The sequence below is a fragment of the Lactuca virosa genome, chromosome 1 (assembly GCF_052849685.1).
Source record: "Lactuca virosa cultivar CGN04683 chromosome 1, Lactuca_virosa_CGN04683_v6, whole genome shotgun sequence".
NCBI classification, from domain to species: domain Eukaryota; kingdom Viridiplantae; phylum Streptophyta; class Magnoliopsida; order Asterales; family Asteraceae; genus Lactuca; species Lactuca virosa.
The window spans coordinates 179,647,403-179,719,491 of NC_136426.1; the positions used below are offsets into that span (position 1 = coordinate 179,647,403).

The 72,089-nt window shown below is 36.6% G+C and overlaps 5 protein-coding genes and 1 pseudogene across 5 annotated transcripts; 3 read left to right on the forward strand and 3 right to left on the reverse strand.

The window, feature by feature from the left end:
• The first annotated feature begins 14,817 nt into the window (after window positions 1–14,817).
• Window positions 14,818–17,202, forward strand: LOC145162145 (putative UDP-arabinose 4-epimerase 3; annotated as a pseudogene).
• Window positions 17,203–18,579: 1,377 nt separating this feature from the next.
• Window positions 18,580–20,880, reverse strand: LOC145124624 (uncharacterized). The gene has a single exon (XM_079060036.1). The coding sequence runs from the start codon at window positions 20,878–20,880 to the stop codon at window positions 18,580–18,582; it is 2,301 nt and encodes a 766-aa protein (XP_078916162.1).
• A 10,621-nt stretch (window positions 20,881–31,501) lies between these two features.
• Window positions 31,502–32,946, forward strand: LOC145124640 (UDP-arabinose 4-epimerase 1-like). The gene is made up of 5 exons (XM_079060057.1): window positions 31,502–31,624; window positions 31,899–32,012; window positions 32,257–32,364; window positions 32,484–32,574; window positions 32,708–32,946. The coding sequence occupies exons 1-5, from the start codon at window positions 31,502–31,504 to the stop codon at window positions 32,944–32,946; spliced, it is 675 nt and encodes a 224-aa protein (XP_078916183.1).
• Window positions 32,947–34,414: 1,468 nt separating this feature from the next.
• LOC145124643 (uncharacterized) lies at window positions 34,415–36,655 on the reverse strand. Its single transcript, XM_079060061.1, has one exon. The coding sequence runs from the start codon at window positions 36,653–36,655 to the stop codon at window positions 34,415–34,417; it is 2,241 nt and encodes a 746-aa protein (XP_078916187.1).
• Window positions 36,656–41,556: 4,901 nt separating this feature from the next.
• Window positions 41,557–42,477, forward strand: LOC145124652 (uncharacterized). The gene has a single exon (XM_079060070.1). The coding sequence runs from the start codon at window positions 41,557–41,559 to the stop codon at window positions 42,475–42,477; it is 921 nt and encodes a 306-aa protein (XP_078916196.1).
• Window positions 42,478–45,345: 2,868 nt separating this feature from the next.
• LOC145162161 (protein CHUP1, chloroplastic-like) lies at window positions 45,346–50,544 on the reverse strand. Its single transcript, XM_079081393.1, has 7 exons — window positions 49,415–50,544; window positions 48,470–49,330; window positions 48,230–48,361; window positions 47,931–48,112; window positions 47,734–47,845; window positions 45,812–45,955; window positions 45,346–45,705 (listed from the first exon to the last, which is right to left on the reverse strand). Exons 1-7 carry the CDS (start codon window positions 50,195–50,197, stop codon window positions 45,625–45,627), a joined length of 2,295 nt encoding a protein of 764 aa, XP_078937519.1. The 5' UTR covers window positions 50,198–50,544; the 3' UTR covers window positions 45,346–45,624.
• Window positions 50,545–72,089: the final 21,545 nt, after the last annotated feature.

The following is a 72,089-nucleotide window of genomic DNA, read 5'->3' on the forward strand; positions in this document are numbered from 1 at the left end:
AAAGTTCCAAACTTGGTACACATGCAAGGTGTCTTTGGCCCAAAAAGCCATAAAAGATGGCCTCCAAGGTGCATGGGGTGTTCATGGCAACAAAATGGGCACCTTTGTGCCATAAAACCCCCCAATAGACCTGGATCTAAAGCATACACTGACATCCAACACTAAATCCCGAATACAACCTCTTTAGGGCTTAGAAAGATGAAGGAAAAGGCCCAAAAATCAAGATCTATGGACAAAGGTTCAACTTCATACCTCCAATACGCTGAAAATGAGCTCCAAACTCTGGATCTTCTTGTTTCCCCTTGGTCTCACAAGCTCCTTTCCTCTTTTCAAGCTTCACAACCCACCAAAAAGCAACAAAATGGCCTTAGAACACACAAAACGGCTAGGGTTTCGATATGATGTCTTCTGGGAGCATAAGGGACGATGGAGGCTGAGATAAGGTGTTTAAATAGGGTGCAAACCCTCAAATTTAGGGTTTCAGTCAAACAGTACCTACTCGCCGAGTCGGTCTCCCGACTCATCGAGTAGCTCACTTAAACTCCCTGGGGATCACGACTTGTAAGGGTCGAATAGTTGTAATTAGTCGAAGTATATGCTTTGTACCCTTCGAACATTTTGTAATCTATTTTACTAGGGCATTGTATTCGAAGCTTAACGCTTAGTCCTTAGTATATTTTTTGTATGCTTTCCTCTCCTATAAATAGGAGTGTTTACTAGTGTCATAGTAACGAGTCTTTACAGAATTGTAATTTTGTACTCTGTAAAACTTGAGAGCGTAATAGAGCTGAAACAAAATCATATTTACATCTGTGTTCAAATCTCGCAATCCTACATTGATCATTAAACTCTGATTCTTTTCATACTCGATTCATAGCTTCATCAATTGGTATCAGAGCAGGAATCATATCTCTGATCTGATTTTCACGTTGTTCAAAAGGTTTTTGAATCAACTTTTTGATTCAAAAGTTTCCGCACTTTTTGAAAGTGAAAAATTGTCTAGATCTTAGTCTGTGATTAGATTCTACATTTGAATCATTGAATCGAGTGTTCTACTAGTGATTCTGATTTGAATCATGTAGTTTGTTGTCAAATTCTCAAAGTTTCTTCAAAAATTCTCAAGGATTTATTCCGTACATCAATGGCGTCTTTCAATCTTAATTCCATGACTTCGTTTTCTCATCTTCTAGGATCATCCACCAAAATTCCTATGCTAATCCCTGAGTATTACGATCAATGGGCTGATCGTATGCAGGATTATCTCAACGGATTGGATGAAGAACTGTGGAATTGCATTTCTGGCAATCTCAATCCACCAACGAATGTTCAACCAATTGGATCATCTTCTGGAAGTTCTGATGTTGAGAATCAGTCTGATCGTCTGAAAAAGCTAGATAAGAGATGCGTGAGAGAACTAAGAGGTGCTTTGCCTCCAGTTGTTTACAACTATGTGAGGAGTTGTACAACTGCAAAGGAGATCTGGAACAATCTCAAGGAGAAATTTCAGGGGAGTGAGAAGACAAAAGTTAACTCTGTGAAGCAGTGCTTAGTGGAACTGAAGGACTTCAGACAGAAAGATGGTGAAACGATTGAAGTTTACTACGATCGTCTTAATGAATTAATCTATCGATGCAATCGATATGGAATCACCAGATCAGCCATGGAGTTCAATTTAATTTTTGTTATGGGTCTTCGTAAGGAGTGGCGTAGTGTGAGCATGATGGTTAAGAATCAACAGAGCTTTGATACGTCAACTTTGAATGATTTGTACAATCATCTGAAGTCTCATGAAAGCGAAGTGAACGAAATTGCTGAAGAATCGAAGGCAAGTTTGGGAGGTCCACTAGCTTTGGTCTCGAAGATCTCTGAAAGGGAAGCTGAGAAAGATGTTTCGGATGAAGATGAAGGGTTCATCATGAACTCAGATGATGAGGCAATTGCTTTCTATTCAAACAATCGTGTGAAAAAGTTCTTCAAAAAGCCTTTTAATCCGAAGGCAAAGTCATCTGAGACAAAAGGGAATTTTATGAGTAAAAGTGCTGAGGATGAGAAGAAAAAGGAAGAGAAGAAAGATACGAAGCTTGTTGAGGGAAAAACAGAGAAGAAATTAAAGGGAGATGCTGGGATAGATTGTCATTACTGCAACGGTGCTAATCATCTTGCAAATGACTGTATGCTTCGAAAGAAGGATGAAAGGAAGAATAAGGTCAAGGATGAGGCGTACTATGCAGAGAAGCTGGAGGTGGTTCGTGCTAAAGCCAAGAATTTGTCATTAGTTGCAAAGGGTGAGAATGAGGATGAAGAAGGAACTTATCAAATCTGGTCATCTGGATCAGACGATGAGGAAATGAAAAATCCAACCCACGGAGCAATGTATGCAAAGATGGAGGAAGAATCAGATGAGGAGGCATACAAAGTTCATGGGAGATGCTTCGTATCAAAAGCCGCTGACAAATCTCCGATGACCACAAAGGTACGTAATATTCTTGAATCTTTCAATATTCCAGTACATGCTTATAATTCTGAATTAGTATCTTTCGATGAAACTGTTACTTATTTTGATTCAATTGTGGTATCTGCTAGCAATGAGGCTAAGAAGCTGTCTATGTAGTTGCTAGAGACACAGAAGAAACTAGATTCGAAAATTACTAAGATAGATTGTTTAGAACTTCAAATAACTAATATCATGGTTGATAGGGATAATTTGTCTAGTGAAACTAAACTGCTGTTAGCCCAGAGGAACATTTACTGTAATTCGGCTAAAAGATTGTATGTGAAATTAACTGAACTTCATCATTCGTGCGAAATCAGTAAAGAACAACATAGAAAATTGCTGCCATTTTTAGCTTATGAAAGAGCTACGGTAGATAACATTTCGTATGACTGTGAAAAAGAAATAGCTGATTTTAACAAAGTTCCGAATGATAAGTATAGATATGGAATAGTCAAAGTTGATGAATGTCTTGATGCGAATGAATTAGTTAATATTGTGAATGATACTTTGACTAAATCTGAACAAATTCAAATTTTGAAAAAGACTGAGAATTCAACGTCTGATTCTCAATCTAATTTTGCTGATATTGAAGATAATTCTGATAATATTAGTGAAATTAGTGAGCTTGAAGATGTTGATTGTTCTCAGTTGTTTGTTGTTAATGTTGCTTCAACATCTAAAGGGAAAGAAAAAGTTAAGAATTTGATGGTTGAAAATGAAACTGATATACCTTCAACTTCGAAAGTTTGTGAAATGAACTTCGTGGATCTCAAAGACAGCCAAACTGATGATAGTGATAATGAAGATGAAGAGAAAATTTCGAAAGAAAAGAAATCTTCAAAGGAAGAAGAAATTCCTCGAATAGTTGTTGATCAAGTGTATGATGATACACAAAAGTTCGAAAAAGTAATAAATGAAAAGGTGAACATTATCTTGAAACGAATACAGTGGTTTATCCAAATTTCAAATGCATAGATGATGTCATTTTTCCAAATCAAGTTTTCGTCACAACTGGAAATGTTGAGAATATCAAACCAGAATTAAAGAAGTTGGTTGAGGAGGATAATTCAAAAACAACTGAAGAAGGTTTTTTCGCAAATCAAAGCATTGTTGAAAACAACTTAACAAAGAATTTGTATGTATTTCAACGTCAAAAACCACAAAGACAATGGGTTGAAAAATCAAAAATTGAAAAAGAGAATTCAAAACCTGTTGAAAAAGAAAATGAAAGAATTGTTAAACTAAATTCTAAGGAATTTAAAGATTAAATTGACAAATTTTCGAAGGAAAACAACATCTCAAAAAGACAAGCAAGAAAGAAAATATTTTGGCAAAATGTTGAGTCTCAAAAGATGTCTGAATCACAATCAAACAAAAATGTTTTCAAAGCTAAAAATTCCTATTTTTCAACGAAAAACCAACATTCATCTCAATCAAATCATACAAGGTCTGAAGTGAATAAGCAACCAAAGTTTTCGAAAGTTTCTGAAACTAACAAATCAAGAGCATTTTCAAATAAACCTAATCCAAATCAAACATTTGTTCAACGACAAAATTTTAAATCATCAGTTGATTCATCATATGCTTCTTCTTTTCTAACAAAACCCAAAGTTAATTTTGTTCCTCAAAAGCCAAATTTTCCTAATCATACGAAGAAAGAAACTATGAAAACGTCACGTGAAAAAGGAATAACTTCAAGGAAGAACATTGATCATTGGCTTGAAGGCAAAGGAAAGATGTATCAGTCGAATGCATATTCAAAGGAACAAATTCATGAAGCATACGAAAAATATGTGAATACTTCTTCGAACGGAAGTTCATCTTCTAAGGATTCGAACATCTCGGTCAAAGCTTGGAAACCAGTATCAAAGGCAAAGAATGTTCATTCTCAAACTCAGAATTCGAAGGGTAGTGTCAGTGCACATTCGAAACCATCAAACACTTATGTTTCGGTTCCATTAGATGATGAAGTGAACTTAATTGATAGTCTCAAAACCAAAGTTTGTGATTGGGTTAAAAGTTCTTCATTACATTCGAAATTAAAATCTAATTTCCAAGGACCCAAAAAGCCTTGGGTACCTAAAATGTTCCATTGATTGCAGGTACTGAGTGACGAACAATATGATAACAAGTGGTATATTGATAGTGGTTGCTCTCGTCACATGACTGGGAAGAAGGAGAATTTACGAGATTTTCGAAGTCTCAAAAATGCTGGAGTAGTTAAATTTGGGAACAATCAAAAGTGTCAAGTCAAGGGATATGGGAAGATCACGAATGGACAATTCACAGTGAATCGCGTTGCATATGTTGAAGGTCTTCAACATAACTTGATTAGTGTTTCTCAACTTGTTGTGGGCACTGGCAATCAAGTTCTCTTTAACGAAGAAGGAAGTGTTATTTCGAATATGAACACAAAAGAAATATTACTAAAATCCAAAAGGAAAAGTGACATGTTCACTTTGGACATCAATCCAGTTGTAGGCAAACCTGCTGTATGTCTTCTTTCGAAAGCCACATTTGATCTAAGCTGGCTATGGCATCGAAGACTTTCACATCTCAACTTTCGAAACATCAACAAACTGGTGGTACAAGATCTGGTTAGAGGTTTACCTGTCCTTAAATTTGATAATGATTCTTTATGTGCAGCTTGTGAAGTTGGCAAGCAACATAAACAAGGTCATCCAATTACAATAGATTCGAAAATTGTTGCACCTCTGGAGCTTTTACATATTGATTTGTGTGGTCCTTCGACTGTGTCAACTCTCAACAAGAAACGGTACATTTTAGTTATTGTTGATGATTTTTCCAGATTTACGTGGGTTTATTTTCTCAGGCTTAAATCTGAAGTTGCAAAAATCATGATTGATTTTATCAAAAAGATGGAAACAACATTAAAGAAGATTGTTCGAAAAATCAAGAGTGATCATGGAACTGAATTTAAGAACAATGTTCTTGATTCATTTTTGGTGGACAAAGGGATTTCGCATAATTTTTCATCTCCATACACACCACAACAAAATGGTGTTGTAGAACGAAGGAATCGCTCACTGTGCGAAGCAGCAAGAACCATGTTGGCATGTGCGAATTTACCTCAATATCTTTGGGCTGAGGCCATATCCACTGCATGTTTTACTCAGAACATATCTTTCATACACAAGCATTTTAATATTACTCCATACGAAATTCTGAATAATCGTAAACCTAATGTGAAATTCTTTCATGTTTTCGGATGTAGGTGCTTTATTATGAATCTCAAGGATCATCTTTCGAAATTTCAAGCAAAAGCTGATGAAGGGATTTTTCTTGGATATTCGCACAATTCTGTAGCATATCGTGTGTTAAATAAGCGAACACGAAAAGTGGAAGAAACTTTCAATCTCACATTCGATGATTACTATGTTAAACAAAATGAGCATAAATTTGCAAATCATCCAATTTTACAAGACACACAAGTTGAAACTGAATCTTTACAAATGTATGATATTGATTATGATTTGATTTTTGGAATTTCAGATCATGCAATCGATGCTGAAATTCATGCTCCTGATAATCACATACCCGAATTTGCAAAATTTACTGATGAATCAACATCAATTCCTCAAGAAGGCGAAAGCATGCAAAATAATCCAATGGAGGGGGAGCACTTGGATTCGAATACTTTAAACGATGATGAGCATTCTTTCAAGGGGGAGAAATAAAGATTGAATGCTAATGTTGAGGGGGAGCCTAGAGTTGAGGGGGAGCATATAGAAAATAGTGCAAATAATAATAATTTTGATGATGTTTGTTCGATTGCAGGTTCTGAGAATGATGATATATACGAAGATGCTCCTTTGGAATTTGATCCTGCCTATCCACCAATGGAAAAATGGACAAGAGATCATCCGAAGGATCAAGTAATTGGGAATCCACAAGAAGGAGTTTTAACGAGAGCTCAAATTCATGCAAAGAATGAGGTATTGAATACTCATCAAGAATTTTGCATGTTCAATGTTTTCATTTCCAAAATTGAACCAAAAACAATTAAGATTGCCATGGAACACTCAGATTGGGTTGTTGCAATGCAATATGAATTGCCTGAATTTGAACGAAACAAGGTTTGGAGATTAATTCCTAAACCTAAAAATGTTTCAATTGTCGGGTTAAAATGGATTTTCAAAAATAAAACCGACAAAGATGGAAACATTGTTCGAAACAAAGCCAGACTTGTTGTTAAAGGATATTCACAACAAGAAGGAATCGACTATGAAGAAAATTTCGCCCCTGTCGCAAGACTAGAGGCTGTTCGAATATTTCTGGCTTATGCAGCTCATAAAGATTTTGATGTTTATCAAATGGATGTGAAATGTGCATTTTTAAATGGAGAGCTTGAAGAGACTGTTTATGTGGAACAACCCCCAGGTTTTATTAAGGAAGAATATCCAAATCATGTTTATATTTTAGATAAGGCAGTTTATGGTTTAAAACAAGCACCAAGAGCATGGTATGCCACTCTAACTTCGTTTTTGAAACAATCTAAATTTAAACAAGGATCTGTTGACCCCACATTATTTCGGAAGAAAGTTGGGAATTATCTAATGCTTGTTCAAATTTATGTTGATGATATTATTTTTGGCTCAACTGACCCTGCTTTGTCTAAGGAATTTGAAGATTTGATGAAAAGTTAGTTCGAAATGAGCATGATGGGAAAAATCAATAATTTTCGTGGCTTGAATATTCGTCAAAACAGAGAAGGGATCTTCATCAATCAAGAAAAATATACGAAGAATCTGCTCGAAAAGTTTGGATTGACGAATAACACGAAGTTACGTGTTCCAATGGCAACAGGCATCAAGTTGACATCGTCGTTAGATAAACTTGCCGTTGATATAACTCTTTATCGAAACATGATTGGTTCATTACTTTATCTCACAACAAGTAGACCTGATATTATGTTTTCTGTGTGTAATTGTGCCAGGTATCAGTCCAATCCACGAGAGCCACATCTCACTTCTGTAAAGAATATATTTCGTTATCTTAAAGGAACAATTTCGTTAGGATTGTGGTATCCTTCGAAAACTGGATTGTTCGTCCAAGCATATTCTGATGCAGACCTGGGTGGTTGTAATCTTGATCGAAAAAGCACGAGTGGTGGATGTCAATTTCTTGATGGCAAATTGGTGAGCTGGCAGTCGAAAAAGCAAACATGTGTATCAATCTCAACAGCTGAAGCAGAATATGTGGCTGCTGCTGCTTGCACTTCACAAATAATATGGATTCAAATTCAATTACGTGATTATGCAATTAATATGAAAAGGATTCCATTATATTGTGATTCTCAAAGTGCAATAAGAATTTGTCATAATCATGTGCAGCATTTGAAGACTAAACATATAGCTCTTCGATATCATTTTATCAAGGATCACGTGGAGGATGGGAATATTGAAGTACATTTTGTGAAAACAACTGATCAGTTAGCTGATATTTTCACAAAGGCATTAGATGAAAAATCTTTTGTGCGGATTATAGAAGGACTTGGAATGATCGATGGAAATTATGTTCCATGCGAAAAAGAAGAATAATGGGTGACTAAGCATGAATCAGAGGCGCTGAATAAAAGATAACGCAGAGTCATTCAGCATTCAGCGGTTACTGTTCAAAGTCAAAGCTTCGACCCCTTCGAATTCGCACATTTATCACTTATTTTAAGGGCTGATTCAGTGGTTACTGTTCATAGTCAACGCTTCGACCCCTTCGAATTCGTATATTAACCACTTCTCAGGGAATGATGAAATTTCGTGTTTTGCAACAAGTATAATTTCAAATTTTCGAAAAATCAAAAATCCAAAAAGATTTTCTTTTGTTTTGTATTTCAAATTTTCGAAAAATCAAAAATCCAAAAAGATTTTCTTTTGTTTTGTATTTCAAATTTTCGAAAAATCAAAAATCCAAAAAGATTTTTTTTGTATTTTAAATTTTCGAAAACTTCAAAACAACAAAAATATTTTCATTTTTATTTTGTTACAGAACATCATGAAGATACAAGATGGAATGTGTTGGCAGTTTTTCGCATTTTGAACTAGTTATGTTGTCCCTAGAAGCATGCTGCTGCATGTTGTCCGAAGCCTCCAATGACTCAATGTGTGTGTACGAAAGCCTTAATGAAATTCTTCATACGGAAATTTCTTCCAAATCAGGCTTATATTCACATTAGTCTCTGAGCTACCTGACTCTTCTCAAAATTATTTAAGAGTTTCCTGTTTGGTCCAACAATAACAGAGGTACTTTTCGTGTCTTAAATCCATCTTTTTCACCCAAAAGTTCTTACACGATCACACGCGAAGACATATGTCCGAGAGGTCTCTGATCAAACCAATCGAGACTTAGACATATCAAAAATCTGTGTTTATGATCTGACATCATGAGACCGTGATGAAAGAGAAACCCAATTTTCATAATCTTGTTAAGGAATTGACGGGGAACTAAGTTCCAGATATTCACGAAACTTTTTGTTTCTGTACCCAAATTCGAAACTCCAAATCATATTCATTTCGAATGAGTGGTCTTGATCAAACATTCGAAACCCACGATGTTTGTTACCCAACAAGATCAAACACACAAATTTTTTTTGAATATGATTTCAATGTGAGTTTTATTCGAATGTTCGCGTCATGTTAAAATTTATCAAAGCCAACTTGTCACTGACTATACTGGTCAAACAAGTAATTTCTGTTACAATTTCTCACCTTATGTTTAGGTTGACATGTAACGAAATTTTTTTTCTACCCACGAAGCCTAATAAAAAGAAGCCCTTCGAAACTTCTCTACAAGTTTTCGATTGTAATTCACGGGAACCCACACAAGCAATTGATCATTTCTCTTAATGATTAATGAAGTAATCTTTGCCCGGGATTTAATCTGCTTTTGTGTCAATGGTTTGACATCACATTATCCCATATTTTTCTTATATTTGTTTCTTGTCTATATTCTTTGGAACACTGCACTCACGAAATCCTTGAGGTTCTGAGTAATACCAACTCAGGCTGATGATTTCGAACTTCTGGCGTATGACTTCGCTTTTCAACCCAAAAGTGAAAGAGCCTTACTTCCATACGAAGAGTCATAACGGTTACAAATCATCTTGGGGATAACAATACAGGCTGTCTACATATGACGTATGGTATTCTGTCCGGTTTTCAAGGTGATGTGACAGCTACTTTTTGACGCATGGCTACCTTTCCGCAGTAATGGTCCGATTTTCAAGGTGCCACGTCAGATGTCATTAATTACGCATCCCGCTTCAAATTCAAAATTCAGCGTTACATATAAAAAGGGGTTCAAGAGTTCATTATTCGTTTACGCGATCAAAACGAAAAATTCCCAAATTCTCTGTTCATCATTATCTTCAAACCCTAACAATGGCAACTTCTGCTCATGTCGATCCTTCCACTGAAGATATTTCATCCGCACCTGTAATGAAGATTCAATCCACAAACTACTATGTGGATGGTGAAGTTTCTCAATACCCGGAGGAATTGAAGATGCTCATCGTGGCTTTGAAGCACTCTGTTTTATCCACGGCGATGTTCAATTCCTTTTCTGTTCCATTATCCTGGCTTTCTCAAGCAGGATCCACTGCAACTTATAACAAAGCATCTGATACGATCACTTTCCATCTAGTGAACGACAAAAAGGTTAGGCTATCCAAGAAACTCTTCTGCCAGATTCTTGCTATTCCGAATTCGCCTCCTTATGTTGATTTCACATTCCCTCAAATAGTCCACATGTTTAATGAGATGGGATATCAGCCCCCATTGTCAAAGATTAGTGACTTTAAGAAATCTGGTCTTCCTAGACTATGAAATTTCTTGTTTGGAATTTTTCTACGTTGTTTAACCGGAAGAACAGTTGGGTTAGACAAAGGAAGAATGGAGGTGTATGCAATGGTTGCAGGCATATACTATGATCTTCAAGTAGATTATTCTACTCAACTATGGAAGGAATTTCAAAAAGGAGTAGAACATACGAATGTTATTCATGGCATTTCGTGTGCACGATATTGGAGTCTTATTTTGCAATATTTCTACAATAAGGAAGGGATTTTGGTACCAAATGACGAAGAAAGAGTTGTTTTTCAATCATACCATTATCCGAAGGAAGTTGTAGATAATGCTGATGATTTCCCAACTGTGGCTCGAATTCCAGACGCAATGCTCAAACGGGTTGATCCTACGAATTCTGTTTTAGTGGCCTATTTGCAAACAATCGATTCTTCTGTTCAGACTGGGATTCTATTGCCAAAGAAGAAAAGAAGTCCAAAAAGTCAAAGAAGGTTGATCCTGCTTCATCTGAAAAGAAAACCAAGGATTCGAAATCCTCAAAGTCTCCAAAGAAAAAGCCTACAACTGTTGAAATGTCTGTTGCTGAGACTCAAGTGATTGAGCCCATCATTGAAGAAACTCAAGAGAATGTCATCATTCCTTCGAAAACAGGAATGTTTCGAAGAATTAAAATGAAGTCCACTCATAAACGCAAGTCTCCTACACAACAAATGATTCGAAAACCCCAAATCACACATCAAGGTGTGTTAATTAGAGAAGTACCAACACCTGTTTCTCCGGTGTCGAAGAAAAGGAGGGCTGAGGATATAGCCAAGAGGTTGTCAAAGAAAAAGAAGAAGAAAACTCGAAAGCTGGTGATTTCTACTGAGTCGACTGAAGATGATAATGAACGAATTCCTGAAACTCCTGAAACAACTATTTTTGCTCAGACTTCGACTTCTGAGAAAATACTTATCACTCCACCCGAAGATTCGATTGCCAAATCAGTTCCTGAGGAGGTTCGAACTTCAGGCATCCCTGGACACGTATCTGATACGGATGCAAATGTCAGTATGGGTGAAGGAGGTTCGAAACTTGAAACTCAAGATCTTGTTACTTCTGCTCCTTTCGAACATATTGTTTCAACCACAGATTCACCTACATTCGAACACATCATTAATCAACCATTCACTTCAACTTTCTCTTCTCAATCTACTGATCCACCCAAAATAACTTCACCTATTCAAGAAACCATTGATATGGAGACTGAGACTGATAATGAGGGGTTTGGTGGTACATTTGAAGAATTGGCGTTTCACGAAGAGGAAGAGGAATTTCCTGATCATATGCTGATGACCATGAAGCAGTATAAAATTCTGAATCAGAAGTTGAATTCCATACTTCAATCTCAAGCCGATCTTGGAGGTGGTTCTTCTGTTTCTAGTTTGGAGGTTGATACTATGCTCAAGATGCTCGAAGCCCGAATGGTGAGCAAAGTATCTGGAATGAATAAAGATTCTGAATCTCGAGTCTTGGAGAAAGTTGATCTCAAAGATCAAAACACTGAACTTCGACTTAATTCTCAAAGTTCGAAATTTTCTAGTGATTTGAAAGAGTTGAAAAATATAGCAAAAGAACGCCATGTGCTTTTTATTCAAGATGTCAAGAAAGTCTGAGAAGATGTCAACTTGCAAATTCGTGAACTACGCGAAGACATGCAGAAAGAAATTGGCAATTTTCAAAAAGATTATGCCTCTTTACATCAGAAAGTTGATATCATTTGTGATGCAGTCACACGATTTGTGAAGTTGTATGAAAATTTGAGTCCACAACTTACTCAAATTTCAACATTCGAACAAACAAGCTTTGGGGAGATGCTTAAGATGCTTAAGGAATTGAAGGAGATTTCAGAAAGGCCGGTTTCGTCTCCATTAATAACTTCTGAATTCTTGTCTCAGAAATTTATCCAGTTCGAAGCCATCCTCAACAAGCAACTTGCACCGCTCTTTCGCATATCCAGTCTTCTTCCCACAACAACTGCCCCTCCTGTTTTCACAGGGGTGCAAGGGGGAGAAAGGAAGTCAAGTGAAGAAGATGCGAAAGTGGTGGGAAACGTTTTTTCTGTGAAAATCCCATCAACAAAGCCTGTTATTGTTTCTGCTGAACAGGTAACTTCTACTGTAGTAACAACAATGCCAACTGCAAGACCAATTTCGAAAGGAATTGTAATTGGTAAACCCTTGGAAACTGGTGGGAGTGGTTCGAAGCCAAAAGAGACAATTGAAAATCCTGCTTCAAAAGATAAAGGAAAATCGATTCTTGTTGAAAAATCGAAGGAAGAAAAGAAGGCTGAAGCTGAAGCTGAGATCGAAAAACTGAGGATCATCCAAAGCATTATGACTCAGCGAGCAAGTGATCAGAAGGGAATGGATAAAGGTGATCCAGCTAAACACTATAACTACGAGATAATTGAGGCCAAGGTTGCTTTCAATCACATGTACACATTCGAAAAGAAACCTAAGCAAAGCTATTTGGTCACAAATACTGATGCAAGTCAGCTGGATTTTCCGATAAACGAAATGATGTTTATCATGCCACAGTTCAAAGCTGAAGGGAGTTTCAAAGAAAAAGATGAAGGCACACACATGAAAATTCGTTTTCATGATGTACTTGGAAAAGCCCCTGAGGAAGTATGGTCACTGGTCAAAATAAAGAAAGTGATCAGCATGAAAAAGGATGTGATTTTCGAAAACACAGTCCAAAATATTAAGTATGTGGTTGCCAGGGCAAATGGAAATATTTACGAATTCACAATTGCAGATTTTCCATTAATGAACTTGTATGATCTTATACAAGTTGCATTACTTTTGAAAGACAAATCATTTTCTTATCTTCAAAACACAGAACCAGAAGAATTCAAGATTGGAGTTGCTCACATCAAAATCTTCATCGAAAATTACTATGAGTGTTTGGCAATGACTGATGTGGAGTTAGCAACAGCTAAAGGAATGGAAATAAAAGCTCCAATGGCTCCTTCGAAGACTCAGGCTGATTTAAAGAAGTATGCTGATGGTGAAATTTGCCTAAAGCCTTTTGGATTAGTCTTCGCAGGAAAAGACAAAGCTGGAAAAGCAAAAAGGTTTTTATTCCAGGCTAGTGAAGTGGAGAGGTATTCAACGTCTCAATATACGAACTTGATTGTTCGTATGAATCACTGCAAAAAGAACAATGAAGGAGATAAGAAAGAGTTGAAGAAAATTATCTCTTGGTACACAGAGATTCGAAGGGTGTTGCTGTATTCCATCACACTTCTCACTAATTGAAGACTTCGACTATTATTACAAAGGGGGAGATTGTAAGGGTCGAATAGTTGTAATTAGTCGAAGTATATGTTTTGTACTCTTCGAACATTTTGTAATCTATTTTACTAGGGCATTGTATGCGAAGCTTAACGCTTAGTCCTTAGTATATTTTTTGTATGCTTTCCTCTCCTATAAATAGGAGTGTTTACTAGTGTCATAGTAACGAGTCTTTATAGAATTGTAATTTTGTACTCTGTAAAACTTGAGAGCATAATAGAACTGAAACAAGATCATATTTACATCTGTGTTCAAATCTCGCAATCCTACATTGATCATTAAACTCTGATTCTTTTCATACTCGATTCATAGCTTCATCACGACTCTACTCGACGAGTTGGGCCACCAACTCGTCGAGTCTCAGAGAAAAATACATGAAATTCATGAATTAAATACGTACCAGGAATCAGGTGTTACAGAGTGTATGTTTCTAGATGGGAAGTTGGTGTTTTTCTTGCACATTTGCATGAAATTCTTGATGTTAGAGGAACCTACGATTGGGAAGTTCCCGAGGTCTCTATCTAAGATTCAGAATCTCCTTGAGTTTACTTGCTCTTTATCTAGAAGAGCATCTTGAGTTTTATTATATATATATGTCCCAAGGGTCAGGGGTGATATGCATCTGGGTGATCCGGTTTGAGTTTTGGTCTGTTTGCAACGTAAGTAGGTGGTGGTTCGAACCCCAAGTAGGGGTGAGTTGGATATTCTGCTTAGTGGATCAACGATCTGTTCGAGTTATGGTTTCATAGGAATAGGTCATGAGGCAGTTGGGTCACCCAGGTTGAGTATCAATTGTTGAAGGATTTGTCAGCTTGTTGCATAGATTGGTATCTATAGTCTAGGTTAGGCAGTTGCTGATCCGCCAACCAGTTTTAGAGTTTGGAGCGTTTAGCTCCATGTGGGTTTTGGTTCAGTAGTGTATTGGATCATGGGATTAGTTGTCAATACATTCTCGATCGTTGGTCATTTTGTTCATCATCAATAGCGGAAATTCGTTAGAAGTTTCAGGTTATATCAGTTGAAGTGCAATGGATGTGTCAACCTATCATCAAGTTCAACTCGATTTTGGAAGATGTACTTGGTTGTTGGAAGTTTAGAAGTTGGGGCAGCGTTGTTCAGTTTTCCAGACATGATATTAAATTTGTGTAGAATCTAATTTTTGGACATGCCGGTGATGATTCTAAGGTTTGTATTTTACGTGTTTGAGGGCATTTTGGTCTTTTTCCTTTAGAAGAGAACCAAGAGAAGGTCCATGTTTCATCTTTTGGACGGGGAAAACAACTTTTTTGTTCGATTGACATTATTAGCTCTAGTCTTAGTCCAATGCAGGTCAAATGCAGTACAAGGGCATTTTGGTCTTTTTCACATAGGAAAGAACCAAGAGCAAGTCCTTGTTCAATCTTTTGGACAAGGCAAAAAGTTGCAATTTTGTCTCATTTATATTATTAGCCCTAGTCTTAGCTCGATGCATGCCGAACGCAGTATAAGGTCATTTTGGTCTTTTGCACATAGGAGAGAACCAAGAGCTTGTCCTTGTTCAATCTTATCGACGGGGTAAAAAATTGCATTTTTTTTGTCCTATTGACATTATTACCCCTAGTATTAGTCCAATGTAGGTCAAACACAGTACAAGGTGTCACTTGTGTCATGTCCTTAATTTTTTGTTTTTCCTTTTAAAAAAAAATAAAAATAAAATTCAGATACTTCAATGTGATTGGTTCTGACCCGGAGGGAAGATTAGGAGAAGCACCAAGGTCAGAACTCCATGAACATGGAAGAATATTGGGTGCATGCTTTGATGCTGCCCATGGAATCACCAATGGCCTCAAGGTCAAAACAGGCATGACAATTGCAAGAGAATATGTTTTGGGACCAAATTTGCAAAAATCTACTATGCTCAGTAACCAAATATGTAGTATACTCTATATTTGATTAAATAGCTAAGAAAACTCACATCTTTGTTATCTATATTAAGTATTGTATGAATAAATGATGCTTAGAATATTTAATAACATGGTGGCATACTTGGGAAATGGAAGGAAAAAGTAAATGAGGGTAATTTTGTAAGAAGTTAGGACTTAATGGGGAAAGTTTTTTTATCCATGATTTTCTCTATTAAGTTGTTCTTTCTGTATTAAGTCAAAAAGAAACCCCCGTCATGTTAGATGAACATGTTACTTATATGTATATGATATTGTTTAGTACGTTTGACTTGTTGACTTATGACTTATATAATACAGGTTCGAGGAACGAACTATAAAACCCCTTATGGAACTTGTATAAGGGATTACATTGATGTGACTAATTTAGTTGATGCTCATGTTAAAGCACTTAATAAAGCAAAACCAGGACATGTTAGAATCTACAATGTTAGGACAGGAAGAGGTACATATCTTAATTTTTTTCTTTCATTATCTTTAAGGTGGTGTGGTCTGGAGGAGGGCATTTACATCTTTTGCGCATATGAGAGATTACAGAAAAAATCAATCTTTTGTCCCATTGGCATCGGTATCAGTAAAGAAACTACCACGTTAGGTTTGGAGAGAGATAGGATCGATTATATAATAGGGGGAGCAGATGCAAAACTTTTTCTTTCATCTTTTGTTTTATTTTTTCTTCATTAAGTACTATCTTCATAAAGATGTTAAAAGAGTTTGAGAAAATGAAGAAATAGAATGGGAAAATAAGTGAGGCCAAATTTAATAAAATGTTGGGATTTTTAGTGGGAAAAACTCATTTTCCTGATTTTTTCTTTTAAACCAGTATTTCTGAATTAAGTGAAAAATGAAATATATATATATATATATATATATATATATATATATATATATATATATATATATATATATATATATATAGCCTATGAGATATGAGATTAAGTACTATTCTAATTAAGCCCATAAGTCAAAAAAAAAAGAAACAATGCCTTAGGCAATTTGGTATTTTCTATTGAAACTCTTTTCTAGAACTTTCTAAGAAAGAAAGTTGTTGCATATATATTTTTGGGAAAAAGGGTATTGCTGTAAATAAACTTAAAGCTTGGTTTGCATAATCTTTTTGAAAGGAATGTCATTTATCAAAGGAACTAAAACACAAAGGAATTGTAAAGTCTCGCACGGTCCTGGAATGGAATATCAAATTCCAATTCCGTCGTCTTCCGACGGAATCCATGAACCAAACACATGAAACATTTCCATCCTTTGGCAACCAAACACGCCACATAATGAAATCCCGAATTCCAAATCCATCATTCCACCGGAATCGATTAAACCAAACATGACCTAATCCTTCTTTTTTACTCTTTTTAATAGGAAGATCAGTCAAAGAATTTGTGGAAGCATGTAAAAAAGGCAACGTGTGCATCCATTAAAGTAGACTACCTTCCAAGGCGACCCGATGACTACGCGGAAGTATTCAGTGAACCGTCAAAGATCCTCCGTTAGCTCAATTGGTCAACACAATACATAGATCTTGAAAAGAGTTTGAGGTTGCATGGAGATGGAAAAAGTCAGATAGGAATGGCTATAGCCCTTCAATGGCTTCCATTTAAGATTTTGAGTGTTTATTTTATTCTCACATGATTTAAGAGGTGTAGGCATATTATATATATGTAATTTTTAAACATGAATACATACATGAATGATTAAAAACTTGTTAGCATGTGAATTATAAGAATAATGATAATAGCTATGAGGAGTAGGCTAATTATTATTTTATATAATGGAGAGGATGCCATGGCTTTATGCTTTTAACATTTAAGTACTATTTTTTTTCATATTTTTATTTATTTTATGAGACTATTATAGTTTCAATTTCAATGTGCATGGGCCCGTTATGGATGCTAGATGCTGAGCTTTTATGTTATGTATTAAACTAGCATACTATTGTGTATCTTATTTACTTTATGTTATGTATTAAACTACCAGACTGTTGTGTATTGTTGTGTATCTGATTTACATATGAGCTGATGAAAATATTTTGAATAGATTATATGCTTACCAAAAGATAGTTGTAGATGGGTCTTAAATTGGGCCCAAAAGTGCGATTTAGTCAATGGTATTGTGTTTTTGTTCAGAAAACTTATTTTAAATCGGACACAATTGTTGTAATAGAGTGATAGTTGCAATAGTAAAACCTATCAACTTTGCAAGAAGTGCCTTGTTGATAGATTTTGGGATTGGTCCCCACAATGTAGGATGGCCAACTTCCTTTCCACCCCATCTTTCTGTCGCACATGGTAGTGAAATCAAATGTTGGGTGTCTATCCCTTTATTAATAGAGATGTGCACCTTTTTTTTCCTACATGAGCCTCTCATAAACACTTGAAGTTACTCCACTTCTACTTAGGTAACATCAAGTTCATGTGCATGATGTGGCTAATATAGTTTCTTTTTAAGGAAATGTCTTCTTTCTAAATGTTGAAAGGAAAAAGACATTAGCCATCATGGTGCACATAAACATGATGTTACTCTGAAGTTATATATTCTGAAAAAGTTCAACCTTAATATAAATAATACCACATTCCCAATTGGTCATATTTTAGTTCAACAGCTATTGTAAAATGAATATATCCACTGAAATATAATAGGCAATATTATACTTCTGAAGATTATATGCAACAATATGAAAATATGGCCTGGTGTTTTCCCAATCCAAAGTGTCACCATCCAACGCCCTCAACATGAATCAATATATGAAAAGAAAGATGTTAAGAGATGTCCAAGATCACAAACAAACTGAAAAGAAAGATGTTAAGATATGCCCATGAACACAAACAAAACAGAAAACTTACTTTCGATCTATGTGATAGACAACATATTTTAAGGTGCAAAAGAAACAAGAATTACAACCAAATATTACACACAGACAAGAATTGTGTTACGAAGTCAGAAAATTACTTCCGATCTTATATGAAAGACAGCAAATTTTATGGAATACATTGCAAATGAAGATGCCATTCATCAATAAATGCCATCTTATTCTGATGAATGTTTGGTAATTCATACGTTGCAAGTCTTTTTATTATCTTTGTAGTCCTACCAAGAAGCTTTGCTGCAGCCTCAACACTAGGCTCCCGTTTCTCTATTGCAGTTTCATGGCATTTCATTGTTATGACTTGTGGTATGTTGGTGAAGCAAGCAGCCAATATGTCTGCAATGATGTGAGATAATAGTGTAAAAAACCATTCTTCATTGATCTCTAAGTTGTTACTTTGGTAGGTAAGAATGATCGTTTGTGTAATTCGATACATTGAATTAGCAACAATCAACTTCCATGGAAGGTATTCCACCGGTTCTCCTCCATTTGTGCTTTTGCTAACTTCTATCACAATTTCTTCTGCTTTGTTAGCAAACCATTCAAGGATCTCTCTTGGTGTTTTTCCTTCATAAGCTCTTTTTTCCAAAGTGTTCTCTAACCACTTGTACTTGTCCTCAACCTCATCCCACAATGTCATAGTTGCCTTTTGAATGTTTACATATTGACGTGCATTGTTCAAGCTTTCCTCAACAATATGGGTGTAAAAAAGACCTTCACCAACACATTTGAATAAGTTATTAGTTGCATCCTTACCAATATTTGGGAGAGAAATGGCAATGCACGTTAAGGTTACTATTGGTAAGCTCCAACTGTTAGGAACTTCAATAGAAAGTAGTGGTTGAACTTGACAAATGTCAAATTTCTCTACTCCCTCGAATCCAGTAGATTTTTCAAGAAAGTTTAAGAGGTTGTCGTCTTGTTCCTTCTCAGCCTTTTGCATCACGCGATTCATGGAGTTTGAAATTCGTTTAAGTGTTCTTTCAGCAAACTCCATATTGTCTTCAAGTAACAAAACATAATTGCTAAGGTCTTCATCTATATCGTGAGTGCTTGATGGTGGATTAAGCATCATTTCTTTTATTGACTTGAAATAATATGAACAATACATGAAAATGAGTAGAACCACTATGGGGATGAGCCCTATAATTTTGCATGTTACCACAACCACCTTCTGAAATCCAATCCAAGCACTTAGAATAGGTTTTTTCAAATTACGTATAAGATTTCTTGATCTACGGCGATTTGATAGAAATGTTATATGACTTTCTTTCCATTCACACAACTGTTGAGTCCAATACTTCTCTACTTTAAAGACCTCCAAATGGTTCCTATTCCACCTAGTAAAAGATTTAAAGCTCACAACTGTAAAACATCTAAACATTGGGGCGATGACACCTACTACAACTCCAATAGACTGTGTGATAACAATGGCAACCATTGACCACTTGTAATCTGATTGGAATCTTATCTGAATTGGAAAGTTAAAAATTGACACCAGAAGAGATATGTATATGGCTAGACCAGTTAAACAAATTATGCAGGAAGCACGTGATAACGGGTTACAAGCTATCACAAATTGAGGGCTACCAGTTTCTGCCATGATCCAGTATCTTTTCACATGCTGTTGTAGCTTCTGAATATCAAATGTATCTTGTGGACAATGATCATATAAAGTTGTTTTGCTAATTGCTTGATACTTGAGTTCTAAAATTTGCTTAGAGAGTGGAAGTGTTATTGCAGAAGAGATCAAAATTATTAGTAAGAAGAGTAAAAAAGCCACATAGATGTATCCTACATCCATGAAGTGGGGCTCTATGAACGTCCACTTATTGATAGCAAGACTAAAGCCTTCTCTCTCAATAACTCCAGTATTAATCTCCATAAACATATTCACAATTATGGTGATAATGAGAATAGCAAAACCTACGACATTTGCAATAAGTGACTTGTTGTCCATGGACGCCAAAGAAGGCATCAAGTTAGCCATCATCATACACATAAAGACTAAGCTTCCTTGCTTAGCTGCTTGGTCCACCCACCCGGGCATTGGACTACTCAAATCCACAGGGAGTTTCATTGCAACGGCTATCACTGTGATAGAAACAGCATTTAGTGAGAAATACTTACTTGGAAACCAAAATTTTCTTCTTTGAAAACCATTGAACAGATCAGCTACCATGGCAAGAATGCAAAATAATGATGCTATTGAGATGTAGATCCCAATCCACGCCATAGGCCCGCTGTACTTCCCTTCGACTTCCGAAACAAAAATTTGCTCACAAAAAGCCCACAAGGATTCAATATTTTCATTGGTGAGGTTTACAGATAGTCCCCAAGAAGACCGGTTTCCATAATAAATTGGTAATACAATATCATAACAATGATCAGATGAATGATTGTCTGAGCCCATGTTCGAATTATTTAGCGAAGTAATTGTAGAATATAAGTATCACTTTTATAACAGTTTGATGTTAACTTTTTTTTTTTTTTTTTTCAGAAAAGCCCAGGAAGTCGCAAATGATGACATTATTAGATTTAGACTTGGTCCATAAGAAAAAAATAAAATAGTCAGCATGATCATGACATTATTGAAGGAGTCTTGGTATCTAGGAATTCAAAAAGTAGACATGATTCATGATGCTCCAAGTCCCATGCTATTGTCATGGTTTTAGTTACATTTTACATATTTTATTAATTAGAGATAAAACATAGTATAAATTATCACTTCTATCATTTATTACGGGGAAAGCTTTGACCAAATATTCAACAAATTTGAATACATAGGCTTACTCGGAAAAAAAGACAAAAAGTTATATATCAAAATGGTCAACTTGTAATATAAGATTTTGTGAATAACTAACCGACAAAAAATTGACTAGTTGCAATTGTAACACTACAAGCATTTGTAGGTTGCATACTCTAATGGTGGTCAGAGTGGCTCAGGATGAAAGGTTTTGGGCTGGTGGTACCGTCGGTGAGACTACTCCATCTTCGTGTTGGTACCGAAATTAAAGATTCATGCATGTATTTATCTTTTATTTTATTTGGTAACTAGAAGGATTCTTGCGCTTCGCAGCAGATACAAAACCCGAATCTCAAAGAGAAATCCCTAACCCAAACTATCAAAGAGGACTCGAAAAGAAAAAAACAGTTGGGTGCAAAATTGTCAACAAATGAGTACTAGGTGCATAACAATAAACTTCACAGCACCCTTGTATGACTGGGTATTTGTTAAAAGTCCATTGCTTTTTAAAAAGATTAAACTAATCTTGTGTAATTGCTTTCAAATTATCAAGAAGAGCAAATAAATGTTATAGACCTGAATACTATTGGAATATTGTCAAAGGTCATTAACTATTGTTAATATTTTTAATAATAACAATGTCTTTTTGGATTGCCATCGTAACCTAATTGAAAAATTAAAAGACAAGAATATAAGAGAAATAAATTTATTAATTTGTTATGGTGTTGATAAATTAATTAGAATTTGGAATTAATTTGTAACTAATTAAAGGTTAATTAATTAATTAATTAAAGGGTTGAATGTTAATTAATTGATTTTTTTAATTAATTGGAATATTGTAGAACCCAAAAAGATTAAGATCGACGAATTAGATAAGGATTATCCAAGGTTTTTGATTAACTTTAAGATTAAGCAACTGGAGCGTATAAATATGGAGATGATGATCAAACCCTAGGTGCTCCTTACTTTAAATTTCGTTCTCCTTTCCCTCTATTCTTTCCGTAGATAAAGATTATTACCTTTAGGGCTTAGAATTTTCATTTTCCTCATCCCCTCTTCTAGGGTTTGTCGATTTTGCTCTTTTAGTGTTTTGGATGTGATACCATTAGAGAGATTGCTACTATATGTCCTCTCATCCTAGCAAAGGTGGTTGTTACAAGATCTCAATCAAGGAATCAATAAGAATATCAAGATTAAGAGGTTAGTGAATTTATAATTTTCAAAGTAGGTTGCTATAATAGAATAAAGCTAGATCTATTAGGGTGTAAGTACACATAAGGTTTTTTTTAATGTTTCCACTGCCAAACTAATGTGTACAGACTACTAGAAAATCCATCAGTAGTAGAAAATCCATCAGTAGTATCAGAGCTATTAGGTTATTATTGTATCAATACTTAAATCCATGTAACTTGGTTAAATCATATATGCTATTTATAAAAAAAGGCTCCTTAGTTTTTTTTTTAATAGGTTTATTAAATTTTGAAAATTTAAAATATATATAATAAGGATTTATATTAAGACATATTTTTTAAATATAGTGTTAATTCCTTGCTTGCTAGACAAGTTTCGTAACTTGTTATGTAATTAATGGAAATAAGGTGGTTTTTCAAAATTGTGGATAAACCTCTTGAAATTAAATACCATTTAAATAAGATTTAAATTTGAATATTTAATTTAAATTAAATTTTAAATATTATTTAAAGATTAATTTTGAATATTTAATTTGAATTAAAATTTTAAATATTATTTTATAGAGAACTAAATTTGAATATTTAATGGATAAGTTATACATTTAAATGGTTTATATATATATATATATACACACACACACACACTAGCCGTTTACCCACGCCAAGAGTCGGGTGCAAATATATATATTTTTAAGAAATTAGTTGATTGTTGTTGAATTGTTTGTATGCTAGAATCCACAGTCTATGCTCGTGTTCCATCTCTCACGATTGACAATACTTGTCTGAAATCACCACCCAAAACCATCATCTTTCCACCAAATAGGAGCCTCGCCCTAGTGACATCTTTCACAATGCATGTCTTTTAGTCATTGACGCTTCGTCCCAAATGATTACATTTGCAGTCTGAAGTAGTTGAGTAGAGCCACTTTGTCTTGTAATCTTTCAAACTAAGTTATTTTCAAGATTGAGAGGAAATTTAAAGCGATGGTGAGTTGTTCTGTTTGGTGGGTGTTAGAAACATGTTGATTAACTCTTTTAATGAATGGTTATGTTTAAGAAACATGAAAATTAAAAAAGAACATGTAGTCTATTGTTGGACTAGCCCCTACAGCCCCTGAACAAAATAAAAAAGAAAACAAGAATGTGTTCCCTGTTGTTGCTGCACACGAAAAGAAAATTGCTGCACACGAAAAGAAAAGGAGAAAACAGATGGAGTTTCTTTAATCTGGACTCAACCACACTCCATTAATCAAAAGCAACCGGCTATAAATAGCCTACAAAAAACCGACGGGAATAAACAACATAAAGCCTAAAAACTAGCCATTACTCCTAAAGAAAAGCACCCTACAATGACCAAGTATAAATCACGTTTTCTAAATTTAAACTTGGTCAAAGTCCTTTATTCAAACATTAAATAAACAATCAAATACTACCCATACCCATAACTTCAATAAACCCATGACCCATGTCAAGATTACCCAACACTCAACCTCTTAATCTTGACATGAATTTGATTCTTCAAAGCAGTGCTGGCTCATTATCATCTCCAGTCAAGTGAACTTCTTCTTCTTTTAATTCCTTTTTAGGACACTCAGCTGCATAATGTCCATATTCTTGACAATTATAGCATTTAATATGTCTCTTATCTCGATACATACCTTGCTCCCTTCGATCTTCATAGCTTTTGAATTGGCCATCTCGACCTCTACCACGACCTCTTCCTTGACCCCAACCTCTTCCTTGTCCAAATTGATCTCGACTAAAGTTACCACGCTTGGTTCTCTCTTCTCATTCCTCTTTTGACAGTAAAAGTTTGTTTTGATTTCGATCATTATCATCTTCATCAAGAACCTTGATTCTCTCTTCATATGCCTTCAACCTTCCCACAACTTCCTCAAGTGACATGTCCTCTATCTCGGAGTATTGCTCAATAGATGCAACAATCTGCAAAAACTTCTTAGGAACCGAATTTAGTAGTTTTCTTACCACTATCTCATCCTCCAAGCTAGACCCAAGACTCTTGAATTTGGATGCAATCTCACTAAGTTTCCCCGAAAACTCATCAATCATGTCGCCCTCTTTCATCTTCAACATCTCTAGCTCGGTTCTAAGTGTTTGAAGTCTTGCCTTTTGAACTCTTTCGGCTCCCAAATACCGCACATGAAGCGCTTCCCACACATCTTTTGCATCCTTATGCTTAGCCACTTGAAGCAATATATCTTCAGGTAGAGTTTGAAACACAAATGCTCTTGCCATCAGATTTTTCTTTGCCTCAATCGCTTTTCCAGTTTCCGGATTAACCGCTTCCCATAAGTCGTATGCTTGTAAGATCGACTCCACCATAATTGACAAACTTGTATAATTTGTAGCTGTTAACTTGGGACATTGCAGCGGGATACTTTGACTGGTCACGGGTACAACCTGACTTGATCCTCCCGGGTTTGTTGCTGGCATCTTCCTTAACTTGACCTTTCTTCTTGTACGGAACCAACCAATTCAGATCACACACACAGATCTGAATTATTTTCGATCTTTTTCTTTCTTCAAACCACCCACACACACTTTGTTGGGGTTGAAACACACTTTTATTCAGAACTAGAACAAAAGAGAAGAGCTTACACGCTCAATATTACAAGAAAAAGAAACAACCCTCTAATACTCACTGTAAGTATTACACAGTACACTCTCTGTTTTGTGGTGTCTTACAACTGAGGTTAGAGCCTCTATTTATACTTAAACAAGCCTACAATTACTACTGCTACCATTTATTGTGTTCATTATGTGAACATACGAAGTTGCCATTTGAGTTCTTATTGTCAACAAAGGAGGCATTCATTTGTCAACAAAAGAGGGTGGTACAACTCATGGCAGGTTCACACCCAAGTAGGTTTACACTCACATTCTCCCCCTTAAACCTAACTTGGCTCGAGATTCGTCACTCCGATCATGTTTCGCATTTCACCATGTTTCACGTATGCTAAAGCCTTTGTAAAGATGTCCGCCCGTTGATCCTTCGAGTTGACATATTCCACTATAATTTGCCCACGTTCAACACATTCTCGTATGAAGTGATAACGAATGTCAATGTGTTTGCTTCGACCATGAAACACAGGATTTTTCATCAATGCGATTGCTGACTTGTTATCGACATATAAGGTGATAGGCATAATATGATGTCCCGTGAGCTCCTTCACGAGATTAGCAAGCCAAATGGCTTGACATGCTGCTGTTGTAGCTGCCATGAACTCGGCTTCACACGTGGACAAAGCAACAGTCTTTTGCTTTTGGGATTGCCAAGTTATCGCATTCCTTCCCAGATAGAAAATCATTCCACTTGTGCTCTTGCTATCAACAGGGTCACCTCCAAGATCACTATCGGTAAAACCAACCAAATCTTCAATTTCACGACCTCTTCCATAGTTGATTCCATAATCAACGGTTCCTTTTACGTATCGCAAGATGTGTTTCACAACTTGGAAATGCAAAGTGGTTGGTTCCTCCATGAAACGACTTGCAATTCCAACCGAAAATGACAGGTCTGGTCGAGTGTGAGTCAAGTACCTTAAACAACCTACCACTCTCCTATATTCAGTTGGATCAACTTTTTCACCATCTTCATCCTTCTTGACCTTCAACTTAGGTTCCATTGGTGACGTTGTCGGATTGCAATCCAGCAACCCAAATTGCTCTAAAATTTTCTTTGCATAAGCCGTTTGTCGCAAAGATATTCCCCACTTCTTTTGCGAAACTTCGATTCCAAGGTAGTAAGAAAGTAATCCCAAGTCACTCATTTCGAATTCTTTCTTTATTTGTTCTTTGAATTCGACAACATCATTAGTGTTCGACCCGGTAATGATCAAGTCATCAACATAGACACCAACAATAAGAATTTTGTCTTTTGAGTTCCTTTTGTAAACAGCTGGGTCTTGTGAACTTTTTGTAAAACCAAGCCTTTTTAAGCTTTTATCCAAACGAATGTTCCAAGCTCGAGGAGCTTGTCGTAGACCATAAAGAGCTTTATGAAGCTTGAACACCTTATGACTGTTTGCTCTATCAACATAACCTTCTGGTTGGGTGACATAAACCTCCTCTTTGAGATCTCCATTGAGAAAAGCCGATTTGACATCGAGATGGTGGACAACCCACCCATGTTGAGCTGCTAAGGCAAGAATGAGCCTTACGGTGTCAAGTCGTGCTACCGGTGCAAAAACTTCATCAAAGTCGACTCCTTCCTTTTGTACAAATCCTTTTGCTACAAGTCGAGCTTTATGCTTCACCACTTTTCCCAAGTTGTCTTTCTTCACTTTAAACACCCATTTCAAACCGATTGCTTTGTGTCCGGATGGCAAATCGGTAAGTTGCCATGTCTTGTTCTTCTCGATTGCATCCAACTCTGTTTGCATAGCCTCCTGCCATGCCTTAGAGGTTACCGCCTCTTTAAAACTCAAGGGTTGATCCGCTGCAATCATCAACAATTCTCCGGGTTCAAGGAACACATTTTCGGTCTCAGAATAAATATCGGTTAACGGACGCAATCCTCTTGGCCCAATCTCACTAGAAGGGCTTTCCATATGGGGCGAGGTTGAAGAAAGCGGGGCTGAGACAGTAGTATGTGGAGCTGGTTCAGGCTCGTCAAATTCAACATATGGTTGTCCAACTTGGATAGCATCGATTCCTGGGCTGTTTGGTTGTTCCGGATTGATTTCAGGGTCATTTTGAGGTGTTTCGAGGTGTATTTGGGGTTGTGGTTCAATTATGTTAAAGGTCTTAGGAGTCGCCATCTCTTCTTCTTTGTTTTTGTACCAATTCCATTCTTCTTTTTCGTCAAAAACAACATCGCGACTAACTCGCAACTTTCGGTCTTGCGGATCAAACAAACGGTTGCCTTTAGTTCCATCTTCCACACCTAAATACACCATCTTCTTACTTCGATCATCAAGCTTCTTCAGGTGACCACCTACAAGTTTAGCAAAAGCAACACAACCAAAAACTTTTAGATGTTCAAGGTTGGGCTTTTTGCCAAACCACGTTTCATAAGGCGTCTTGTCGGGAAGTACTTTTGTTGGCAGGCGGTTGAGAAGATAAACTGCATGTCTAACCGCTTCTCCCCAAAACTCTCCCGGAACATTTCTACCTTTGAGCAGACTTCTTGCCATGTCCATAACGGTCCGATTTCGCCTTTCTACAACTCCGTTCTGTTGAGGCGAATATGGTGTCGTAAGATGCCTTTGAATACCATTTTCTTCACAAAATAATGAGAATTCTTTTGAAGTGAACTCTCCCCCTCGGTCCGTTCGAAGTGTCTTTATTTTATAACCCGAATTCTTTTCAACCATCAACTTGAACCGTTTGAAAGCGCTCAAGGCTTGAGACTTCTCCGATAGCATGTAAACCCACATCCACCGGCTAAAATCGTCTACTAAAAGGAGAAAATATTTACTCCCTCCAACAGACGTAGGTGTGATCGGACCACATAAGTCCGCATGAACAAGTTGTAGAGGTTTTTGAGCTCGAAAAACTGCATGATCCGGGAAAGGAATTCGGGTTTGTTTGGAAAGAACGCACCCTTCACATACTTGGTTTGGGTGCTCAATCTTTGGGACTCCGATTGCCATATTCTTTTCGGACAACTTCTTTAAGGCGAGAAAGTTAACATGACCGAGTCTAGAATGCCATATCCAAGCTGGTTCGTCTTTTGTTGCTAAAAGACAAGTCGGTCTACCGGTCCTTAAAGGAGTTTTATATAACCGGTTTAGGAATCGTTTAACTCTCAAAAGTAGAGTTTTGTTTCTGTCAAACAATGTCAGATCCGACCCATCCATTATGACCCGACTCCCTTCCTCCGTCATTTGTCCAAGACTAATAATATTGTTTTTTAGACTTGGAATGAAATATACCTCATTAAGGACTCTTTGGTCGCCATTTTTGCTATCGAATAAAATCGACCCTTTTCCCAAAATAGCGACGGTCGAACCATCCCCAAATTTCACATGGCCCGTAACGTGCTCATCTAGTTCCCGAAACTTTGAGCGGTCTCCAGTCATGTGATTGCTAGCACCGTTGTCGAGATACCATACCTCAGACTCGACTCGACTTTCTCCCGATGCAAGAAGATTAACACAAATCTTCTCTCTTAGAGACACTTTTTTGTGTGCATATTCTTGTGAGGTTGCCATCATTAAAATAGGCTCTTCTTCGTTGGCTTGAGTGAGGTTTGCCTCCTCACCTCGATTCTTGTTTGGACACTCCGAAGCATAATGACCAAATTGTTCACAAGTAAAGCATTTGATTTTACTTTTATCCTTTCGAGAAGGATTATGGTCATTCCGATTTGTATTGTACTCGCGACCACCTCTTTGGCCACGTCCACGACCTCGGCCTCGTCCCCGGCCTCGGTTACCATGTCCTCCTCGTCCTCTTGAAGTGTTTGACGAGTTTCTCTCACCAGTTTGCTTCGAACGAGATGCCCACTCGGCATGTGTAAGCAATAGAGAAGGTCCTTCTTCTTTTTCTCCATAGCTTCGAAGTCTCTCTTCATGGGTCTTAAGACGACCCACAACTTCTTCCACCGTCATATTCTTCAAATCTCCGAATTGCTCGATCGATGTTACGATTTGTATAAATCGTATCGGTACGGCTCGCAAAAACTTCTTCACAACCGTAATTTCTTCAATCTTTTCACCAAGAGATCGAATACCAGTTACGATAGTATTCAATCTCATGGAAAAATCATCTACCGATTCACTGTCTTTCATCCGGATCACCTCGAAGTCACTTCTCAAGGTTTGAGCTTTAGCCTCCTTGACCCGATCGGCTCCCATGTGCATCATCTTGAGCGTTTCCCATGCTTCTTTAGCTGTGTCCTTCTCAGCTAACATCAGAAGTACGTCCTCTGGAATTGCTTGATAAATAGCCGCAAGAGCCATCCGATCTTTACGTTCGTCCGTTTCTGCATTTTTAATTACATCCCATACTCCTTGTGCTTGTAAATTCACTCGCATTTTTATGGCCCACACCGCGTAGTTCATCTTCGTGAGCATTGGATAGTGTAACGTAACGCTACCGTCTTTCCCGATCCTTTGAAAACTTTCAACTCCGGCTTGAGAAGATGACGAGGTTGGTGTAGTCATTCTTGGCATATACTTGGGCATACACGAGTAAGAATATATATATATATATATATATATATATATATATATATATATATATATATATATATATATATATATATATATATATATATATATATATATATATATTTTGAAGTACGGAGACCAATATGAACTTTTCAGAAGTTCAGGGGGCAAATAGAACTTTTACAGAAGTAAAACAGGGGCTAAATTGAAATTTTTCTGAAAAACGGGACCAAAATTGCAATTTTTCTGAAAAACAGGGGCTAAATTGCACTTTCCGGAAGAACAGGGGCTAAACTGCAATTTCCAGAACTTTGGTCAGCTGCTGACGTCACTGATGATGTCACTGCTACAGTGCTGCTACAGTACCGTCTTCTCCGGCGAACCCTGGTTTTTCCGGCGACTTTTCCGGCAGATTTGACCAACTTTGACCGGTGATTTGGAGGCCTTCCGGTGGTCAAAAAATTCAAAAAAATATATTTTCGGAAACCTCAGAACGATACCTTTCGAACGGTGTACTCCGAAATTGTTTTTGAGACAAAAAAATTTCGACCAAAAACAGAGAATGCTTCCCCCGGAGCTTAACCAAGCTCTGATACCACTTGTTGGGGTTGAAACACACTTTTATTCAGAACTAGAACAAAAGAGAAGAGCTTACACGCTCAATATTACAAGAAAAAGAAACAACCCTCTAATACTCACTGTAAGTATTACACAGTACACTCTCTGTTTTGTGGTGTCTTACAACTGAGGTTAGAGCCTCTATTTATACTTAAACAAGCCTACAATTACTACTGCTACCATTTATTGTGTTCATTATGTGAACATACGAAGTTGCCATTTGAGTTCTTATTGTCAACAAAGGAGGCATTCATTTGTCAACAAAAGAGGGTGGTACAACTCATGGCAGGTTCACACCCAAGTAGGTTTACACTCACACACTTGCAGGTGCACCAGAAATCTTGTTTTCTGATCTTCTTTCTCACTTTGACTAACTTCTTCACATAGATTGGCTTCACCACACAGGTTCCTGTCTTCTTTGTTCACCCAGAACTTCAATTGAGCACACAACACTTTCTCAGCACACAACACTTTCTTAGCACATAGCTTTCTCTTCACACAGATCAATCTTCAACACTCACTCACACAGATTTCATGCTTTTGTGCTCGGATTTGCTTCACCTCACCCAGATTGCTGTTCAAAACTCTCTTCACACAGATTTTTTGGATTATGAACTCGGCTCACACAGAGCTTCGGCTCACACAGAACCGCAACAGGAACAGGTTCACATAGAACCTCTTCAAAGATCCCACGTGTTGAGCCTAGGGCTCTGATACCAAATGTTGGACCAGCCCCTACAGCCCCTGAACAAAATAAAAAAGAAAACAAGAAAGTGTTCCCTGTTGTTGCTGCACACGAAAAGAAAAGGAGAAAACAGATGGAGTTTCTTTAATCTGGACTCAACCACACTTCATTAATCAAAAGCAACTGGCTATAAATAGCCTACAAAAAACCAACGGGAATAAACAACCTAAAGCCTAAAAACTAGTCATTACTCCTAAAGAAAAGCACCCTACAGTGACCAAGTACACATCACGTTTTCTCAATTTAAACTTGGTCAAAGTCCTTTATTCAAACATTAAATAAACAATCAAATACTACCCATACCCATAACTTCAATAAACCCATGACCCATGTCAAGATTACCCAACATCTATCGGCGAATAATTTCTTTTGAAGTATAGATTTCATGTTTCATATTTATGGATTAGTGTTTTTAACTTAAAGTTTAGGGTTTAGCGTTCATAAATCACTCATTTTTAATATTTTAAAATTATCTTTTTGTTTTTTTATTGTTACTTTTGGCTTTCTTGTTATTTATGTCTATATTTCTACTTCTGTTATATGCTCAGAAACAGATTAGGTACACAGATTTGAAGTTGTTTCCTTTTGTGTTTGTAGGCATGGATTATGTGGACCCCAAGAAGAAAAATGGTGTTGTAGGAAAGATCCTTTTAGCTGCAGGACTTACTGCAATATGCATTCTTATGCTTAAACAATCCCCATCTTTCAACACCCCTAGTCCTGTATGTACACTGTATTCCTTTTCTTCAATTATGCCTCTTTCTTTTCTTTAAATCCATACAAAATTTGCAAAACTTTCTATTTTGGGATTCCCATAAGTTGTCTAAAATTCCCCTTTTAGGAAAGATTCAACAAATTCGTTAATGATGTTCCTTTATAGGTTTTCTATTAAAGGGTATTTTTGATATTTGCTAGAGGTTGTTGGATCTTATTTGTTACACTATTGAATTATACATTAAATATCTGATTCATTTTTTTTGTGTTTTTGATTTGAAGTTTTCTCAACATGAAACTGGTGTTACTCATGTGTTAGTAACTGGAGGTGCTGGTTATATTGGTTCACATGCAGCCCTACGCCTTCTAAAAGATAATCATCGTGTCACTATAGTGGTATTTTTCTATTTTAATCTATTTCTTATTGTTTTGATAAATGATGTTTAAAAAATATTCAAGAAAATGACAACACACTAATGAAAAGAAAAAGTAAATAACACAAATCTATAAAAAAAGTTATTATTTAATAAGGAAAAACTTTCTTTCTTGATTTATTAAAAAAGAAACATCCATATATAGTTTATCAGATTAAGTCATTAAAAAAATCGAAACTTTATACTTTTAAATTGTGGTGTGATAGGATAATCTTTCTCGTGGAAACCTAGGAGCTATCAAAGTTCTTCAAGATCTCTTCCCAGATGCTGGGAGACTTCAATTCATTTATGCAGATTTGGGTGATCCAAAAGCCGTATCCTTTTTGAAATTTAAACTCACAACCAAATTACCAAAATGTCTCTGCATGCTTGCCTTAGTAAGAATAAATGTTAATAATGTTTATTTGTTTTTTCCTTGATCAAAAGAGTTTAGGTGAACAAAACCTTTGCTGAAAATGCATTTGATGCAGTGATGCATTTTGCTGCAGTTGCATATATATGTTGGAGAGAGTACCGTAAAGTAAGTAATACTTGAATTGAATTATGACATAACATCCCAAAAATTGTGGGCCCCACTCCTAAGTACTTGGTTTTTGGAGATTATTAGGGAAATTTACAGATAAGGACCTAATCCTTCTTTTTTACTCTTTTTAACAGGAAGATCAGTCAAAGAATTTGTGGAAGCATGTAAAAAGGCAACGGGTGCATCCATTAAAGTAGACTACCTTCCAAGGCGACCCGGTGACTATGCAGAAGTATTTAGTGACCCGTCAAAGATCCTCCGTGAGCTTAATTGGTCAGCACAATATACGGATCTTGAAAAGAGTTTGAGGGTTGCATGGAGATGGCAAAAGTTACATAGGAATGGCTATAATCCTTCAATGGCTTCCATTTAAGATTTTGAATGTTTATTTTATTCTCACATGATACGAGAGGTGTAGGCATATATATATATATATATATATATATATATATATATATATATATATATATATATGTGTGTGTGTGTGTGTGTGTTTGTGTGTGTGTGTAATTTTTAAACATGAATACATACATGAATGATGAAAAACTTGTTAGCATGTGAATTATAAGAATAATGATAATAGCTATGAAGAGTAGCATAATTATTATTTTACTTATGCCATGGCTTTATGCTTTTAAGGTTTAACTACTATTTTTTTTCCATCTTTTTATTTAGTTTATGAGACTATGAGAGTTTCAATTTCAATGTACATGGCCCGTTGTGGATGCTAGATGTTGAGCTTTTATGTTATGTATTAAACTAGTAGATTGTTGTGTATCTGATTTACTTTTATGTTATGTATTAAACTAACAGACTGTTGTGTATCTGATGTACATATTAGCTTGAAGAAAATATTTTGAATAGATTATATGCTTCCCAAAAGATAGCTGTGGATGGGTCCTAAATTGGGCCTAAAAGTGTGATTTAGTCAATGGTTTTTTGTTTTGGTTCCTTATTTTAAATTGGACACGATTGTTGTAATAGAGTGATTGTTGCAATAATAAAACCTATGAAATTTGGAAGAAGTGCCTTGTTGTTGATAGATTTTGGGATTGGTTTGAAAAACTTTAAAACATATACAATTCTTTTTTACTTTATATTTATAAAATTCAAAACCAAAAACCCTAAATTTATAGTTGATGGTCCCCACAATGTAGGATGGCCAACTTCCTTTCCACCACATCTTCCTGTCCCACATCCGTAGTGAAATCAAATGTTGGGTGTCTATCCCTTTATAAATAGAGATGTGCACCCTTTTCTTTTCCTACATGAGCCTTTCATGAACACTAGAAGTTACTCCACTTCAACTTAGGTAACATCAAGTTTATGTGTATGATGTGGCTAATATAGTTTCTTTTTAAGAAAATGTCTTCTTTATAGATGTTGAAAGGAAAAAGACATTATATTAGCCATCATGGTGCACGTAATAATACCACATTCCCAATTTGTCATATTTTAATTCAGCAGGTATTGTAAAATGAATATCCACTGAAATATAATATGCAATATTATACTTCTCTAGATTATATGCAACGATATGAAAATATGGCCATTTTTTTTCCAAATCCAAAGTGTCACCATCCAACACCCTCAACATGAATCAATATATGAAAAGAAAGATGTTAAGAGATGTCCAAGATCACAAACAAAACTGAAAAGAAAGATGTAAAGATATGCCCATGAACACAAACAAAACTGAAAAATTACTTTCCATCTATATGATAGACAACATATTTTAAGGTGCAAAAGAAACAAGAATTACAACCAAATATTACACACAGACAAGAATTGTGTTACAAAGTCAGAAAATTACTTTTGATCTATATGAAAGACAACAGATTTTAAGGGATACTTTGCAAATGAAGACGCCATTCATCAATAAATGCCATCTTATCCCGATGAATGCTTGGTAATTCATACGTTTCAAGACTTTTTATTATCTTAGTAGTCCTACCAAGAAGCTTTGCTGCAGCCTCAACACTAGCCTCCCGTTTCTCTATTGCACTTTCATGGCATTTGATTGTTATGACTCGTGGTATGTTGGTGAAGCAACCAACCAATATGTCTACAATCATGTGATTTAATAGTGTAAACAACCATTCTTCAGTGATCTCTAAGATGTCACTTTGGTAGGTAAGCATGATTGTTTGTGTAATTCGATACATTGAATTAGCAACAATCAACTTCCATGGAAGGTATTCCACCGGTTCTCCTCCATTTGTGCTTTTGCTAACTTCTCTCACAATTTCTTCTGCCTTGTGAGAAAACCATTCAAGGATCTCTCTTGATGTTTTTCCATCAAAAGCTCTTTTTTCCAAAGTGTTCTCTAACCACTTGTAGTTGTCTTCTACCTCATCCCACAATGTCAAAGCTGCCTTTTGAATGTTTACGTACTTAAGTGCATTGTTCAAGCTTTCCTCAACAATATGCGTGTAAAAGAGCCCTCCACCAACACATTTGAACAAGTTATTAGTTACGTCCTTACCAATATTTGGGAGTGAAATGGCGATGCATGTTAAGGTTACTATTGGTAAGCTCCAACTGTTGGGAATTTCAATAGAAAGTAGTGGTTGAACTTGACAAATGTCAAATTTCTCTACTCCCTCGAATCCAGTCGATTTTTCAAGAAAGTTTAAGAGATTGTTGTCTTGTTCCTTCTCAGCCTTTTGCATCACGGGATTCATGGAGTTTGAAATTCGTTTAAGTGTTCTTTCAGCAAACTCCATATTGTCTTCAAGTAACAAAACATAACTGCTAAGGTCTTCATCTGTATCATGAGTGCTAGAGGGTGGATTAAGCATCATTCCTTTCATTGACCTTAAATAATATGAACAATACATGAAAATGAGTAGAACCACAATGGGGAGGAGCCCTATAATTTTGCATGTTACCACAACCACCTTCTGAAATCCAATCCAAGCACTTAGAATAGGTTTTTTCAAATTACGTATAAGATTTCTTGATCTACGGCCATTTGATAGAAAGGTTATATGACTTTCTTTCCATTCACACAACTGTTGAGTCCAATACTTCTCTACTTTAAAGACCTCCAAATGGTTCCTATTCCACCTAGTAAAAGATTTAAAGCTCACAACCGTAAAACATCTAAACATTGGGGCGATGACACCTATTACCACTCCACTAGATTGTGTGATAACAATCACAACCATTGACCACTTATAATCCGATTGGTATCTTTTATAAATTGGGAGCATAAAATTTAACACCAGAAGTAATATGTATGTGGCTAGACCAGTTACACAAATTACACCAGAAGCACATGATAACGGATTACTAGCCATTACAAATTGTGGGCTACCAGTTTCTGCCATGATCCAGTATCTTTTCACATGTTGTCTTAGCTTCTCAATATCAAATATATCTTCTGGACAATGATCTTGTAAAGTTGTTTTGCTAATCGCTTGATACTTGAGTTGTAGAATTTGCTTAGAGATTGGAAGTGATATTGCAGAAGAGATCAAAATTATTAGTAAGAAGAGTAACAATGCTACAAAGAAGTATCCTCGATCAATAACTCCAGTATTAATCTCCATAAAAATATTCACAATTATGGTGATAATGAGAATAGCAAAACCTATCACATTTGCAAGAAGTGACTTGTTGTCCATAGACGCCAAAGAAGGCATCAAGTTAGCCATCATCATGCACATAAAAACTATGCTTCCCTGCTTAGCTACTTGGTCCACCCACCCTGGCATTTGACTACTCAAATCCACAGGGAGTTTCATTGCAACCGCTATCACTGTGATAGAAACAGCATTTAGAGAGAAATATTTACTTGGAAACCAAAATTTCCTTTTCTGAAAACCATTGAACAGATCAGCTACCATCGCGAGAATGCAAAAGAATGATGCCATTGAGATGTAGATACCAATCCACACCATAGGCCCGCTGTACTTGTCTTGGTCTTCCAAATCAACTATTTTCTCACAGAAATACATCAAGGATTCGATATTTTGGTTGGTGAGGTTTACAGATAGTCCTGAAGAAGATCGATTTCCAAAATAAGATGGTAATACAATGTCATAGCAGTAATCAGATGAATGATAGTATGAACCCATGTTCGAAATATTTAGCCAGAGTGATGCTAGCTATTTGTTTGCAGCTTCTCTTTTATTACAATTTGTAGTTGTTAACTTGTTTTGCGGAAAATTTGAGGAAGTCGTTATTGGATAGAGACTTGGAGGTGTATAGGACAAAATAGACATCATTATCATGACATTATCATGACATTATCAAAGGAGACTCGGTCGATCCATAGGAAAATTTTGACTTACATGATGCCTCTTAGTATTATGCTTATCAGGGTCTGTATGGCCCACTTAATAATTGTTAGTTTTTCTCATTCTCCCTTCCCTTCCGACCAACACCCTCTCCCTTACCCTTATCTCTTCGCCACCAGAAACCATACACCCTTGGCTTCAACCCTTCCACACCCTCAGCGTTTCTGACCTGTGCACCCTGTCGGACATCGGTTTTGACTTTTGACCTGCGCACACCTCCGTATACCCTTTTCTCCGCCCAAAAACTCCCACTTCCCTATCCTGTTATAACTCCACACTTCTATCACGCACTATTAATTTTTGACGCTCCAACAGAATTTACAACCCACCTTGCTTCCCTCATAAATAAGTTTATTTTGTTATAAATATGTATTCGTATTTCTATTTTTATGCATAGTAATCTACTCCTAGTAAAATTGTATATTAGTTGACCGTCTAAATAATTTTAAAATCTCGAGCCTCCTTTCACTTAAATATAATTTGTTAGGTAATCTTTGGATCGTTTACCCACACATTGGATTCGTACACAACATGTAAAAGTTTTAATTCAAAAGAAATACCGGTATTCATAAATTATTTTATTCTAGTTATTTATTTGGTCTTTGAAGATTTACCACTAATAATACCCTAAATTGCTATCTTTGTTTATTCTCCCATCTACTGCATACTTGCGTTAGTTTCTTTGTAATTAGTAGCTTGCTTGACTATTGGGTGTTGGGTACATATTGTAGTAGAACAATATAGAGTTGTGTGTTAATTATGATAGTTTGAGGTCGTCTCTTGTTAGTAGCGTGACAGGGGTTTCTACGAGGGGAAGGCCTAGTAGGGTGCTATATATGTTTCTATGGTGAAGGGTAAGGGTACGTAAGGGTAGTGGCAGGGAGGATCTTAGGTTGAGAATTTGTACTCTTAACGTAGGTTCTTTGAATGCGAAGTTGTTGGATTTCACTGAGATTCTAAGGAAAAGGTAAGTGGGCATTCCTTGTTTCTAGGAGACTAGGTGGAAAGTGGGAGCTAGAAAGTACAATGGGTATAAGTTGTTGTATTCGGGCCTAGAAAATGCGAGGAATGGAGTTGGTGTATTGTTGTCCCATGTGCTAAAAGATATCGCAGTAGTGGTTATGAGATGTCGTGATAGGATCATAACGATCAAGGTTGTAGAAGAAGGGGAGGTGATAAACGTTGTGTGCACGTACACACAACATACATGGCATGTTAGACCAACAATTGGTGTTAGTGGGAGACTTCAACGATCATATTGGGATTGAAACAGATGGGTATCCGGGTGTACATGTACGAGACACAGATGATGGGCGCTTGCTTCCCAAATTTGCTATTTCACATGATTTGGTTATCACAAATCTTTTTAAAAAAACAGGAGGACCCCTTGATTACGTTCCAAAACGGGGTGCACAACACTGACCACCTATGTTGTGTAAGGGTGACCTTAAGTCATGTATATACTGCAAGGTTATTACGGGAGATGCATGTGCATCATAACATATATTGTTGGTTGTGCATCTCCTTTTATCAAGAAGGGTTCAAAGAAGAAGAAAGGAGGCTAAGCTAAGGATTCTTAGGAAACACTTAAAGGGAACTATAATTAATAGTTTTAGGGACATGGTAGTTATACCAAGGAGGCATGAAGTTTATGAAATAATATGACCCGAGTCATCAGAGAAGTGGCCTAACATACACTTAGGATGTCGTTTGGCAAGGCTAATAAACAGAGAGAATCCTGCTAATGGAGTGAGGAGGTCTATTATAATGTTAGGAATAAACAAATATGATTTAAGGAGTTATAGAGAGTAGTGATGATGAAGAGAAAGTGAGGGTGAAAGAAAGATACAACAAGGCAAGTAGCAAGGCAAATAAATTCGTAGCCATATCTAAGGCCATGACGTATAAGGCGATGTATAGATATTAGACACCAAATAATAGAAGACTAGTATCTACAAGCTAGAAAAAGCTAGGGGGAGAAGAAAAAGGGACATAAGTTAATTGTCAAGTATATTAAGGATGAAAATGGTCATGTGCTATTAAATGATGAGGAAGTAAGAGAGAATAGGGTAACTATTTTCATTCTTTATTTAACAAGGGTTCTATGTCTTGAGGTCTGCAATATTAAAGGGACGTGTAGGTAGAGTACATACCAAATTTAAGCGATCATGCTCGAGGATTAGTAGCGAAGAAGTGAAATAAATTTGACCAGGGACAGGGAGGAACAAGTCCGTTGGTCCAGATCAAATTCCTATTACAACATGGTTGTACCTGAGATAATAGATTTCAGTGTTTAACAAGCCACTTTATCATTATTTTAGAGACGTCCATAATTTCGATTTACAAGAAAAAAAATGTGATATCCAACTCTTGCAATGGATGAAGGACCCAATGAAGAATCCCTCTAACGTAGTCAGACCCAAAACTCCAAAAAGAAAATAAGGAATAACCCTTTTGAAGGTTAATTTGAAAATCACTAACCCTAGGAGAGAGGTTATGATTTTCAACAATAGGAGAGAGAGAGAGAGAGAGAGAGAGAGAGAGAGAGAGAGAGAGAGAGAGGGATATATATATATATATAGAGAGAGAGAGAGAGCGCGCGCGAGAGAGAGAAAGAGAGATAAAGGAGAAAGGATTGACAGGTTCAGAGAGAGAATCAACACCTATGGTTTAATCTATATCAGTCTATTTATAGACAATAGATTAATCCTTAAGAAATTCAAATACCTAAGGAAAAACCTTACCTTATTCAAAACTTGCATTATCCGTATTCAGGGATGCTCAAACCGGCCCCAGCCTTCTTCCACGAGGCTTCTGGAATATTCTAATTCTAGAAATTAATTAATATTCAATCCCTTTAACTAGTTAAAACAATTTAATTAATTCCAACATAATTTCCAATTAATTTCTTAATTACTTCATAAATTGAAAACTTATTTTTCTCCATTTCTTTATTGCTAATGTGTTATGACGCCAACCCAAAAGGACCATGTTATTATTAGAATTATTATCAAACGGTTAATGACCATAGACACTATTTCCAATAGTCTCTCATTTGGATCATTCATTAACTTTTAAATGTCTAATACTTCTTTATCAATTAACAATCAATTAACAGAGAGTAGTCATCTAATCAAACTGTCAAACTTTGATCTTAATCAAAGTTTAGTCCTTAGATAAGTGATCAATTATTCATTTGTTCTAGATATTTGTATGAACATGAGACATAGCTAAGGATCAATCTCAGTTTCAAAATTCTATTTCCCGATAACGACATATGACGATCACATCTAACTTCTAAATCGAAAACATCAATTTAGCTAGGGATCAACCAATCACTTCAGATATCAGCACCAAATCATCAAGGGGCCCATAGATATTACTTCTTAGTTATGAAAAGGAACAAATAAACTTTGGCTACATAGTTTTTGTCTACTCTTCCTAGCATACATGGACATACCCTTTACGACTACCAGTGAAGGCTAACGTTGGAGCAAACTACTATACAATAGATTTTTCATCAAAACCCCATATGTATCTTGGTTTGAAGAATAAAAGATATTATCATCTTAGAATTACTTGTGACTTGATCCATGAAGTAATCTTGAAGGGAGGGTTATTCCAATACTTATATCTCTATTTCAAGTACTCATAAGTGCAGCACAATCAATATGTAATGTCCAATCTATATGGACAATCTAATAATACTCATGACAATCTTAAATCACTCACTCACTTTCCAAAGTGTGAACGAATATTGAGGTTTGAATATTATTATTCTGGAAGTGGGTTCAAAACATGCAAAAGTGAAACAAATAAATGAAAGAACACAACTTTGATGGCAGTAAAAGCTCTTTATTAAGTCATCATGAAATAAACATCAAATCGGTTTCAATTCCTATTGTTATATGTTTCAAAAATAAACAAACTAACAACTAAACAGTTTCATCATTTCATCAAAAGTCTCATCCCAATGGTCCTAGCATGACCATCATTTGTGTCCCTTGACAATGGCTTTGTGAAAGGATCAGCAAGATTTTCCTCATATGATGCTCTACTCACGACGATGTTTCCAACCTCGACTATTTCCCGAACATAGTGGTATTTTCTCAGTATGTGTCTTGACTTCCCATTGTCCTTGGGTTCTTTATTCAACACGACTGCACCCTCATTATCATAGAAGATCTCTATAGGTTCTTTGATGCTTGATACATGATATTGCCATATTTATACATATTTTTAGGCAATATTTGAATACATTTTGATTAATATTTTCGTTATTTGCATAGATAAATGGTACTTATAAGATCTATTTACATTTTGCAGCCAAAAGAAGTCATCTTGAAGAATAAGGACTAAAAGCGACAAGGATAGGAACTTTTGAGGTTAATTCAAGGAGCCAAATGGTATAATTAATGAACTTGAGAAAATGAGAAGGAAATTCCTTTGGAGCGGTAGTGAGTCCCATTCTCGGATTCATTGGGTTTCATGGTCTAAAGTTGTGGCACCAAAAAAAGGATGGAGGACTAGGAGTTGGATCGTTAAAAGCTCAAAACGCATCATTGCTCACAAAATGGTGGTGGAAACTCAATCCAGTGAGTGATGGTTTATGGAAAAATTGCATAAAAAGTATACATAATTTGTCACGAAAACCGGTTACCGCGATAGCAAAAACATCGATGTGTGGGGTGTGGAGCAACATTGCTAAAGCCATAAAAGCTCTTCATGAATTTGATATAAATTATCATGAGCTGTTTACACTTGTACCTGGTTCCAATGTAACAATTCTATTCTGGAAAGACCGTTGGTGTGGGTCCTTAACATTACAAGAGAGATTTCCCAGATTATATGAATTGGAAACCACAAAACTATGTTTGGTGTCTGACAGAATAATCTCATCAGGTTTCTGTTGGCGTTGGAAGTCACAGATTATAGAAGATGAGGTCATGGGTGATCTGACAAATCTATGTGAAATGCTTCAGGGGGGTAATACACTACCAACACAAAATGGTTTTCGATTCAATCTAAGTGCAGATGGTCGTTATACAGCTTGTACTATACGCAACATAATAGAGTCCAATATTAATCCTGGTAAAGATAGCAAGATATGTTGGTTAAATGTAATCCCACTAAAAATCATATGCTTTATCTGGAGGGCAGCTATGAACAGAATACCCGTGGCGGCAAATCTAGAAGCAAGAGGAGTCAAAGTTCAATCAAACATGTGCTCTCTCTGCAATATGGCTCAGGAGTCTAGTGATCACTTGCTGATTAAATGTGAGGTTTCTATGGAGGCTCGGAAATGGATCTTAAATTGGTGTGGAATTCCTAATTCTCAATGTGATGATGTAAATGAGTTCCTTAGCTTCGCAGCAACATGGGGTAACTGCCCAAAAAAGAGAGTTAGGGTAACTGTGGTGATATATGGACTTTTATGGTTCATATGGTTAGCTAGAAACAACAAGAGGTTTAAAGGGATTCACACTAATCCTGCAAAGATTGCTGATGAGGTGATCTCACAGACCTTCTCATGGTTCAAGTTCAGATCTAAGGAGGAGAAAGGCAGGTCGATAGAATGGAGTCTCTCTCCCTTTTGTTAAGTTTGTTATTTTATTTCTATTTCAGACTTCTTTATTTGTACTTGTTGCCCTTGTTTTAGTTACTTGCTAATCGATTGGCTTTTATTAATATATATATTTGTCGTTTCCAAAAATAAAAAAAGAACAAAATCAAATTTTTATAAATTGTTTTAGGCTGGTCTTGAGAGGTCGTATCCTATAGTTTATTGTGACTTAATCTTTCTTTATTACAAAGGATAAGTTAATCATTAATGCTACTTTTTGGCATTCTATATTGATATCTTCTATGTCAACTTTCATCTTCAACTCATATAGTAATGTCTAGTCAAGTCGGCGGAGCACAACAAACAGTGTCAACTAGGGAACATCAAAACAAATGACCAAGAAGTCAAAGGACGACAATAATCACATTGAAAATATCATTTAAGTATCGAATGGGTAGAATCTATATCCCCTTAAATTGATACAAATACGTTGCCTCACGACTATGTAGCGATATTAAACTCTTAGTGCATGGTGCAAAAGTACATTGGTATTAAGCAAAAAGTTGCTATTTTTAGTGTTAAGCACTCCAACCAAACAATAAAGGATATCACAGTAAATAAATGAAATCAACAAAATTAACAACACAATTATTTAATGTGGTTCACACGATCAGAATGATCTGTTAATCCACAGACCAACGAGAGAGACGATTTTACTAATCGTGAAAATGTTACATACAAAATGAAAGTGTTGTTGCATAACCCAACAACACCACTGCAACTGCAGTGGGCAGGACTGTTATTCGCTTATCGAGATCTGCAACTACAGTCCTTGGACACGGGGGCGCATAACTAAGTCTTAGTAACATAATTTGAGGTCAAATTGATCGGACTCTATAACTTACCAACTACTCGCAAAGAAATATATGGCTCACAAATCCTAGCGAGCTTAATATGGTATGGGTCATTGAATCGCTCATAAATATTTGGGTCACTTCCATAAAAGACCTTACATTTTGAGTTTTTTTTACCTAATTTTTTTTTAGAAAGATCCAACTTTTACCTATTACTTGTTATTTCAGCCCCATAAGGTTACCAATGAGCTTTTTTCCATAAAATACCTTGCATTTTGCACTTTTCTTCGTTTTAGACCTAAAGGCTTTTTTTCCAAATAAATTCAGCTTTAACATTTTCCTTGTTATTCATTAATGGAGTCGGTTACTAACATGAAACCCTATATCCCTAAATCACATATGCCCTAATCATCGATCACCTAAAATTGTAACCGATTCTAAAATCCTAGGTCATTAATGGAGTCGGTTACTAATCATCGATTACCTAAATTCAGCTTTAACATTTTCCTTGTTATTCATTAATGGAGTCGGTTACTAACATGAAACCCTATATCCCTAAATCACATATGCCCTAATCATCGATCACCAAAAATTGTAACCGATTCTAAAATCCTAGGTCATGTTTCTACTTTTTCTTCTTCTTTATGCACATCATATTGGATCCCTTGAAATGACTTATTTCTCACGCTAAAAAATATAAACTTAGTAAGAAATAATGAAATAGAATTTTGCTATTGTGATGATGAAGCTTTTCTATTTATCTCATGTCCTAAGACTAAAGATGCACATATACCGATTTGAATCAGTTTTAGTTATAATCGATTTTGTTTTTTGTTTTTTTTAAGTGAATTGTGTTGAAATATTGATTTTTTTTGCTAAAAAAAATGGTTTTTTCGATTAAAAAATAGGTTCGGTCAGTTACAGTAGAACCAGGAAAAAATCCCGACTTTAGATATTTATTAAAACTTAGTACTAATCGACAATTCAGTTTTAACCTAATTGGTTCTTAAAAACAGGTTCGACTTTTTTCCTTCGGTAAAAAAAACCATTTTGAAATGTGCACCTCTACCCAATGCTCTTTTCACAAGATTGATTTTGTTTTCAAATGTTGCACCAAAGACTATTTTCAGAACATCTGATGGTATACTTATTTTAGCAATGTAATGGGACAGTTTTCCAAATAAGTTGTTATTTTTATATTTAAGCTCGTTTTGTCTCAAATATTTATCAATGTTTTACAATGAATACTAACAACAATAAATATATTGGTTTTCATATTACACGTATTAATGCAGAAATATATTTACGTAATTATACACTAAAAATTGTTAATTAAACATCATATTTACATATATTTTTTTTGAACTATTATATACATTTTTTTTGCATATATATATATATATATATATATATATATATATATATATATATATATATATATATATTTTGACTTGAAGTATAAATACTTATTTTTATGCTGTTTAGAAGTAAAAAATATTTTTTTACCTCTTTAAAAGTAAAAATCTATTCTTTTAGAAGTATAAATACATATTCTTTTTTGTATTTGGAAGTATAAATACGTTTTAGACTTATAAGTTGTAGATGTTTATGGCGCACGTGAGTTAGGGGATTAGGGTTACGATTACCTGATGTAACCAACCCCATTAATGAACTAACAGGTTAAAATTGGATTTATTTTGGAAAAAGAATAGTTTTAGATCTAAAATGAAAAAAAAAATGTGAAATATAGTCTTTTATGAAGAAAAAAAATTTTATTTACTTGTTTGTAACCTACAATGCTATGTGCTTAAATAACAAGTAATATTTAAAGTTGGGTTTTTCTGGAAAAAAAAATTAGGTCTACAAAAAATAAAAATGTAAGGTCTTATGAAAATCACCATAAAAATTTCTAGCTAAGCATATACTTTACTTGCGAATGTTTATCACTGAATATATATAATTCTATCATATATCCATCTAATAATTCATCTAATACCTTATAGTAACACACAATATAAATATATGCAATATTCTAATCCGATCTAAAGATGTATCCGATAAAGAAGATATATTATATATATGTTTTAATTTATAAGCAATGCAAACACAAAATATCAAAAGTAAGGGTCAAACTAATCTTGAACCCCTAATACATATATAATTTTTGTAGTTACTTAGAAAAATATAAGATAATGATTGCACCTCTATTGACCATATCCCATATCCATATCTAACCACCCTTCATTTTTTCTTCAAACCAAAACTACCATCTTAAATCATTCTCTATACAAAAATCCATATTTCCCTCCCTCAAAAAACCTCTTTTCATTTTACTTTTTGTTTAAAACTAGAGCCACATTCCGAAGCTCCTCAAATGCATGCATTGTATCCACATCAAATCCACCAGCAAACTACAAAAAAGTAGACAAGAATAATATTTAAATGATATTTAATATCATGTGAAATTCATATAATTTTCGTTATTGTAATATATATGTAAAAAAATATACGACAAACCTGATGGATACGAAAAGCAAATCTGACTCCTTGAAGCAACATATAATCCATTGAAGAATCTTTATCTGATGTTCCCTTGATTTGAAGCTCTGTAGCAACTCTTCTCATGTACTGCTTAGCCAACTTAACCGATCCCAATTTAATCTGCCACGAAAATGAAGACCAAAAATTAAAAAATTTGTCTCATTGACATCAATCTCAGTAGCAGTCCAATACATGTCAAACACAGTACAACCTGTCATGTCCTGTTATGTTGTTCTGTGCAACAAACAGACCACAAGGTAATGTGCTTTACCTTTTGTTACCAATATAGCCATATATAGGCAATGTGCTTTATTTTTACCCATAATAGCACCATACCTATATTTTTTTAGGGTTAATCTCATAAAAAGACCTTATATTTTGTGTTTCTTCTGAATTAAACTTAATCTTTAGAGTAAATTACACGGTAATTTGCGCGTTTGGTTCCTAACTTATTTTTTTAACTCGGAAGGTCCCTACTGTTTGTTTTTGTTACGCACTTGGTCCCTATCTTACCTAAAAAGACTATTTTGCCCTTCATTTTTTAATTTATTTAAATAAACATACTCCCAGCTAGACCTGGCAAACGTGTCGTGTCGTGTCGGGTTCGTGCCGTGTCAAGACATTAAACGGGTTGGGAGTGCTTGACCCTAACCCGACCCGTTTAATTATCGTGTCGTGTCGTGTCGTGTCAACCCGTTTATTTTCGTGTCGATTTCTTGTCGGGTTTCGGGTTAAGGTTTAAACCTTATAAATATATTGTGTCATGCCGGGCTGAAACATTTTAAAGGTTAAAAAGTAAGAGTCATGGAGGAAAAAAAATGAAAAAGTGAAATGCTGGAGTTGGAAGGTGGAACAGAAAAAAATTATACTCCCTCCGTCCCATATTTATTGTTCATTTTTGACTTTTGAAGATTTTATTTTTCTACTTTGACCTTAAATATTTTTATTTGTGTTATAAATTACTTGATAAAACATATAACAATGAAAAGACATTTAAAACACAATCCATTCATATATTTTGCATTAAGTGTTATATATCAAAAACAAAAATATTTAAGGTCAAATTTAAAGAATAAAGACTTCAAAAGTCAAAATTGGACAATAAATATGGGACGGAGGTAGTAGTAAGTTTAGAAAGCAAAATGGAAAGAGTTAGAGTTAGGAAGAAAATGAGATAGGTAGTGAGGAGGAGTAAAATTAAGTCACTTTGAAATTTTGAATTTTACTTTTAGTTCTTGAATTTGGGCCACTACAAATGTATAATATTGAAAATATTTATAAAAATATGAAATATATATATATATATATATATATATATATAAAATTAAACGGGTCATCTTCGAGTTGAAAGTCTTGACCCTAACCCTACCCGTTTAATTATCGTGTCGTGTCGTGTCAACCCGTGTACATAAACGGGTCGAAATCTCTGACCCTAACCCGCTAACTTCGTGTCGGGTTCGTGCCGGGTTGTCGTTTCGTGCCCGATTTTGCCAAGTCTACTCCCAGCCCCACCCCCACCCCTCACTTTACCTTACCTTCCTCACCATTTTTCCCTATTTAAATAATAGTGTTTTTAGGTAAGACAGGGACCAAGCACGTAACAAAAACAAATAGTAGGGACCTCCCGAGTTAAAAAAATAAGTTAGGGACTAAGCGTGCAAATTACCCCAAACCATAGGGACCATTTGTGTAATTTACCAATATTAGCATGATGTAACCAAAAATAACAACATACTTTATTTGTTATATATTGTTATTATAAATAAAAGTTGTAAGCATGTTGCTATTATGAGTCACATATTGATCTTACTAATAAAAAAATGTACATATGTTGCTATTATTTGTAAAAAAATTAAGTACATTAAATATATTGGAAAAAAAGTAAAAAGAGAGCAAACCTTATTTAATATTCCTGTATCAAGCATCCAATCAGTGGGAATATGAAACTCTTTGCAATTTCGCATCAATACATCTCTTGTTCGAAGAAGATTGTACACAATACGCTCCATTCTACAAAATATACACCAAATAATTTTAATTTCAAAGATAAAGATTTGTAACAAAATGAATTTAAAAAATGGTGAATATGTCTTACTTTTCAGATAAAGACACCATTTTTTTCAATGCCATGTCACATGGTATGTGGAAATTGTCTTTATAATTTGAAATTTCATGTTCCAATTTCTTTAGATCTCGATATGCAAATGCTGCTTCTCTTAATGTGTCTGCTTTCTTTTCTGGCCAATCAAAGTGTTTCAAAACAGCCCTCTCATCCACCTTTTAACAACCATAAACAATCAATCATCCTTTAAAGAAAGCGAAAATTTCAAGAAATTTATAGAATTTTGTCCTTTTTTTTTAGTGATTACAAGATCTAAGAGCCAATAGACTTACAAGAAAGCAAAGTTCATCATCAAGCCACTTCACAAAAGCCACCACATCTTCTATATCTGGATAAACAGCATCATTGACTTCTCTTATTAATGAGTTGACAAATTCTCCTTGTGTCTCAACATCTTCCTTTATCTAAACATTAAAAAAAACACTATGTAATGAAATCCTCCAAAAAATCCAATCACAAATACATTTATGGCAAAGGGTTGTGGGGCCCACACTAAATGGGAAGGAACTTACAGCAAGCAAATGAGAAGAACGGTTTTCAATTTCACCAATCATGCTATTTCTAACGTTATTAACTTCAGAAGCATCACAAATCCCATCATTTAAAGAATCTTTTCTGGAATCTCTTTTCATAAGAGAATGATAAAACTCAACCACTTGTGGAGCCCTTTGAACAACCCCACCACCGTTACTCCGCCCTGTGAACTTCGGAGGTGGTGGTGGAGGTGGCGGTGGTGGTGGTGGCGGGATTTGACACTTTACCTCTTTATGTTCCTTTTCAGTGAAGGTAGAAGGTCTAGGAGGAGGATTAGGAACCCTAAGAGCTCTTTTTTCAACATCCATTAAAGTTTTCAGCTTTGTAGCTTCTCTCACTTGAATAACACTTGAATCTACTTCCTCCATTTCCATTGAAGATATAATAAAACCATCTGATTGTCTTCTTTTATTCACAACCAATTCTTCTTGACAACAATTTGCGCCACTGATTGAGTGTCTTCTTCCTTCTAACCATCCAAGGTTGAGTTTGTAATTCATGGGTTCGGAGACTTGTGATTCTTCATCTAAAACAGGCCATTTTTTCCACTTTTTAATCGAACTTAATCTCTTTTGAGTGCTACCATGTTCAGAAGCTTCATCACTTGATACAGAAGGATTAAGCCATTCAACAGAAGCTGGGCTTGAAGATATATCAGAAGTCAAAAAAGTCGAATTTTGAAGCTCGTTTTTGAGACAGGAATTGACCCATCTAAGATAAACAAGCTCCTCGACTTCGTTCAATCGACTTACCTGTAGATCTTCAACTTGTTTGCATAAATCTTCGTTTGTTTGTCGTAATATGGATGCTTCGGATTTGATCTTTTGGATAAATTCATTCTGCGAATCGATAAAAGACAAGTTAAACCAAAAATTAAATTGTTAGAAATTTGATAAAGTAAGAAGTTGGAAGAGATTACGCACCTCGGAATCTTTTGCTAAGGAAGCTAGCTGAGACTCCATTGATGAAATCCTGCAACAGAGGTTTCTCTTTTGAAGATGAAGCTCAGCATTCAGTCGTCTTAATTTAAGAACATCTACCTCGACATTGTTAACTGCTCCCTTCGCTAGATTTTCTTGTAACTGATGAGAATTCAACTGTTCAGAGAGACTAGTGTTTTCTGATTCTAGCAAATCGATTTTGCTTTTAAGAGAATCGATTTCACTCGTCTTTGATTCAACCACCCTTTCGAGCTCCAAAGCCTTGAGGTTTTTCCGCTTGAAATCAGACAACTCAGCTTGCAACTTAGCTTCTCTGTCTTTAGATGCTTGGAGCAAGCTTCTGAGCTGATCAAGCTCAGCGAACAGATCTCGAGACCCTGAAGAAGACGAAGATTTATACAGCCGCTGATTCTGGTTCTGGTCACAGTTGTGATGAATCCCTTGTGGATGAACTTGTGTGGCTGTAACAGAACACGACAAATCTCCTATCAGAGACCGTTTTGCTCGATTAGAAGCAAAAGGGTTTTTGGAGTTCGTCGTGGAAACGATGGTGAGTGGCTGTTGTTGCGATTTCTTCGTGACTTGTTGCGACCTGGTTTTCTTATCAGCTGAAAAACCTTTCACAATGTTAGAACCCCATATCGATCTGGGTTTCAAATTCGATGATGGGTTGTTGTTTTTACACTTCGATGGTGGTTGATTCTCATCAGCGAACCTCGACGATGGCTTCAATCTGCTATCCGATGATAACTTCGTTTCGCCCATTTGAAAAAGAAAAAAAAAATCGAGTGATCGATTTACCAAACACCGAAACTTCTACAGATGGATTGATTCAGATTTCAGAACTCAGAAGATTAAGAACAAATCGGCGAATTGCATTGGGAAGTGTTTGGGGGGAGCGGAGACGGCGAGAAAAGGGGCGAGTTGTCTGACGATGTTTCTGCTTTGTGCATTTGAATATTTGAATTTCGAATGTGTAGAGGGGTTGGAAGACGCAATACCTTTTTTGAACGCAACGATCGAATTCTAGGGTGTGGGCCCTAATCTGATTTTGGGTGAGCAGGGGTGGAGTGTTCTACAGTTCTACTGCCATTGCTGACACTTTTGAGGACTCATTCTTGAAAAGGACATGATATACAATTCAAAAAGGATGAGGGGGTGTCTTGACAAATGGCGATATTTTTGTATTTTTTTCATAATAAAGACAAGATATTAAAGAAGTTGTTGGTTAAAATTTGTTCCTCTTTTGTCATCTAAGGTTAAAAGTTGTAGGATTCAAAACTTAAATTAATTCGATTTTGAAGTGTTTTTATATTGAATTATCTATTGGATGTAGTTATTAAAAATTGTTCATGGAAGAATGTTTATTTTGTAAGAGTTTCATGTTTGTTTAAGTTGGAAGAATTTTTTTTTTTTTTGAATAGTTGTTTGTTGTTTGTGACAATTTTAAACTAATTTTCTAGACATATAGAGTGTTCAAAATTTTGAACATTGTACCACTATTCTAACTACTTTACGATGATGAGATACTTTTGGACATGGTGCTATCTATTTCATAACTTCAAACATATTAAGGCTTGAGGGAGTGGCCTCGCACCCCGCACCCCTCTCGCCAAAACATTCGTTAAACAGGTTATACCATTCCCATTAAAATGTTAGAAGGCTCGCTAATTGGCATCGTTAGGTTGGTAACGAAAAGAGAGAAGGAGGGAGTGTGGGCTTTGATTGGTTGGCTCAATTTGTTTTTCTTTTTTTCTTTTTTTTCCAAACTCAGTTCTAATTAAATTATTTTACAACCACTCCCTATCTTTTACAAGGTGCTATGGTTTGATAACAAATGTTTATGTGGATTAACAAAATCTGACGTGTGTAGAGTTTAATTGTGTTGCGTCTTGGGTTTTATGTTTTTTATCCGGATTGAGCATGTTCATCCGTGATTATCTAGTAGGGTTATACTATAAATATGCATGCATGTATGCATAATACGCTGTTGATTATTACGTTTATTGTTTTGTAACCCTAAACACCTCTACAGTCGAAGTTCTTAATCGAGCTCTTCTGAGGTGTTGAAGCATTAATCATACGACATATTCAAAGTCATACTCGTGTTCTTATTTACGTTCATAATTGTTTGCTTGCATAGAATCTAACGATCCTAATAGAACTTTGTTCTAACAATTGGTATCAGAGCAGGAGACTGTGTGATAAATACACATTCCTTCTGTATTCAGAATTCCTTAGGGTTTCCGCTTTTATCGTATAAATAGAAGCCGTCTTTTTCATATCGACGGTAACTTTGTTTCTGATAAAACCCTAATCTCAAGTTTACAGGTTTGATTCTAGCAGCTCACCATGTCTCACGAAGATTCGCAAACAAATCCCATCAACATCTCAAACAGCATTGGATCTACAACCAGAATACCCATTCTCTACACTCAAGACTATGAAGTATGGGCGCATCACTTCGAAGACTACGTGGTTGGATCTGAAGACAATGGCTATCTCATCTGGGAAGCTATCACGCTTGGGCCGTTTGTTCACTCGGGAACGAACACAACGGTTAAGTCCCAAAAGGAATATAACAAGCTGGTGGCAGATGTAGATAAGATGCCACAGGACGAGAAAGACAAATTGCTATGTAATGTGAAGGCCATGAGAATGATCAGATTCGCCTTGCAATCTGACACCTTTCGGTTGGTTGGTTCATGCACGACGGCCAAAGAAATCTGGGATAGGTTGAAAGCACTTTATTCAACTGATGAAGATCTGGAACACTCCATTCAAACCTTGTTGCTGTCAGAATTTGGAGTTTTCGAACAGAAACCAGAGGAGAAACTCATACAAACTTTCGATCGATTCAATCATCTCCTAAGTAAGATGATCAAGCATGGAATAGAAAGAAAACTGATTGAGCAGAAAGTGACCTTCATGAACGGTCTAAGACCAGAATGGATGGATGTGGTTTCAACTGTGAAAGCGCATGAACAGTTTAAATCTTACTCACTAGCGAAACTTGTGGGAATACTTAAGTCCCATGAAAGTGTAGTAACCAAAGAAGCAAAAGTAGTCTCTGGTGTAGGATCGCTGGCCCTTGTCTCAAAAGCGAAAAGCATTGCAGAAGAAGAAGAAGAAGAGTCGGATATATCTGAATGTGAACTTACAAGCGAGGAATATGCTTTGATGGTCACCAATCCAAAGAAGTTCGCACGAAGAAAATTTCCCGTCAACAAGAACCGAAACTGGCAGGGAAGTTACAGTTCAGAGAAGGTGAAGGACGAAGCGAAAGTCTCTTCTCAAAAGGATGAAGACAAGAAGGAGAGCAAACTAGCAGGAGACTCTGGGTTCGACTGCAACTACTGTCATGGCAAGAACCACTTTGCCAAAGATTGCATGCTTAGGAAAATGGCTGAGAAAAGAGATGGTGAAGATGATGAGGCGTACTACATGCGCAAGTTGGAAGAGATCAAGAAAAAGAAGGCAACTAAAAGCTCTATGAATGCCTTGATTGTGCAGGAGAATGCAGCTGAAGATGAGTTCGGTGGCGTCGAAGTATGGTCAACCGATTCTGAAGATGAAGAGGTGAGAAAGCCCACTCATGGAAGGGCGTATGTGGCAAAGGAAGTAGGTTTGGCTGGTAAATGTTTAATGGTCACACCTGGTGCATCAACCGAAAGTGCAAGTGAGGAACCGAACTTGACTGAGGACAAGTGTTTTGCAGCCAAGCCTGTGAGTGAGAAGATCAACGACTGCGATCGGCTGATCAAAAAGGTACAATCCATCCTTGAATCACTTAAAGTTCCAATAACAGATTATGAAGAAGAATTAAATGAATTAAAATTTAAATTTTCTAACTTAAGTGGTAGTCTCATGCAAACTCGCTTAGCGAATTCTAACCTAACTGACCAACTCAGCAGGGTGTCTTCAAAAAGTGAGGAGAGGAGGATGTGGATTGAGCTGAAGGAGGGAGAATTGAATAGAGCTAGGGACGAAAGTATTTATTTGCAAAGAGACAATTTAAAGTTTTTAAAACAAAGGAATGTTTTTTGTTTAATTGCTAAGCGCTTATATACTAATATTGCTCAGTTGCATTTAAATTGTGAGATAGGAAAGAAAATTCACAAAATGATCTTACCCTTCCTTGAATTTAAGGAGGATGATGTCATAGCAGAATGTGAATCAGAAGTGTCCTCAGAAGAAACGTCAATTCATTACAAAATCGGACTGGACAAAATAGAAACCTTCATTGACTCTAAGGAACATAAATGTATGCTCAAAGATCTTTTAGATGAAAATGATAGGTTAAAAATAAAGTCCGAAACTATTAAATCATTTGACTCGTCTAACGCAAAATTGATATCAGAAAATAAAATGAACTTAGAAAATACGTCTGAGTTTGATGAGGAAAGTGAGATGAGCGAGATCTCAGTTGAAGACGAAGTTGATTGCTCTGAGTTCATGAAGAAAGAAACCGAGAATGAGAAACCCCTTATTTCAGACAATTCGGTTGAATTCGCTCGCTTGTCTAAAGAAAAGCCACAGAAACTCAAGGAAAAAGCTATGGTCTATCAAAAGGTTCAAACGGTGCCGAATCAGGTGTATGCAGTTATAGGAATTACTGCTAAACAGACAGCAGAATTACAAATCCTGGTAGAGAAAGACAATGCTGAAGGATGCGACGATTACTTCTGGTCTGCCCCTATCGACAACGCAGACGAAACAGTAGGCTTATCGGAGCAGACTTCATGGAGGGTTAAAGGAAGATATGTTGCCGAACCCATCAACAAACCCTCAAGTTTTGACAAACCAAGCATGAGTGGAACTAAAGAAATTCCTAAAGAACCAATGACAGAAACAACTGTTCCAGCCAATACAACCGAAAGTCAAAAAAGGAGAAGCTAAAGGCCAGCTTCAATATCCACAAATCTCATAAAGACTTAGCTGAACAAAAACGCTTGAGAAATCAAAGATACGCAAAGAATCTGAATGAACGAAAACGTCACTGGGAATCTCAAAATCCCAACTATGTTCCTCATAAGAAAGAATCAACGGATAAAGGAAAGGAAAAACTGAATGGAAAAGAAAACTTCAGCCCAAGTTCCTATTATTCCAAAACTGAGAACCGAAAGTCCAGTTTCGGTCCCCAAAAGGGCTCCCAGAACCGAAAGTCAAGTTTCGGTCCCCACACAGGCTCACAGAATCAAAAGATAAGATTCGGTCCGAACGTTACGGTTAACAACCGAAAGTACGCTTTCGGTCCCAACACTGTCACTTAGAACTGAAAATCAGGTTTCGGTCCTAAGTCCAGTTTCGGTCCTAAGTCTAGTTTCGGTCCTTCCAAGTCCAAAGGCAAAACAAATCATGTGAAGGACATCAAAGGAAAGGGAAAGCTAGCATCAGATTCTAAGTTCCATAATAAGAAATTATCAGCTAACCTTGGGAGTCAAAAGAAAAATCCTAAACCATCTAACAACACACCAATTCATGCACCAAAAATCAAACAAGATAAAACTAAAATCAAGGTGTATACCATTAAAAGAAAAGATCAAACCACTCTAGTAAAAAGAACATATTTGGTTGATATTTCTTCTGTAATTCCTTTCTCTGTGAAAGACTCACCAGGACCCAAGAAACTTTGGGTTCCTAAATCTGCTTGAATTTGCAGGTAATCAGTGACGAGCAGTTCGATGATGAATGGTATATAGACAGTGGCTGCTCGTGTCACATGACAGGAAGGAAGGAAGAGCTAAGAGAGTTTCGGTCCCTGAAAGATGGTGGGTGTGTAAAGTATGGAAATAACTCCTATGGAACAATCAAGGGATACGGTATGATAACAAATGGAGATTTCTCGATTCGAAAAGTGGCGTATGTGAAAGGATTGCAACATAACCTCATTATTATGTCACAATTAGTTGTGGGCACAGGTTTGAAGGTTTCATTTGATGATGAGGGATCTGAGATAATTCAGAAACAAACTAAGAAGGTTCTGTTGAAATCTGAACGTAAGGAGAGATGTACCCTTTAAATCTCAACCCAATACGAGGAAAACCAGCAATATGTTTGCTGTCAAAGGCAAACACAGATGAAAGCTGGTTGTGGCATCGGCGACTATCGCACCTGAACTTCAAAGACATTAATAAGTTGGTGCTTGGTGATCACGTTCGAGGCCTCCCTCTTCTCAAGTTTGACAAAGAACATCTGTGTGCAGCGTGTGAGATGGGCAAACAAAGCAGAAAGAGCCACCCTACACGAATCAATACGAAGATTTTTGAAGCTCTTGAACTTCTGCATACTGACCTATGTGGACCTTCGGCTATCAAGAGCATCGGTGGTAGTAAGTACATCCTTGTTATAGTAGACGATTTTTCGCGCTTCACCTGGGTTTTCTTTCTTAAACAGAAATCAGATGCAACTCCTAAGTTGAAGACATTTATCAAGCAAGTAGAAGTACAACTGAGGAAAACGGTGAGGAATATCAGAAGTGACAACGGTCTGGAATTCAAGAATAACGATTTGGAAGACTTTCTGGTTGACAAGGGGATCACTCACAATTTTTCAGCTCCTTATACACCACAACAGAATGGGATTGTTGAAAGACGAAACCGATCTTTGTGTGAAGCAGCCAGAACCGTGCTTAGTTTCGATTCTCTTCCGTTATACTTCTGGGCTGATGCAGTAGCAGCCACATGCTACACTCAGAACCGATCTTTGCTCAACAAGAGATTCTCGATCACTCCATACGAGATCATAAACAATCGGAAGCCCAACGTCAAATTTTTCCATGTGTTCGGTTCAAGGTGCTTCATCTTTAATTCAAAGAAGAACCGAAACAAGTTTGACGTCAAAGCAGATGAAGGGGTTTTTCTTGGTTATTCACTCTCTTCAAAAGCTTACAGAGTGTTAAACAAACGCTCCAAACGTATTGAAGAAACCTATTACGTCACTTTTGACGATAATTACATGAAGAAAGTGCAAAGGAGTGAAGGTGACTTAGCTGAAATATTTCCGGAATCTGGACAGGTGTCGGTTCCAATATCCAGCTTGTTTGAAGAGTACATTTGGTTATTCGATGAACCAGAGAAAGCGGCACACTCAGAGGCGAAAGCAGCAGATAACAAAATTGATAATCTCAAAAAGATCATAGATGAAGCTGCCAAAGAAATGGAAAGTGAACCTCTTAAAACTTTAGATGGTCAATCCTCAACTGACTCTCCAATTAACGGCCCAATATTCAAGGGGGAGAGTTCATCAGCACCAAAGACAACTGGAGTATCTTTCGAGGGGGAGAATCTAATTTCATCCCCGATTCTTATAGGTCCATTTGTAGGGGACAACTCTGCCACAAACCCACTCAATAGCAGTTCAATCGAGGGGGAGAATCCATCTCCAACAGAGGATGCAAATTCTGATACTGCGACAAGTTTCACTTCGCCAGTCGAGGGGGAGAAAGAGAATACAACTGACGAAGGCGAGGGTGATCAATCAGAATTGGAAGAGGAGGTGGATGCTGAATTGGATCCTGCATATGACCCAAATTATCATCCATTAGTCAAATGGACCAAGGACCATCCCAAAGCTCAAATTATTGGAGAATCATCTGAAAAAGTGCTCACTCGTTCACAGTTGAAAGCGAAACAAACTGCGTTATTCTCTAAAGTTGAATTATGTATGTTTAATTCATTCATCTCCAAGATTGAGCCAAAAACAATTAATGCTGCACTTGATCATTCTGATTGGGTTCAAGCAATGCAAGATGAGCTCCATGAGTTTGAACGCAACCGAGTTTGGAGGCTGATTCCTACACCAAAGGATGCTTCAGTGGTTGGCTTAAAATGGGTCTTCAGAAATAAATTGGATAAAGAGGGTAATGTCATTCGCAACAAGGCTCGGTTGGTGGTTAAAGGTTATTGTCAAGAGGAAGGGATAGATTATGAGGAAACCTTTGCTCCAGTAGCTAGGTTAGAATCAGTAAGAATCTTCCTTGTATATGCTGCTCACAAAAATTTCGAAGTCTTCCAAATGGATGTCAAATGTGCTTTCTTGAATGGAGAACTAGAAGAGACTGTGTATGTTGAACAACCTCCCGGGTTCGTAAATGAGAAATTTCCTGATCATTGCTATGTGTTGGATAAAGCGGTATATGGCTTGAAGCAAGCACCAAGGGCCTGGTATGAAAATTTAACTCACTTTCTGAAAATGTCGAAATTTAAGCAAGGTTCGGTTGACCCAACCTTCTTTCGAAAGAAAGATTGCGAACATCTAATGATAGTTCAAATCTATGTCGATGACATAATCTTCGGCTCTACGAATCCTAGCTTAATAGCTGAATTCAGGAAGTTGATGAAGACTAAATTTGAAATGAGCGCAATGGGTCCGATTAATTTTTTCCTTGGTTTGAATATTAGACAGGGACCAGAAGGTATCTTTATCAACCAGGAGGCGTATACAAAGACCTTACTAACAAAATTTGGCATGACAGGAGACTCTAAAGTGAAGGTTCCTATGGCATTTGGCACCAAGTTAACTCCATCTCTGGAAAAACATGCTGTTGACATGACACTTTATCGACAAATGATAGGGTCCCTCATGTATCTAATAGCTAGTAGACCGGACATTATGTTTTCTGTTTGTTATTGTGCCAGGTTTCAAGCTAATCCAAGAGAACCTCACATGGTGGCAGTGAAGAATATATTCCGTTACCTGAAGCGAACCTCATCTCTCGGTCTCTGGTATCCTGCAAGATCTGGATTCTTCATTCAAGCCTTTTCTGATGCTGATCTTGGAGGATGTGGTCTAGACCGAAAGAGCACTACAGGTGGATGCCAATTTCTTGATGGAAAACTCGTTAGCTGGCAGTCCAAAAAGCAAACATGCGTGTCACTTTCAACAGCCAAAGCTGAGTATATAGCTGCTGCATCTTGTACTTCTCAAGTCATATGGATTCAAAGTCAACTGAGAGATTACGGGCTAAATATGAAGAAGATTCCTCTCTATTGTGACTCAGAAAGTGCAATAAGGATTTGTCACAATCCAGTGCAACACTCAAAGACTAAGGACATTGCACTTAAATATCATTTCATCAAGGATCATGTAGAATATGGGAACATGGAAGTGCATTTTGTTCGATCCTCTGATCAACTGGCTGACATATTCACTAAGGCCTTACCTAAAGCAAGTTTCAATAAAATTTTACAAGGCCTAGGAATGATGGAAGCAGAGTCGGTACCGAATCCTCAAATCTTACACTAAAAATTAGACAGGCGAAATGGAGCGACCGCTCGGTCTATTTCGGCTCCATAATTTTCAGGAACCGAAATGAACCGAACGCTCGGTCTATTTCGGCTCTGGAATATTAAGGAACCGAAATGAACCGAACGCTCGGTCTATTTCGGCTCCATAATTTTCGGGAACCGAAATGAACCGATCGCTCGGTCTATTTCGGCTCTGGAATTTTAAGGAACCGAAATGAACCGAACGCTCGGTCTATTTCGCTTCATTCAATAAAGATAAGGTTTCGGTTGTATATTCTGTGTTTTCTATAATCTCTATTCTTTTAACTACTTTCTGTTTTTATTTTTTTTCTTTTCAGAAAACTTCAAAAACTCCAAAAATATTTTCTCTTTCTTTTTTTATTATTTTTCAGAAAACTTCAAAAATTCTCAAAAATATTTTTTTGTTTTGTTTGTTTGTTTGTTTTGTTTGTGTGGTGTGTTTGTTTGCTCTTTCTTTTTATTAGATCATAAGTGAACCAGTCTAACAGAATTTGGAGCTAAGGTAGGTACAATCATTTCCATAAGAACTAGTTAAGGGTCCCTAGAAGCATGCTGCTGCATGTTGACCAAAGCCTCTCTGACTAACAGAAAAGCCTTAATGAATCGATCTCTACTTATCGTTTCTTCCCAATCTGGCTATTAAAATTAACTCAGTCTAGAGCTACCTTACTCTTCTCATATGAGTTAAGAGTTTTTCTGCTTTGTCCCACCTATATAGCAGAAGGTAACTTCGGTTCTTTAAGCCACCTTCCTTATATTCTCCATCTACTTTCGGTTCATCACTGCAACCCTTGAGACTCTCGGTCCTTACCACTGAGCTTTATGGTTGCACAAAATCTGTGTTTATGATCTTAGATGCGTATACCACGTGCTGAGTGAAACCCAAAATTCAACACCTATAATGAATTGACGGTGAATTCTTACATTCAAGATCTTACTGATTACCAATTGAAATCTTATTTTTATTTTTGAGTGATCTTTTATGAATTCGTCCAACACCAAGGCTTTTCTTCCCATAAAGATCCAGTTTATTTTTGTTTTTAAGATTTCTATATCTTCTTTAGTCATAATAAAATATATCCTACCTACTTGTTCAACAGACCACATCGGTCTCACAAGTACTTCTTCCAACGTTCGGTCTTATGTTAAGACTCGAAGTTCGGTTGAAGATAAGCTACCCACAACCTAATAATCAAAAGAAGCCTTTCAATGTTTCTCTACAAACACTTGATCGTATTTTTTGGGAAACCACACAAGCACTTCAAGTCTCTCTTGACTTTGAAGGAAGCGATTCTTGCCCGGGATCCCCTGCTTTCTGTCTTATAATGAGACATCACTCACATCCCATACACATTTGCTTTATTTCTTTATCTTTTGTCACTCTATTGCATGAAAATTTTATTTTCCAACTTTCTGGTTGCTGTTGGTTCGAGTTTTGTTTATCTTTTGGCTAAACAGGGGTTATCCTGAATTTTGGAACGACGCAGAATTTCAAACGACGATTGAGGATAAGAATTTGGGCGCGTGAATTTGAACGGTCTCTATACCCACGCGTGCTGACGTATTCCTGGGAGTAACCACACTGTCACATCGCGCTTTTTCAGGCGACGTTTTAGTGATCACGTCATTATCGTCATGATTTTTCTCTCTCCTGGCAACGGTATATAAAGGGGTTCTACTTTTGTTTGTCCTTTACCAGCAACAAATTCTCTCAAATTACAAGGCAAGTTCAAACTGTTCATCTTCCTTCTTCGATCAACAATGGCGACTTCTTCATCAGTTCACGATCAGACTGCTTCGTCTACATTGCTTTCGATAAAGCCAAATCAGGATATGATCATCGAACTCAATCCGTTTTTGTATGATTCATATATGTTGCACGTAGTTGAATGTTTGAAGTATTCACCGTTGGTTCTAGCCCTAACGCAGGTGGAAGCCGTTCCGATGTCGCTCTTATCGCAGGTCTATTCTACTGCCATGTATGACAAGAACAAAGAAAGCATCTACTTTCAAATACATAATAAAAAGGCTTCTATCTCAAAGGGGAGATTTTGTTCGTTGATGCATCTTGCCGTGGATTCCTCTGTCATCCCGCCAAACTTTATCACGACTACTCAATTATTCTCGATGCTTTACGAGATGGGGTATACGGATGTGCTCACCACAGTTACAAAGGTTAAGAAATCTTGTTTACCATCACAGTGGAATGGTTTGCTTACTCTTCTCATCAAGAGTTTGGATCGGATGGCACCAGCAAGGGTTTTCTAACCCTTCTCTACGGTCTTTACAATGGTATCAATTTGGATTATGGGACGATTATCTGGTCTCAAGTGGTGCAGAGCCTCAACACTTCTACGAGGCATTCAGAGATTTCGTGTTGACGCTTCTGGACTCTTATTACATGCAGGGCGATTAACACTTTGGATATTCCTGTAATGAAGGATGCCCTAGTTGCGTCAATTGCCACGTTTCACACCAAGAAGATCATTATTTCTGATCCAATCAAGTTCCCTCACAATGGCTCTATTCCTGAGTCTATGTATCGATGTGTCACAGCCGAGAGTACGGTAATGGCTGATTATCGCAAACTTACTCCTACAGGACCGAGAGTCCTTTCTCCAGAACAGCAGGCTGCCCTGGAAGCTGTGGACAAGCCTGGAAACCGAGGGAAAAGGGCTACAACAAAGAAGGAGACAACAGAGGAGGACAAGTTTAAGGCTTCTAAGTCAAAGAAGCAAAAGTCTGATAAAGGAGATTCTTCCAAGCCCAAGAAGATTAAAACGATGGCCAGAAGGTCCAAGAGTCCCACTCCTCCTAGCTCAGAAAATGACAAGGAAGATGAAGAAGAGGAAATTCATCATGAATCACCGAGAGGTAATACTCCTCCCCACTCCCCAACTCCAACCGAACCTATTCATGAGAAAATTCCAACTCCACCTCCATCACCGAAACATACAATTCCAGTTTCGGTTGCGCCTATTCCTCCACCTACCACATCACCAACTACAACTTCTTTACCACCACAACCACCAGTTACTTCTATTCCTATTTCTACAACTCCCTTACCACCTCCTATAATCTCCCAGTCTACCACCACCACTATTCCTGAACCGACAGTAGTGGTCAACGTATCTGATACGGGGGCAACTACTGAAACCAAACCTCCTGTCCTCACTAAACCTCTCTCACCCTCACATTCAACCGACTCTGGTGCCACTCTCGGTGGTACTAATGATGAGTATGACTCTACATACTTCAGTCCCCATCGGCTTCCTACTGATGAGGATGATGATGCTCCTATTACCAGCCAACACTTGCAGAGCATTCATGAGAAGTTGGATAAGTTGCTTGAAGACAGCAAGTCCTATAGTGGAGTGGTGCTCAAAGCCTTTATGGATACTGCTCTAGAGCAATACACAGAGTCCATTGAAAAATCCACACAAGATATTAACGCGTCTACCTCCTCTTGCAAAAAGGCCACCAGTGATGTTACTGACATTGTTCATACCACTCAGATTTTTCTTGAGTCGCTGAAAGGGCATGCCGACACAAATACAGCCAAGGTTCAAGCCTCTGTGGATTCCTTTTCTAAGTCTCTTCAAGAAGAGCAAATCAAGTTTGAAGCTGTGCGTTCATCTATTCAAACCGAGAATTCATCCCTTATCAGCTCAGTGACTTCTCGCCTTGAATCTCTTCACGCTAATCTAGCAACAGAAAGTGCTCTGAAGGAAGAACTGGCCCGACAATCCTCCACTATTGAAGTACAGAAAGTGCAGCTAGCCCAAGCAGAAAAAGAGATTTCTTTGTTGAAGACCGAAAGGGCTGTATTCCATAGCTGTGCAGGAGATGTGAAGGACATGTTGACCAATCTTCTTGGTGCTCATGATCCTATTCTTACTTTGACAATCAGAAATCATCTCACTACAAAACTTCTTCCTGCTCTTGCCATGTTGCACGAATTGAAAGGTGTTTCGGAGCCATTCACTTCTCCAAAACAAGGGGGAGAAGGTGTTCAACAGAAGGTGATTGTGAAAACAGAAACTACCCAACCGAAAGTCAAAGTCACAACCGAACTGAAGGATAATGTAGCTTCAGGTTTTGGTTCACAAGCTAAGCGAAAGGAGATCAATGATGACAACGATAGTGATGTGGAAGAAACCATTGCTGAGGCTCTCCAAAGAAAGAAGAGAGACCGAGAGTTGGGTGAGAATTTAAAGGTTGCGAAGGAAGCAGAGGAGAGGGAAAGGAGAAACAATGAAGAAGAAGAAGCCTTGAACTGCAAGAAGGCCTTGTTTCCCTTATGGACTAAAGAGGCACTTATCAATCAAGCTATAGAGTTTCCAAGTGTTTATTGGTTGGAACCTGTTGCTTCGTTTGACTGTGATAACTCTAAGGACTCGCAGTTCGACATGCCAATCACAAGAAAAGCATTCACGTTTCACTGCTTTGACTCGACTGCTGAGGTTCCTTTTCCTCATCCAAAGGTTGACCGAGAGCTGATTGATTTCTATTTGAAGTATGGACAACCTCAGTACTTGACATGGAGCGCACAGAAAATAATCACTGTCAAGGTACTCAAACCAACGCCTGCTGGGAAATTTGTGAATGTCAATTTCAAAATCACACGAGGATCTGCAAACTCGGTGTCGATTATCTCACTGGCAGACCTTCCAAATCTAAACCCTCATGATTGGATTTTGCTGTTCAACATTCTGCTCACAAATCCGAGAGAATATGAGCCGATTTTGGAACACTTGAAGAGGATGTTGGTTTCTTACATCCATGAGGTCGCAGCTATGGATCAAGAGATAGCAAAAGTAATGAACAAGAAACCGACCATCAAGCCAACATCAAAACTAGGAGATGTGAATAAGATGAAGATGGGCCAAATAGATTCAAAACATCTCACTGTGATGTTTACCAAAGGCGAAGCTCATAGATTTTTATTCGCTCTTGTGGATATTTCAACCAACTGCTTAGAGCACATCATCAACATTATTCATCGGTGCAAGCAGAACTCGGATGCTGATAAGAAGAACTTCACTAACATGCTTCGGTAGTACATAACGTTCCGTCATCATCTTTTGGCTATCATTTCGAAGGTGTTCAAAACAGTAAAGAAGACTTCTGCAGCTCAACCGAAGTGAGCTTTCGGTTCCAAAGACGCAAAGGGGGAGATTGTAGAGTTTAATTGTGCTGCGTCTTGGGCTTTATGTTTTGTATCCGGATTGGGCCTGTCCATCCGTGATTATCTAGTAGGGTTATACTATAAATATGCATGCATGTATGCATAATACGCTGTTGATTATTACGTTTATTGTTTTGTAACCCTAAACACCTCTACAATCGAAGTTCTTAATCGAGCTCTTCTGAGGTGTTGAAGCATTAATCATACGACATATTCAAAGCCATACTCGTGTTCTTATTTACGTTCATAATTGTTTGCTTGCATAGAATCTAACAATCCTAATAGAACTTTGTTCTAACAACGTGGCAGAGTGCTAAAGGTGTTACCATTCCCTTTAGCCTAAGCTAAACGGAGTAGAGTCGCCAAGAAGACCCGTTAGGCTCGCTAAGACAAATGGAACACCGCCCCCTAGCGCTCGCTAAGGCAAGCTTGGTACGGACATGGTGAGAGGATAAAGAAGCAAGAAGTTGGTTGTGATTGGAGAAGAGCTCTTTGACCGGATTGCCTTGACAACATTTATTTTCAAACCTAAATTCATTTATTTTACAAAACCTAACTTCATTAAATAAATAAAAAAACATTTTTTCCACCTAAAATTCAAATTTTCAACATATATTTCAACCACTATATATTAAACTACACTATCAATATTTCACATCAACAAAATATGATTACCTCTCTTACAAAGAATCTTGGTCATCGTGGATCGATTGACCAAGAGCGCGCATTTTATCCCGATTCAGGAGAGTGTTTCTGCACAGAAGTTGGCCGAGATGTACATCAGGGAGGTTGTGGCACGACATGGGGTGGTGGTTTCCGTGGTTTCAGATAGGGATGTCAGATTTACTTCCAGGTTTTGGAAGAAGTACCGTAACGAGTTGGGTACTCGTCTCCATTTCAACACAACCTTCCATCGGTAGACCGATGGTCAGAGTGAGCGGACTATTTAGACCTTAGAGGATATGTTTCGGGCATGTGTTTTGGACTTTGGTGGGAGTTGAGATATGTATCTTCCATTAGTGGAATTTTCTTATAACAACAGTTACCACGCTAGCATCGATCGACCTCATTTTGAGATGCTCTACGGGAGGAAATGCAGGACCACGATTTGTTGGGGGTGAGGTCGGTAAGCTGGTTATGGGGAGTACCGAGGTGGTACTCAAGACTACCGAACTGATCTAGCAGATTCAGTGTCACACCCCAAACCGGAACGACATAAACGTTCAGGGGCGGAGGACGTCATGTATAGTATCACAATAATTGTATAATAGTAATCAAAGTACAACAACCATGTATTGATAAAGTAGAAGTTATTACATATGTGTTCAAATCATTGTATATTTGACAGCAAAAATGTATATCAAAAGTTAGAAGACTTGAGTCTATGAAGCTCCGTCTTCTCAAAACCTGTGGATACATGTTTACTGATTTCCTGAGAATATAAGTAGTTTTGAAAAGAGTGTCAACAATTAAGTTGGTGAGTTCATAAGCATGTTCGTAATTGAAATTTGTTGTTGTTCTTTGAAAATCTAAACATGTTTTTCCCATAAAATCCTATATTTTCTGATGTAATTGTTGGGTTTTGAGCATTCTAACACTCCTATGGTGTACATGCAACCCTAAATACCTTGGATCTATGTTTTCTCTAATATACATGCAAATGCTAATATTCCAAGGTATTACCCTATCTAGCATACAATCATAGATACTTGGGTAATAATATAGATAGAATACATACCTTTTGTAGTGTAGCTTGACTCCATGGGGCTTGAGTGCCTAGTGCCTCAAATGGGACACCTCAAATGGCTCACACAACATCAAATGCTCTTGGAATAACTTAGAGAGAAATCCACACTTCAAGAAATCGGCTAGCCCTTCTTTTTCCCACACTAGTGCCAATTTTGGTGAATAATATGATACTTATATACTATGTTACAATTAGGGTTACACCATGTAAACCCTAATTGTTGTGACCTTTCGTTTCCATGACCCATGGGTTATGTAACCTCCATGGAGCATCCACGGAGCATCCTATGGGTTTAACCCAACTTGATTATCCATGGATCTTTGGCCCTCTATATAAGTTATGGATGATTTACACAATCAACCCATATATTTAATTAGTCTTCTTTTGATCACATAATTAATTCTAAATTAATTCTTGATCAATGCTAATTAAATATTATTATTCTTATTCTTAATATATTAGAACTTATAATATATTAATAACTATAAGTGTCTTATTTCTCTCATTTAGTCTATCCAAGTGCATGATGCCATGCAACCCAAATGGACCATGCCTGGTCGGGTCAAGTACATACCAAATATAGTTATGGACTTAGACATTAATCCAACAGTCTCCCACTTGGATAAGTCTAAAACTATTATTTCGTATGACTTCAAGAACCAACTGGCAATCGTAGCTCTCAAAAGCCGCTGTCGAACTCTGACGTTGTAACTGAACTCTGACCTTGTCAATGACTTGTCCATTAGATAAGGGATCATATATTCCTCCATTCTAGATATCATATGGACTGAGACATGGATTATAAATCATTTTCTCTGTCGATCAGTTGTTTCCCGATTTCCGATTCATGATGACTGACTGATTGAACAAATCAAATCAGTCCTGGCTTGGCCAAGCACTCACATGTGTCATCATTAAATCATCGAGGGGCCCATAGATATCGCTTTTATCCCGAAGGTAAAAGGAATGGATAAACTTCGACTCATATGGCTTGTTCTACTACTTGTTGAATCATACACAAAGGCACGTTTTATAACATCGAGTTACCAATGCGTTTTCGTGCAATCAATGTACTATCAACTCATAGTAACAACTCATATCTCTAGGTTTGAAGAATATAAGATATTATCGTCTCATGATCACTCGTGATAAAATCCATGAAGTGATTCAAATGAGCGCGGGTTGAATCCAATACTCAGAACTTATGAGCACTCATGAGTGTTGTAGCACCACTTTGTCCACCAACTTGGACCTCTACAAGCCAATTCATGAAAGTCTTGATTCATATCTACTTCCAACATATGACCGACTGTGGATGGTTTGAATAACTTAATCATTCAGGAAGAGCGAATTAGTTATTCTGGAAGTCAAAACATGCAAAGCGAAACACAAGAATAAATGAATCAAATATGGTATCAAACCCTATAAATATAAATATACCACTTTTATTTATCACCATATTGATTACTCATTATTCATTGTTTCAGTTTTATCAACTTTATACTTGAATTAAAACACTAGGTGTCCCATGCTCCAAGCATGTACACTATGTTTTTCTAAACAATAGCTTTGCAATACATCAAGTATGCACTCTATGTTTGTCTATGATCCTTACTTTGTGAAATAGATCGATTGAACGTACTTTCAATGATTCTAATTTCACACTCCCAAATCCTTATCGAAAAATGTAAGAATTCCAAATTCCTAACATTTACCAAAATCTGTTTAGATTTTAAACTTATATGCACAGCCCCTCTTGTAATGAATATGTACAAAGTCACAAAGACTTGTCATCAGTCATTACAAGTTATTCCAATGGAGATCAATTCCATGGAGACGAAGTCTTAAAGCACATTGCTTTGAATATCCTTCTTGCATTAAGTCTTCTAATCTTACACATATAACTTCCACCTATGGAGACAACTCCATATTCTCATTTTGACTATCACTTCTGAACAAGAGATGCCTCTTTTCAGAATATGTCAATATGGTCCTTCCAAAATTAGCACTATACTTCCAACTGTCCCTGAGCAACCAATCTTTGGTAAACCTTAGATTGTCCTCGACAATTGCTTAATCCTTTTAGTCTTATCCAATTCTAGACCTTTTCCCTTCTTAATGCCCCAGGCATTCGGAAAATTTTAGAAAGGAAAAATATTATAGCACATGCAATCGATCCTGTACCCAAAGCAAATGGGACACGATTCATGATGTCTCACATAAAGACATGATTCTAGACCAGTATTTTGCTACAATAATTTTTGTTTGCCATGTTTTCAAAATTTGACTATGAAGAGGGATGCCCTAATCATAACCGAATTTTGAGAACGCAATATATAGAATTTCCTTAAGTTGAACCAATCCAACATGAAATTCATATATATATTCTTGACTAAAATGATTAAAATCTCAATCTAAGCCTTTTAGAATTGAAATGAAGTATAATTTCCTCTCCCTTAATTATAGTAAAACAACTTTTTCAACCCTTGCAACCTCACGAGTTGAACTTTTGTTTTCTATAATTAACATTGCTAACTTGCAATACTTATCATAATTATCATGATTCCACTAACATGATGATTATCAGCATAATACTTATGCTCCCACTAGCTTTGACATGTATTCAGAAATTAGTGGACTTCTAGAAATCAATACTTTATTGACTTTCTTACCAAAGTTCAAATTTCTGATACTAGATTGCTTTGATAAGACTTTATCAAAATCATACACCTTATTGTAAATAGCTCACTGGTGTGTCTAAACAATTTAAGAACTATGAAAAGGGATGCCGTAATCATAGTCTTAATTGGTTAGACCTTTGCTATTTCTCATAAGTCCATGTTAGTGTGCTCTACTAACGACTTTGAGAATGCAAAGATTACTATCTACTTAAAAATCTACTTAGTGAAAGTGTTTCCTCACCATCATTTTCATGAATCGGAGAGAAACCTTATAACACTTAGATTTTTATGGTGTATGAGTTCCTACCCATATGAATTTGTCAAAACCATAATCACAAGACAAGGTTAGTAACAAATCCAAACTCATATGGATTGAACTTGTGCAATCTTAAGTTCTTGCCACCTGGCACCACAAGGGCCTGCCATAGCTTCCAAGTAGCTGTGCAACCAATTGAGAACTTTCAGAACTCCTATGCAAAGTCAACTTGAATAGGCACAAAAATGTCAACACGATAGGTTATACACCTCAAGTCGTGTGCTAGTGAAGAATTCCAGGTTTTATTCTTGATTAGGTCTTGAAACTTTCAAGAGCTTTAGGGCTCCCACTGTCCTCTTGACATATAAGACTCACTTGCCAAATATACAAGAGATAGTGCAGATTCTTTATCAAGACAAACACTTCACACACTTGGCCTAAGTTGGTCTTTGTTTAACCCAAAACATCACAACTTACCAATTTCAAATGTACAAGAGTAGGACACTTTTACTCTTACATTTGACAAGTGTTTTGAACCTTTCTTTAAGATATGTCACTCAACTTACAGTCTTGGAGTATGACTCTAAGACTTGTTTTGAAACGAAGTATGACTCATCTTTTTGATTTAACCATTTCAACAATTCATAACTCCTCTTCTTAGTCATAAGAATGCACTAAGATATCCTTAGAAGACCAATTGTGATGTGGTTCTTTAATCATTAAGACGATCACAAAACATTATACTAAAGTACTTTCCCATCTTATTTAGATTTGAGAAACTTTTATCTTTCTGCCTAATTTGATTCTTCTCATTCGTTCTGCCATACATTGAGACTTTTCCAATGTTTCGGAATTATACTTAAACTTGTAAGTATAACCATATTTACTAAACTTTAGTAAATCATGACGAATAGTCTTAACGAGCTTTGTGGTGGACATGACCAGTGCACAAGAATGTGTACGCGATCCCTTTAGTCCTTTACTTGATTCACACATCCATGTGAACAAGTCTTAATTTTCCAATGCTTGAAAGTTCTCATTCATCATACTATTCAACTTGCATGATTCCAAGTTTCTATCCAACTGAAGCCTTAGGAATGAAAATCTTTCCTTATTTGGTAAATTATGACACTACCACAAACGAAAGAATCAAGTCCATTTTTTTTTCAAATATTGCTATCAATGGAATCATATAAACAACCATTTTTCACAAATGCCACTTGTAAGGATATTTAAAATAAATATAAAATTAAAACCTTTTATTTTATTTCAAAACTTTGCGGAAAACATTTATCCTTACAGTGCAAATGCATATGAAAAACTTGTTGTTATCTATTCCTAAGCAATATATCATAACTCCTTAGTAACAGCTTCAAAAATTCTGATGCGATCGAAATTCTTCTTCGTGATCAAAATCAGCATGTACTTCCTTTAAGTTTCTTCACTTTTCTTTGATTCTTAAAGCATCAACATGTGACCCAGTCACATCATGTAATGGGAATCTCATAATAGAAACTTAACAGAGTTAGATAGTGGACTTTTACCTGAAGAAGAGTCAAACTTCTTGACTTGATCAACCTTATGATCTTTCAGGTAAATAGGCAGCTTCGCAATCAATGCCCCTTCCTTTGGCAAGATAAACATATTTACTCTTTGGTAATGGGACTATCTCAGACTTAGCCTTTCTCTTTACCATTTGGTCAACCAGGTTGACTCTGGCCAATCCCTTTCCATTGGGAATAGAATGCTTTTCTGGATTTCCTGTGTCACTATTGTCCCTGTCCATAACGTTTTGGGAAGTCGATCTTCTAATCAAATTTGCTTTACTAGCCTTCCAAATCATTTCTGATTCAGCAGTACCAAGCAAATAGATAAGATCATTAAGGGTCTTGTCATAGTCTGTTTCATAGGAGTCCCAAAGGAACCCACTATGTGACTTAGAAAGTGATTGAACAACCAACTTTCTCAAGACTTTTACACCCAACTCTCCCGGCTTGTCAATATGTGACTTCATCTCCAAGATGTGATCACACATAGACCTTGCTTGCCAATAGGGATTGAGTGACCTTAAACTTTTCAATAACTTGTGGGTTAGGGAGAATAACTGGAGGAGGTGAAAGAAGTAAAGTTCCAAGAGATTTGGGAAGATCATAGATGTCTGAACTTAGACATCTTTTGGGAGATATTCAATATAGTTGATCTAAAGTCCTTAATATGACACCCATTATGAAATATTAAGGCTAGGACCCAACAAACTATTTTATAACTTAGAAGAGGGATGCCGTAATCCAAGCTATAAAATCTTTGAAGGTAGGTGAATGACGATTCACCAATTTCCACCAAGATAAACGAAATGTATTATTAGGTTTTAATTGGATTTGAAACTCCTAGATCTTTTGAGATTCATTGAACTTTTCAATGGCATGTTTCAATCTCGAGTGTGCCCTTCAGGTTTTGTGACTGGGATGCCGAGGATCACAAAACAAGGTGTGAAGTAACCATGCAAATTACTTGGTACCCTTAAGTGTTTACCCCTCAATCGATGTGTCGGTTAACCACACACGCTCCATCGATACTATGATAAACATTAAGTTACCCTTTGCCTACCTTGTTAAGTCCAGGTTAGTGTGCCGGTTAACCACACACGCTCCACTAACGGCTTAAACAAAGTGCAAAGTGTAATTTCATGGATTAGCACCTTATTCATATTTTCCTAAGTAACTAAGATTGGGAATTTATAAGTGTTTAGTTACTTAGTATTTATCATTAATACTTTTAATGAAGGGAGAATTATAGTCTTTGTCCTACCCGTTCAGCTAACGACCCTGCACCAGTCAAGGAAGCGGTGGGTGAGAGTGGACACCCATTAAACTGCCATTTTATAGGCAGTAACCTTATACCCCCCTTATAGACCGGCTTCGTGAATAAGGCCTACTAATGGTAAGACTGACTTTACTCTTATACATATATATAAATATTATTAACTTATAATATTATAAAGTATAAGTGTTGAATTTTAACTTTTAAAATTCTAAGGGCTAACTTGGAATTAAAGTATTCATAAGTGAAAACTTTTTCAAATTCCAAAACTTGAGGGCAAGTTTTGAAACTATTCAAAACTAATTAATTCCATAACTTATGTGTTTAAAGTAGTTTTAATTAAAAGACTCTTCAAGTTCCATAACTTGAGGACAAGTTATGGAAGACTTTAAACTAATAAAAGAATGTAACTTTTCTTTATTTTGTAACTTATGGAATTAATTAAGGTTACATATTTTATTACTTAATGAAGTGACTCTTGAACCTCCATAACTTGAGGACAAGACTCTTCATTTTTGTAACCATTGCCAACTTTTATGAGTTTTAAGAAACTTTAATGTGACTTTTCATGTAACTTGAGGACAAGTTACACAAACACATTTTAGAATCCACTCTTAGATTAAAATGGATCAACAACACATAATCAATCAAACTTTTCTATTAATCTAAGCAACTCATATAAACAAGATAATTGGA

Excerpts from the sequence above, each read along its gene's own strand:
- LOC145124624 (XM_079060036.1), bottom strand. The coding sequence starts at position 20,880 with ATGGGCTCAGACAATCATTCATCTGATCATTGTTATGATATTGTATTA.
- LOC145162161 (XM_079081393.1), bottom strand. The coding sequence starts at position 50,197 with ATGGGCGAAACGAAGTTATCATCGGATAGCAGATTGAAGCCATCGTCG. Across the intron at positions 48,362-48,469 it reads GTTCTTCTCATTTGCTTGCT|ATAAAGGAAGATGTTGAGAC; the intron begins GTAAGTTCCTTC and ends TTTAATGTTTAG. Across the intron at positions 47,846-47,930 it reads ATGGTGTCTTTATCTGAAAA|AATGGAGCGTATTGTGTACA; the intron begins GTAAGACATATT and ends TATATTTTGTAG.
- LOC145124643 (XM_079060061.1), bottom strand. The coding sequence starts at position 36,655 with ATGGGTTCATACTATCATTCATCTGATTACTGCTATGACATTGTATTA.
- LOC145124652 (XM_079060070.1), top strand. The coding sequence starts at position 41,557 with ATGTGTGGGGTGTGGAGCAACATTGCTAAAGCCATAAAAGCTCTTCAT.
- LOC145124640 (XM_079060057.1), top strand. The coding sequence starts at position 31,502 with ATGGATTATGTGGACCCCAAGAAGAAAAATGGTGTTGTAGGAAAGATC. Across the intron at positions 32,013-32,256 it reads ATCATCGTGTCACTATAGTG|GATAATCTTTCTCGTGGAAA; the intron begins GTATTTTTCTAT and ends GTGGTGTGATAG. Across the intron at positions 32,575-32,707 it reads GAGAGAGTACCGTAAAGTAA|GAAGATCAGTCAAAGAATTT; the intron begins GTAATACTTGAA and ends TCTTTTTAACAG.